Raw genomic sequence first — 69,116 nt, forward strand, 5'->3', positions numbered from 1 at the left:
TGAGTAGAGCAGAGAGGCACCGCAGTGGTCACAAGGAACAGCAACATAAATCAGACTAGCTGGCCGCTCAATGGAAGACCCGCTAATGAAGGACATGCACTCCATTGGATTCAGTACTGAAACTCACTCCAGTGCTTATTCACTCCAGCACTATCCATCTCCCCTTGCCCTTTCTTTCTGGATTAGACCAGTCATCCGCCCGTTCCAGCTCCTCACTACTTATTTGCAGGAGCACAGGGATTCCCAAATTGTACCAAGCTACTGATCTACCTTATCTGATTGCCTGCCTCCAACTGTAGCCAGTACCAGCTGCATGAGAGGAAGGAGGACAATTATGGATGTGGACGAGGGGACAGTTATGGAGCAAGAGGGTCACAAAGAAAACCTATACTAAATACCAATACTTGGAGATAGGCTTGTATTCTGTCCCTCATCTTCACTAATGCCAACGATTTGTTTCTTCTCTACCCTTACTGTTCAATGTCTACACCCCTCAATCTGGTATTTTCATGCCAACAAAGCTCATAGGAAATGCCACTTGCCTTCATTCTCCTTTTCCACCTAAGAGAGCAGGATCGTTCCTTCAGCTACCAAAATTCATGATCCAGATGTTCCAGACAATAGATCTTCATAAATTAATCCTTCAGGCTAAGGAGAAAATGGTCCTCACACATTGCTAAAGCTTTCTTTACTTGTGAAAAGCTTTGCCTGGATGCCAATCACATTCCGCAGTTCAAGAAAAAATTATAATATTTAAAAATGAGAAATTAAGCAGGATGCTACTAGACACACTAGTAAATTAAAATTGAATAGCAAGACATAACCAACTACATTTCTACATTCTGTTTGAAAAGAATATGAACATAAAGTAACATTTTTAACTTTTAGTTTGATCAGATTAAAAGCACATGGGAAGCTGGTTTATCGTCGTTTAAGTCACCGTATGTCAATCTCTGCCATTACGATACTTCTCTTGTTTTTCCTCGGCAAAGAACCCAGGTTTAAAGAGATTCATTCTCTTCTCTGTTTCACTGATCTTTGCATAAACTCTGAAGCTTATGATTTCACTGAAAAATTATTTCAAAACTGGCTTTGAATCCCTATAGCATTTCATTGAAAAAAAAGTTAATAGTCAAAGGCAAAAGCAGCTTGCAACTTGCTAGTCCTCTCCTGGGTTTTATTATACCATCATTCAATTAAAACAAACTTACTAAATGAAGAGGAATGCAATGGGGGAAAAAAAGTTTTTTGTTTCCTGAGTTTATTTTATTTGGGGAAAAAAACAGGACTTCAAAATATTTAGTTTGGTTTATTTCAATGAACAGGCAGACAAGGGAATGTAACCATGGTCTCCCACACCCAGGGTAGGTGCTGCAAGACCAGGAAACTATTGGACAAAAGGGGCAAAGGGCTGGAACCATGTCTGGCCACCACGTCTGGCCCTCTTTTACTCACAAGACTGACCTCTGCTCCCTTCCTTCCAAAGCACATAGACACCAACCTGCAGCAATGGGCTCTAGCCTGTAAAAGCCAACCAGAGTGAGGGGCTCTCTCTATATTGAGAGACATGGAGTGGACTCCACAATGGCCAGCACAATGACCTGGGAGCTGATGAGAGCGCTCAGGAGGGCAGACTCAATGCTTCGCTGTCCCTCAACAGCTCTCTGGTCAGTGCTGCCTGTTGTAGATTGTATTCAATATCTCCTATCCCTCATTGGGTTTTGTACAAGGAGCCTCTGTTCCTAACCCAGGATGTGGAGTCCACCGCTGCTGCCAACTGACCAAAAAACCCCTGCCAGATGTTCAGTAAAGGCACAAGGACATCTGTTGCACAAGCCACACAACTGTGCTTCTAGCCATGCCACATGCAGAGTAGAAGGTATAATTGTGGGATCGAGCATCAGATCCCATCATGCCAAAGTGCTGATGCAGAGGAAGCCCGGTGTGTCCAGTAGCCATCTCCCACAGCTGAGAGCCCTGTCAGGTGATCTAGTGCTGATCCACACCATGGTGATCTCCAGCACGGTATTCCCCCAACGCTGAGAGCCCAGATTACCTGACAGGGCTCCAAGAGTCAGGGATGCCTGGCCACACATTCAATTAATGGCATGATACGCCAGCTCTCAGCTTTCAGTCACTGTTGGACTCGAACAAAGCAACGGAGCAATTCTTGAGTTGCAAAGAACTCAGGAAGACTCCAAACAGTCAAATGTTTTGCACACTGTGGACTCCTAGTGAAAATCTCTGGGTTTATCTGGACTCACGTAGGTGTTTGCAAATCTAGCAGCACTCATATCGTGCATCCCTGCAGGAGGAGCTCCCAGCGCCCTGGGGCAGTGGCTTTTCTCAGTTTACCCACATGGAGAAATTTGTGCACCCAAATAATCCCATTTCAATGCAGGGGGCTGTAAATTGGCAGCCTGCCATGGCCGAACCACATTTGGCCCGGGCAAGTCTCTGGTCAGAGATGTCCAGAAGAGTTCCCCAGTGGCACAGAGATGTGCCATGAGGTTGCCCAAAACAGGATATCTAGCTATAATCCCAGCCCCAAATCCAGGTCCTTTTTCAGGTCCATCTACTTAGCACAGTGGCTAGCCTGCTGTCAATTGGCAGCCTGGGACGGCCAAACCACGCTTTGAGCCAGGCAAGTCTCTGGTCACAGATGTCAAGGGCAGTCCCTCAGTGGAGTCAACAGGAAGTCTGAGGTGTGCCAAAATGGATTTTGCCCCATAATCCCATTTAAACCTACCCATCATTTAGGGCTCTGTACTTGATGCAGAATATTTTTATCAATATTAATTAGTAAATGTGCATAGCTAATGACATTCTCTCTGTTTCAGATGTTTAATTCATTAATAACAAGCTTTTGTTAGGTCTCGATGAGCTTTGAAAAAGGAACTGGGCACTGGGAGTAAGAAATAGGGAACTGGGAATAAGGAACTGGGAATAAGCAATCAATTTTTGATTGCTCTAGGTAGCTGGGTCCAGTGTTTGACCACCCCGTAAGTCTCATACTGCAGATCTCATACAGTGTTGCACAATGATGTTGGAAGCCCAGTTTCAGCCAGATGTTGGCTATGTTTGCTACACCCAACCCCTGGGGCTCAGCTCCTCCGTAGAAATCCTCTTTGCAGGGACTCAATTGAGGAACCAGTGCAGCCAGTGCCACGCAGCACAGGGTGAGGCCAAGCCCAGCAGCGCAGCTGGCCCCATGGCACGTGGAGCAGCAGGGCAAGCACTTCTGCAGCTGCTAGTTGGAGTTTCCCTGGGGGATCTCCCCCACCCCACAACCCCTCGCCCTGACAAGCTGCTTGCCGTGGGCTGTTGGCATCCAGGCAGGGCCCTCCTTAGGGCAGGGCTGGGCCACGTAGCCGCAGCCCCATGTGCATCACATGCCAAGCTTTTGTCAGGGCCCTTCTTGTTTGCTCCTCGGAGGAAAAGAGTCTCAGGCTCCAGTCTCCCCTTCCACATCCCCTCAGCACAGCCTGTTCTGAGAGGTTCAGATGCCGGTGCCACACTGGGACACACGGCCATTCAGTGCAGCGCCAGGGAGTGCCCCTGTGCTGGGAGACACGGGATTGAGACCCCAAGACACACATGTCATGTCCAGCGAGTCCAGCCTCTGTTAGCAGGGCTGAGAGCCACTATAAGTCCCAGCTGAGCTGGGCTGGTTGGACATCACTTGTGGCCCCGAGGTGTCAGGCTGGGCACTAGCACATCCCTGGGGCAGGCAGAGCCCCTCCATGGGGCTGGGGTGAATGTGCACCCAGGGATATAATTCCCGTGTCAGGACATTGCAGCACCTCAGCAACGACGTCCTCCTCCTCCCCCACCAACACTGATCACACCCACCGTGCCGGGGAGCCCAGGGCAAGGCTGCTGCGCCTGAGGAGATGAGAAAGTGTTTGCAGGCTCCGGTCGGTGCGGGAGGCTGGTGCGCGGTGTGCCATGCATTTGCTGAGCTGCCTCAGACACAGAGGACTGTTCCCTGTGCTCATTCACCATCTGTCTGGACCAGTGCAAATGTGCTGGGAAAACATAGCAGCATAGCAGAGATTTTGCACGGGCCTGGATACCAACTGCAAGCTTTTCCGTTCCCTTCTTTTGGGTGTCCTGGGTCTTGAAGGGGGCTGGGTGGGCATTGAACCCCTGCTCCTCACATGTCACACGAGAGCAGTGACTGTGAACACGTGCTTGAGGTCAGGGGGGCAAACAACCAGCCAGGAGCTCCCAGTGCAACGCTGGGAGGAAATGTCCCAGGGACGCTGAACGAGGGAAAAGCAACAGAGTTAGGCAGGGATGCTGTCTTTTGTACAGTGTCAGTGTGAGTAGTACTGGGAGCCATAACCAGGTCTGGGGGTCGCATGTGGGACAAGGGGGAAGAGGAGAGGCGTCAATAAGAACCAAAGCAGTGACTCAAAGCTTGGTGAGAACAGCTCCTAGCAGGGTGTCAAAAATACGGCCGGTGAGCTGGATCCAGTCCCCAGAGCCATGTCCTGTGGTCTGCAGGGCTCCTGGAGGGGCCAGGGATTTGGGGTGGGACAAGATGAGGATCCGCCACTGAACTGCAGGGTGCGGAGCCGCCATGGACGTGTGCTGCAGCGCTGGGGGGTGACTGACGGCTGCGTGAATCCCTGAGGCTCCCTGAGCTGACGCCGATCTGCTCCGACCACGGGTGCCACTGCTCCCACAACTGCAGGCGGGGGTCTGGATCCAGACTGCGCGGATCCCTGCAAGCCAGATCTAGCCCTGAGTGCCGGGGGGGGGCTAAGTGGGTTTATTCCCAAGGGCCTTGTTTATTCCAGTGGAAAAGACTGGGAAGCTCCCTGTGCTGCAGCATGGATACAGAGCTGGGTCTTCCCAACCCACACCAAACAAACACAGCTCAAACCCCCAGAAACCCCACAGCCCCCATGACTGAGAGATCTTGACTCCAGTGACTTGGTACAAATATTAGCCTGGAATGGGCTCCATGGATCGCGCAGGGGGAGTGGGGCAGGCAGGGGGTTGTCCCCTGCTATTCAGAGAAGCCTGTTACAAGGGCCCATTTGTACACATTGTACTTTCACCAGAAAAATATACTGCGTAGCAAAGGGCCCTGCTTATTCCAATGAAAAGACTCTGGAGAAATCTGCGTTCCAGCTGGGATTCACAGCTGGGTCCTTCCCTTCCCATTGAGTGCCTTCAGCACCACAAAGCCATTGCTCCTGAAACATACTCCCCATCCCCATCTCTCTTCTATTTCTCCCTCTGGTCTTGACAAAGACCAACCTAGAGAACAGCTATTGATTGTGGCAGTGGGTGTTTGTGCCCAAAAGCTTACAAAGAACATTTTTTCCAACTATATCTCCTAAGAGATATCACATCTACCCAAAGCACCTCGGCAACCTGGAGCAGAGAGAACTTTTCCCGTTGCCACTTTCTTGAAACGCCTCCCTGACCACCCAACGTTGACTTGTTGAGGAATAAAGGTGGTTTCCCATTGAACAGTATTAGCAGTTTCTCAGGCAGCTCGACCTTGACTTTCTGAGCTAAACATGCCAGGTTTCTCCTGTGTGTTGTAGACCCTGTTCTCTACAGCAATGGATCATCTTGTCTTCTTTCTTACCTTGCATGTCATGAGCTTGTATTTCACACAGGAATTTGAGACGAACACCAACACTTATAAGAAAAGAAAACTAAAGCTTAACTTTATTATCCTACATCTCCTCTTAGTTTCTATAACATCTATGTTCAACATGACACATTACACTAAATCTATGTTCAACAGTGCACATGGTTTATGCCTTTGCTCTCTTCACTCCCTGAATGGCTCTCGATGGATTCAAGGACAGGCTACTAACACAACAGACGCCGGGATGGTCTGATTATGTCCCGATGCCTCAGAGGAAGGCGAAAAACCCCCCGAAGTTGGTTCCATAAATGAAGGGGGAAAAAATTCCTTCCTGGCCCCAAATGGCGACCGGCCAAAGCCCTGAGGCAGGGGTCACAAAATGCCATCCACACAACAAGAGCATCCTCCACTTGGCAACCTGGGCACTACAAACTCATGGTGCCTGGTCTTTCCCCAGCCCTTTGCAGAGCTGGTCTGGAAGATATTCAAGTTCTTCACCACGAGGGTTTCTCAGGCTGCTCCTCTTGCAGAGGCTGACTTGGCTGTGGCGGACAGCTCAGACTGGATGATGACTTGTCAGTCGGTGACGTGTGTGGTGGCTTCAGCGCTGTTGCAGCTTTTCTCTGTAGCCATCAGGCTCCCGGTGAGGTTGGGGAGGTCATCTTCTCTCATGGAGGTGCTGTCAGGGTTGAGGTGGTCTGCAGGTGTTGCTACGCAGCGTAAGAAAAAGCAGCAGAAGATTAAATCCATGCATTGGGACCATGATACAAGGCTGCGATGTGAGGAAGTGGGGACTGGGAGCTTTCCCAGGACACAAAGGCCTGAACATTTGAATGAGGGGAAAAAAAATAGATGGTGCTTAGCCTCCTGCCTGGAAGAAGCTGAACATCTTTAGGCATCACTGCCCAGCCACGTTCAAGATGAGGTAGATGCTCTGAATGGACAACCCCAGCCCCAAAAAGACCATGGTTGAGAGAGCTACAAGCAAGGGAAAGCAGGTCTCCGACTGTGGGAGTGACAGCAGCCTTTAACAGGAGGCAGAGGGTCCCCCCTGTCCTGGGGTGGCTCAGCCACTTGGGACAGGTCCCGGGGCTCCTTCATGAACGATGGCAACACCCTGCAGGCCCACCCATGCCACCCGGGGCAGACGGCAGGTTTACCCGGGGGCAGCAGGGCACGAGGAAAGGCTCCTGCCATTGAGAGGAAAGAAAGGAAAGACCTGAGGAGGACGGATCCTAGGACAGGACTCTGTAGGGCAGAGGGGAGAATTGCCCACACGCGGCAGGGAGTATGTTTGTGTTAGTGCCAAGAGCCTCCCCTTCCCTTCCCACTGCTCCCTGCTCCCCAGCGGCTGAGGGGACAGGACAGTACCTGCAGGAGCAAGTGTGGGCGGCTGGAGAGAGGCGATGGCGCTGGAGGAGGTGACCAGCAGGCTGTGCCCTTGCAGATCTTTAGGCAGCTCCTTCAGGTAGGTGATAATGAAGACCTTATTCAGGACCCTGATGGGGATTTCTTTCTCCTGCAGAGGTACAAGAGCTGGTCATAGCCTGTCCTACACCCAGAAAGGACAGGGGATGTGGGGAGGGGTCATGGGGCAGGGATTGGACTGAAACCAAGGGGTCTTGGCAACAGCTCAGGGAAATGGGGGGCAGGTTCCTTAAGCAACATTTTTCTGAGAATCGCGGTAAAGACAGAGGGTGGCAGCTCTGGGCAATGGGGCAGATCAGCAGCGCCAAGTGCCTGAATCCTCCATTCTCCCTAGAGCAAGCACAGGATCGTGGGCAGGAGAAGAAATGGAGCCATGCGGGGACCTGTGCACCTCCTAAAGACTCCTGACTGCAGACTGGGAATGGGAAGCTTGTCCTGAGGGAACACGCTGTGTATCTTTGGGCCTGGCAAGAGACCTTGACCCTCAGGGGCATGACATGTGCAAAGGACAGGCTGGTGCCATCCTGCCTAGGCAGATTAATTCATTCCTTTCTCCAAGGCACTTGGCAGGCCTCCCGTTCTCCTCAAGGCCAGTTTGCTCAGAAGGCAAGGGAGATTTGCATCTTACAGACAGGGGCAGGTCACTAATTGAGTTAGTCTGCGAAGTACAAATGGACCCCACCGTGAGCTAGAGCTCAGACTCCAGTGTGTAGTGACCTCTCTCTGCTCCACGTTGTCCCCACACAACAGGTCGTGATGGGACGACAGCAACTTTACGTGGAACAGAGCCGAGGGGCCGTGAGCTCACTCTCCTCCCTCCCCGCACTCCCCAACGTGGCTGCTGACCTTGTGCCCCATCAAGCGGCCGGCTTCCCCCAAGATTGCATACAGGAAAACCAGCCCAGCTTGGCTGATGTGCATCGGTCCATTGCGAACTGCATGAAGGGCCCTCTGCAGGAAAGCTCTCCTTTGCTCCTCCAGCAAGATCTTTCTCAGCCCCTGAAACAGGAGAACACAAGGCTGGCTACAACCCACACACAGGCTCCATCTCTGGGGCTGGCACCACATTGCCCTGGACACTTGCAAGGCTGTAACCCACCGCAGGAAGACCCCTGCCAGCTGGAGACAAGCACCAAGCCTTTCTCCGAACCCCTTCATCACACACACCAGCCTCACCTCTCCCACTCTCGCCAGGTCCCTGTACTTCTGGACCTGGCTCTGATCGTTCTGGCGCTTGCACCGCAGCTCCTCTGCCCCTCGCATGTCTTGGCCTAGGACAAGTGGAGACACATGGCTCTGAGCTGCCATCCTAGCTTTGGTGCTCAATGTCCACCCAGTGGGGCTCTGGCTGCCCTTCTGGCACCATGAAGGGCAGGGCCCCAGCAGGAAGGTCATTGTTCTGCAGGAGTCAATGGACACCACGTGTCCTGGGACCAGTCTGGGCTGGGGGCCTGGGGATGGGCTCCCTGGTTCCCGCATGAGACACCCAGGATGGGTGCATTAGCACAGGCTGCAGTACCACAGCTCGGCGCTGAGGTGAAGAGGCCCAAATCATTAACGCCGACACCCTGAGTTGTTCCCAGGTTGGGAATGGACAGATGGAGACAAAGCGTCTGGCCCAGCACCTGGGACCAGGCTTTTGGAGGGAAACTGCTGGCATCGGAGCCTTGTACTCCAGCTGGGTCTCCTTACCCCTCTGATGAAGGAGGATTTGAGCGAGCAAATAGATGCACGCCCTGGCCTTGCAGCTGATGGTCTCCTCCGGGTCGTTGATGGACAGACCCAGGCGGGCTGCCATGTCCCCCACCTCCAGTATGTCAGGGGAGCCCTAAGCAGGGGGAGAGGATCAGGCAGTTCATGCATGTCCCACCTTCCTTCCCCAATACATCCCCAGGGACAGTTCTCTCTCTCCACCTCTCCGCATTACCCAGCACGAGGGCAGGAAGGCAGAGACCACAGTGCCAGAGCATGACAGCCCTCTCTTCCCATGGGAACCTGCAGCCCAGGGACTTGCTCGGGGCCCCAGGATCACTCCCCGTGCCTCATGCTCCAGGGCTAGTAGGCCCCATGTCCAGGGCTGACCATGCCCAGAGCAGGCCATGGAAAAGAGACCCGTAAAGAGTCAGGGGCACCACTGAGGCAGAAGCAAAGCCCTGGAGTGAAGCTCCTTGTCCAGCTTTGACCCCACTCTCCCAGGAGGGCCCTGGCAAAGGCAGGGGACCAGGACACTGGGGAAGGAAGGGGCTCACTGACCTCAAATTGTGGGAGGAGCTGCACAGCAAAGGCAATGGCGCCGGTCATGATCTTCATGCCCAGTGCACGGTGCTGGGCATCCGGCGCCTCAGTCCACGATGTAAAGTGCTGTGGGAGGAAGATGTTAAGATGAGGGCACATGCCCTGCTGAACCCAGCGGCCTTGGGGTCCTCCTCCTCAGGACCCAGGTTTCAAGCTCGGGCTTGACCATCTTCCTTCTGCTTTGAGAGAGGCTTGCTGCAGTGCACAGGGCAGGAGCTGTCCCGGCCCGAGCCCAGCCCCTCTGCACGGTGCTCACCTCCCAGATGGAGTAGAGCTTGCCCAGGCTGGGGGCGCTGGACAAGACGCAGCACAGCAGGCCCTCCAGGTACTCCTCGTACAGTCGCTGCACGACCTGAAAGGGGAGGCAGACCCGAGGGTCAGTGCCACGGAGCCTGGGGCCACTCCTGCCAGGGGGTGGCTTGTGGGACCTGGCAGTGGCAGGGGCACCTACCTGGTTTCGATGGGTTTCACGCCCTATGGCCAGGAAGCTCTTCTCCACGGCGGCCCGCAGGAGGCGCGACTCCAGCGCTGGCTCCAGGCTGAGCTTCGGGTCGCTGTGAGGAGAGAGGAGCCTGCGTCAGATTGAGCTATGTGGGGCGGCGGTGGCACTGGGGTGGGCAGGAAACAGCCTGGAAAGCTGGGCCTGAGCAGTGGGGATCCCCCTGGCCCACAGCAAAGTCAGGAGAGTCAGGCAGAGGTCCCTGTACCTGAGGCAGCGGATGGCGTCTATGCTGTACGCCAGGATGTGTTTTCGGTCGCCCTCCACTGAGATGGTCTCCATCAGGTCCTGTGAGCCCCAAAGGGGACGGGGAGGTAAGGATCAGCCACGTCCCCCACGGGAGACCACCCAGTGCTGCAGGCGCAGGCAGCAGGATCCCAACCAGCCCCCTCCCACCCACCCAGCTGGGCTGGCCCTCTGCCTCCCACGGCCTTGCAAGCATGGCACTCAAACCTCTCCTGATCCCACCCTCCCCTGCCCTCCAGATGCAGGATTGCCCAACGCTCAACATCCAGGTCAGGAATCGACCACTATCTCCCTCATCTAGTACCCCCATGTCATGCCCAGGAAAAGGCGCGCCTGCCATTCTCTCTCTTATCCCGCTCCACCTCTCCCCTCCTTCCTGGTGTCACGAGACAACATTTCCTCTCCTTCCCTCTCCCCACACCATCCCGTGCTACTCACCACGATCCTCTCCAGCACGGCCGCTTTCAGGTCCTCCAGCTCCACAGCCACCTCTCTGCTCTGGTCCGCGGCGATGGTCAGGCTGATGATGGCCAGCAGGAAGCGCTGCCTGTCCTTCCCGTCCAGCATCTACCAGGAGCGAGACCAGGGCTAAAGCAGGCTCTTAGCCAGGAGCCTCCTGCTCCTCCGCAAGCCCCCTGTGGGACTCAGGCCTCCTCTGCCCCCACGGAGCTGAGATGCATCTCCTCGGGGCAGGTGTTGTAAAGAGCAGGGCAGTGTCCGTGGAGGGAGGGACCCAGCTGGGGCTTCACAAACACCCACCTCGAGCAGCGCCCCGGGGCTCCCTTGCGGGCTCTGGGTCCCAGGGGGTGACCTCCTGCCATGGGCCGCATGGGGGAATGGAAGACTGACTGGGTGCCGGCTCCGCTGGGGCAGTTTCATACCTCCCCGGGGTCCTGCAGGTGTTTCTTCACAAGGAGGAGGGCAGCTTCTTCCGGGGACCTTCCATCTTCCTCCTCCTCCTCCTCTTCCTCCTCCTCTTCCTCCAGCTCCTCGCCGGCTGGGCTGGGAATCACTGCACACGGAGGAAAGGGGAGAGGTCACTCGTGTGCCCCTGAGGGGAAGGGAAGTGGGTGTCGGGGGAAGAGATGGTGTCGTGCTCCCACCACCAGCACTAGGGTCCCCTGTCTGCCCCAGGACGTGCCAGGGAGGTGTGCGGCTCAGCCCCCTCACCTTGGCCAGGATCCCCCTGCCCGGCCCCATGGAGGGTCCAAGTGGCCTCGCTTAGTGAAAGGTGCTGAGACCTCTGGCCCCAGCGGCTCCCCTCACCTGTGCAGGTGGCACCGGGGGCCGGGCTGGTCCCAGACTCCAGGGAGCTACTGGAGTCCTCCGAGGAGGAGCTGCTGGTCGAACTGGTGGTGTTGGACTCCTCCGAGCTATCGCTGTCCTCCGAGGAGGAGCTGCTGCTCGTGCTCGTGCTGGTGCTTTGGGCCTCTTGGGACTTTTCAGAGTCCGAGGAGGAGGAGGAGGAGGAGCTGGTGCTGGGGCTGGTGCTCCCGGACTCCTGGGACGTGTGCCAGCCATCCCAGGAGGAGCTGCGGCTCAGGCAGGGGCTGCTGTGGGCCTGGCTCAGCTCCTGCCCCAGGGCAGCTGGGCCCTCGTCCCCGGCTTGGCACGGGGCTGCCTCCTGCTGCGGGGCTGCAGGGCCGGGCTCCAGGCTGCCCCATGACCCAGGAGGGGAGCTGCACGGCTCTTCAGGTGCCGGGAGCTGTGATGCCGCTGGCTCCCGCCTGCCCAGGCGCACCCATGGCCACCTCCATCTGGACTTGGAGGTGGCTGATTTCTTTCCCTCCTTTCCCCTGCCGCTGGGAGCTGCCAGTTTACTTCGGCAGCAGATGGGGCACAGCCACCTCCTTGCCCTGATGGGCCCCTCCTCATCACGGCAGGTGGGGCCCCGCTCCTCCTGCCCAGGCTCCCTGCTGCTCTCCTCTCCCATGGAGAGCACCTTGGCCGACCTCCTCCTGAGCACCTGCCGCAGCCTGTCCATCCTGGCACCCAACAGGGGCAATTATCACTGGGGTTCAAAGCATCCCCTTCACACGTATCCACCCCCTCCTCTGCTCATCCAAGATACAGGCAGGTGAACCCTGGGTTACAGCCATATCCACAGCCTCCCTGGCACTAGGGTTGGCAGGTGGGGAGAGCCCTTGTCGTAGGGTCCAAGACCTGCAGCTGGTTTGGACACACAGCTCCCTGCTCCTCTACTCCCCTCTCACCCCACGTGACTGGCCATGGGCTGAGTGCCCATGCATTTGGGAATGCCAAGGAGAGGAGGACAGGGGCCATTTGCCTGGGACCTGCAGGAGCCCAGCAGCGCCACGGCTTGGGGCTCCCTGCACGCTCAGTCTGGGCAGCACTGGCTGGGCTGGGAGGGGTGGGGAGCTTCAGCACCTGGGGATGTCTCCAACCCGCTGGAAGTGGTGTGAGGGAGCACCAGGGGCTGAGTGCCCACATTGCAGGGGCTGGATTTTCTGCCCGTTTCTACATTTCCTGCGCAGAGACGGGAAGCCCCCCCGGCGCTGCAGGCCCCTCACCTGCCCTGGGGGATGGAGCGCTGCTGGGCGGGTGCTCACAGGCCCTGGTGACGCCGCACTCCTCCCTCCGGCTCTGGACTAAGGTCTCCTGCCTCTCCTCCGATGGATGTCCCTCGCCGCCTCAAGCTGCAGTCGCTGCCGCCGATGGGGGGACGCCTACCCCTGAAAGGGACTATGCCATCCTGTTGGAAGCCATCCTTGTGCACAGCCTCTTCCCCCAAAACAAAACTACACCTCTCCTCCCCACCGCCCATTCCCCTCTCTGTTTGCCCATGCCAGGACCCCTCTTCTTCCCTGATCTTCTCTTCCTGGCCCTTTCCTGCCACCCAACAGCTTTGGGAAGAGGTACGACACCAGTGTGAGAAATGATGTTCTGGATTGGAGATAAAACATGCAGAGTTCAAGGAGAAACATTTCTCATCATGGCCTCAGCAGGGGGTGGCATCCAGAGCATGCCCAGCTCCTGCACCCTACACACATGACTGCAGGGAGCGTTACTCAGCCCCTCACGCCAAGGGCAGGGTCCTGTCGGCTCCGTCTTGATGCGTCGCACTTTCTCTGGACGCGGGCCACAGGCCTGAAAGCACAAGAGCCCCTCGCTCCCCTCCCAGCTCGACCCCTGCCGGCGTCTCCGGCAGCGTTGCCCAAGGACCGATCCTGACCTGCTCACTCCGGGCTGAGAGATCGCAGAGCGAAATCCTCCACGAAACCGGTTCTGCTGTCGCTCTCCAAACGGCGCCTGATGATTACTAACAGAAACAAGACGGGACATAAAAATCACATGAACATGGAGGAAATACTTACTCTTCCCCCTGGACTGTGATTTCAAGGAATAAATTAATCGGTATGGGTTTGTTCTTCAATTCTCCCCTTCATTAAAAAGGAGGAGAAACCCCATCTCCAGGTGTCTGGGCTGGGGCAGCTCGGCCGGGCTCGGCTCCGTTTCCTCCCTCCGGGCTTTACACAGGCACAAACCACCCCCGAGGGAAAGGCGCAGACCTGGTGCCCGCTCTTGGCTGAACACAACCTGCAGGATCGGGTCCCACTGCCCTTCCTGGTCCCATCGCTGGTGGGGCTGGTGCAAATCCCACCCCGTCGGGCTGCGTCTCCCTGGGACACCTCGTCCAGGAGCAGGAGGGCGCCGGCCCCGCGGCTCTTTCACGTCTGACTCTGACAACCCCTGGGGCAAGAGGCCTCCTCTCGACACCCGCGTTGCCTCAGGCGGGGGCACAAGAGGGGCAGCGCTCTCCGCAGCCGACTTACCCGTCTGTGCAGACCCCGGGCGCCCGGCAGCACCGCTCCAGCCTCCGCCGGCAACTGCCTGGAATCCCGCGGCGCCGCGATGATACGAACGCTGCCGCGGCAACGCCCGGGGACCAGCTCCATCGCCCCCCACCCCGCACCCAGCGCCGCAGCCCCCCGCGGCACCGCCATGTCCCCCAGGGCCACTGTCCACGTGCCTGGGGATGGGTGTCGCTCAGGACAGACCAGGTGCTCCCCCAAATTGAGGGCAGGGGGAGGAAATGCCCAGTTTCCCACTTTACCATAACTACTTTGTTTTTCACCGGTGCCAACACGAGAAACAGGCTTGCCGTGCGCACTGCATGGAGCAGTGTGCACGGCACCGGGGCCCTTCTCACAGCTATACCCCTGCTGGGCTCCCTGGGCTTGCTCTGTGCTCCCTTCTTTGCACAGACACCGGGGACCAGGCACAGGGCCATGCACCAACCCTGCCCCCAAAGCCTTGCTCAGCCTGCTTCAGCAACCCCAGGAAGCAGTGCCTGAGACACCTCCTGACAGGACCTGTCCTGGGAAACCCACAGGTGGCATGGGAGACACCAGCCGATACATCCCCAGTTGCCAAAATAGCCCTGCAGCAAAAAGCCCCTGCCACTCAAAATGCCAACCCCAATGCTGGCAGCTCTCCCAGTCCATGCCCCACTGGGGTGCTCTAGGGTCCAGCTTGTGCATGTGGGCTGCCCTCTCCCACCGTGCCCTAAATACATCTCCGGGAGACCAACCAACTCCAAGCAGGAAGACACCTCTATCCCTTTCCTGCTCCTAACCCTGGTCCCAAACCTGACCCTAACCCGCGCTCAGCTGCTCCTGCAGGAGACCCCGCACAGCCTGGCTCCAGTGACTGGCCTAGAAGTCCCAAAACCCCGTCACTGGTCCTGCTGCAAATTGCCTTGCTGCCAAAACACCTCCCGGATCCAACTCCAGGTGGGGCCCTCAGGCTCCATCCAGCTTCTTAGCAGCGTGGAGGAGGCGACCCACTGCAATACAGCACTAACAGGGAGTCCTACTCATCCCGAGCAGACAGACAGCTCCACATTTGCCTGTTCTCAGCCCCTAGCCAAAACCCAGCCCCTGCCCCTGCCCCTGCCCCAGTTCAGGCTGCTCCAGCAGCCTCCGGCAGGAGCCCCTGAGCAAGCTGACTACAGCCGAGCCCTAGCATGGGAAACCTGAGCTTGACCCTGGGGGAAGTCAGCCTGGGCCTGGAGAGGGAAGAAGGTATGGGCACGGGAGCTAATACAAAGCACCTCTTTAGGATGGTCAGCACTCCTGGGTAAGGATTGTTATGAGACTGCTACGTTTCCCTCTCCAGCAGCATCTCCACAGCCTGCCTCACCATGCCTCAGCCTCGCTGGTGGCCTCTGTGGTCCAGCAACTGCACGGCACATCTCTGCAAGCCTGGCCATTGCTGCACCCTCCTGACCAGTTCAGCACAGCAGTTTGAATGATATGCCGTCCAGGCCTGCCAGTCATCTGCACCCACCGCTCTCTTCTTCCCGGTCTTTCTTATTGGCTGCAGCCTGGCCCCTTGCTCAGCTCCCATCTCATGCAATGCACCAGCAGCAGTAGGAACCTTGCCCCTGACAGCTCTTGACCCTAGAAAGCAAATAAAGAAATAAGGCATCTGCTAAACTTGTCCAACTTGATGGTAAGCTCTGAACTCGCCGTCTCCTTTTACATTGGGTCTCCGAATCCTCTTCGCATTTGGTTCAGGCTCCCAAATCTGTCCTGAGGCTCTGGCCCTGGGATCCCTTTCTCTTTATGGCTGCCAAGCTCCCCTTAGTGGTACCAATGAGAAGAAATCCTGGCCAGATCCTGGCTCCACCCATGACAGGGCACAGTCCCTTGTTCATGTGAAGGCAGAGGGGACGGGAACAGACTTCTTCTATTTGGGGTCAGACCCAGGAGACCACCATCACATTCCCAGCTCTTCAGAGGCCACTGCCCATGCACCTGGGGATGGGTGTCCCTCAGGGCAGCCCGGGCACTCCCCAAATCAAGGGCAAGGGGAGGAAATGCCCAGTGCAGTCGCCCACTTTGCCACAGCCACTTTTTTCCACTGGTGCCAACACGAGAAACAGGCACGGTGTGCGCTGTGTGGAGCTGTGCACATGGCACTGGGGCTCTTCTCACAGCTGCACCCCTGCCGGGCTCACTGTGCTTGCTCTGCGCTCCCTTGTGCGAACAGATGCAGGGGACCAGGCACAGGGCTGTGCACCAGCCCTGCCCCCAAAGCCTCACTCGGGCTGCTCCAGCAACCCCAGAAGGCAAAGCCCAGGGCAAAAGGTCCATGCCACTCAAAATGCCAACCCCAATGCTGGCAGCTCTCCCAGCCCATGCCCAGCTGGGTGCCCTGGGGTCCAGCTTGCTTCCTGCTTCCAGTGCTGGCCTCTCTCTGTGGGGGAGGGGGCTCTGGCTGCCACTGAAGGAGATGAGGTTGCTTTTGCCTTGCCTCTGCTCAGGAGACCGGAGCTGAGCCTCCTTCAGCGGCTGCTGCGGCTGCTTCCTGAACTGTGTTTGATGTGTTGTGGGTTCTGCAACAGCACTGTGGACCCTGCTGTGTTGAACTAAGAGTCATTTTTTATTATAACTCTCTGAAATCATATCCAGGGTGGATCTTAACATTTGCATCCGTATATGTATGCAGATCTGAGACCTGCTCTGCCTCAACTCAGTCCAGTCCTGTGGAGGGAGAGGAAACAAGAAATGCCTCTGGCTCCTCATGGCAGAGAACAGGGAGTCCCAGTGCTGCAAAAGTGCCACAAGCAACTGAGCCCTGCAGTGCTGAGCATGAGGCTTTAGCCTTCAAGGGACAGCGCAAGGAAAACACAACCAGACACAACCGTGTTGGCAGTCTGGTTTTGAACCTTTGACCCCCACTCTGGTGCCTGGTTTCATTATAATTTGTCCCAAGTAATTAGTAACATGTCACTCTGCCACCAGTAGTAATAGGGCCTTATAGTTTCCTCCATGGGCCTGGGCTTATGACATCCCCTGGTGTTCACAGCCCAGGGTTGTGCTCTGGCAGGTGCTGCTGGGGCTGTGCTGGGAGACGCCTGCACTGCAGCCCCCGATGCCCAGCCCTGGGGGCACTTTCTGCAGTGCTGGGACCAGCGCCCCGGGCAGCCCGGCACCAGCTCCTGAGCCAGAGACTCCAAGTCATGGGGAGAGACCTGGGGGCTGGCAGCCCAGGGGCTCTGCACACGCGGCCCCTCCACACCCATCGCTGGTCCCCGCACGGCTGCGCATCCCAGAGCTGCTGCCCTCACTGATATACAGGGCACGGGCAGATCCAAGGCGGCGCACTTGCTCTGCTTTGGTTCCTGTTCCACCCAAACTTTCAAACCAGCTGCCTGGGAGAGGCAGCATCATTTCTACTTGGAGGGTGCATCTATACAAGGTGCTTATTGTGCATTGGCCTATTAAAACTGCACAGTAGCACGATGGTTAAAAACCGTACTAATAACCTACTGTGCAGCATTACTAGGCTCATGCGCAGGAAGCATCACAAAATAACCGTGCTCCAGTGCGACTGCACAGTAACGCTAGCTCCTGTGCCTTTAGTTAGTATTTTAGAAACAAGTACTAACCTAAATGCCCAGTATGTGACATGCACTGATGAATATGTAGATCTGCCCAGAGAGACTCAACCTATCTCATGGCCTGTAATCAGCTTCCTAATTCTTGTTAATCTTCCTCCCCTCCACAAGTGTCAATGACCCTCTCTCCTTTTTAATGGTCCTGCAGATCCACTTTTCCAACTATCCTTTCTTCTGCAATGTCACTGCCTGATAGCCACTCTCTTCTGTTTCACAGCCCTGCAGACTGTGTTTAGCATTAGCTAAAAACTTCAACTCAGGTGTGGACATCTTATTTTAACTTGGGTGTAGAAATGACTGACCGTGAAGTATTGGAGGCCCTGTCAAAATCCTCAAGAAAGCTAGATTTTGTTTCATGAATCTGAATAAATGATGTACATTTAAATTTAATGATAGCAGGGCTTTTGATGCAATGACCGTTGACAATTTAACCTGGTTTGTTGTGTTTTTTAAACCTGATCTATATTCTAGCATAGGGGTTGTCAACTGGGTGCATGCATACCCCTCAGGGGTACTTGGAAAGGGGCTAGGGTGTATGCACAGGAGGGTGGGGACAGAGCAGTGTATTCTCATAATCCTTGACATCGAAGGGGTTAAATTATAAAATGTATGCTGATAGGGTACGTAGGCAGCTGGTCAATCTGGAAGCGGGTGCGCAGTAAGAAAAAGTTTAGGAACCTCTGTCCTAACAGGAACACATCACGTGCGGCCTTCTAGTTTCCTCGGTGGGCCTGGGCCTGTGAAGTCCCCTGGTGTTCACAGTCCAGGGTTGTGCTCAGGCAGGTGCTGCTGGGGCTATGCCGGGAGACACCTGCACTGCAGCCCCCGGTGCCCAGCCCAGGGCATCTGGGCCTTTCTGCACTGGCTGGATCCAGCTCTCCAGGGCAGCCCGGCGCCGGCTCCTGAGCCGGAGAATCCTAAATTGGGGAACCTCTGCCCTACCGTATTAGAGAAGCTTCTTGTTTTGCTTTAGCTGGAGGAAAATGCGTGTCGTGTACCGTGTGATGACGTGCCACACTGTCTGCATCGCTCTCTTCAAAATCCTAGATCCACTCGTGCACTCAGGATCTTGTTCCCAGTAGCCCTGGCAGGAGCTGACCTAGGTCCTAGGAAGTGGACATCCCTGGGAATGGGCAAGGGCGGAGATGTCCCAGCCTGGGGTGAAGGAGATGGGAAGGGAGAGCCTGGCTGGACAGGGCAACAGGAGCAGGCACTGGGGAGGGAAGTGGCCAGCTCCAGCCTGGCCCAGGCCCAGGCCCCTGCTCTGTAGCCAGCCTGGGAGAAGCACTGTCCTGTGAGCAGCAGAGAGGAAAAGCCAGTCCCTGCCCCTGCCTGGTGTCTGCACTGCTGAAGGAAAGGGTTTTCAGCAGGGACAATTTTGGGAAGACTGAAAATACTAAGACACCCATATTCTTGCCATACGGCCCTGGCTCGAGTAAAGCTGGAAAGGCAAATGGGGGACATCTAAAGAAGGCAGATTTTGACTTAGATAATGCACCCTGCAGCAGGAGGACAGCAGGCAGCACTGCAGTGAGACGGGCTGTCTGGGCAAGGGGCCCCGGCTTTGCCAGGAGCGCAACCACCGCAGTGCCGCCTGCCCCCAGGCCAGCGTGCTCCGCTCATCGTGGGAGATGTGCTGAACAGCAGAGGGGCTGCGTGGCATCACGGGGCAGGGCCCAAAGTGTGTAGGGAAGGTTGTGACCAAGGATTGTCACAGGAAGGGAACAAATCTGGTCAAATCAGGGCATGCCCTTGACTGAAGCCCCTTCAATTCCTTCCCGCCCCCACTCCCCTCCCCTTGCATTTCTCTCCCAGGCCAGCTGCAGAATAACTTCCCACTTCACTGCAGATTCTCCCTCAGGCCAGGAGACACCCTCCCTTATATTACTCCTTTCCAGTTACCCCTTTTCCCAGGATCAGTGAGGTTTTCACCATTCTTTCCAGGCCATTCCCTGATGGTTGGGATGAATCCCAAGTGGCTATTAAAAGGTCCCATGTGAAATGTGTCTTTCAGTGGAGTCTCGTGCCTTGCTTCACTCAGACAGAGAATTTAGGGCAGGCGTTTGCTTGTGGGTGGGAGGTGACATCTGTCTTTTCAAGGGTGTCGCTTCACATCCAAATTGAAAAGCTGCAGGGAAATCCTGGCCGTCTTCAATACGAGCAGGCCGTCTGACCCCAGACCTCGTGATGGGAACATGTGGAATAAAGGAAACCAGAGGCCTTTTGTGTCGGGAATGGAGAGATCCTGGCTAAAGCTAAGTGCGCTGCTTCCACTGAGACACTCCTGGCTTGAAAAACCAGGATTATCTCAGCACATAAAATGACTTCAAAAAATGGGGCTCTTGTCCCAGTTTAAAAGTCTGTCTCAGGAAAGCCATAGAGTCGCACCGTCTCATTAGAGGTGACTGCAGTGAGTGAGGCCGTGGCTGCTCCCTAGGACACGTTACTGACAATAAATGGTGCCACCCTGGCCCCTGCTGCCAAATTCCCAAACCCAGAGCCCTACACAGCAGGCTGGGGTCAGATTCATAGATTCATAGATTCATAGATGTTAGGGTCGGAAGGGACCTCAATAGATCATCGAGTCCGACCCCCTGCATAGGCAGGAAAGAGCGCTGGGTCTAGATGACCCCAGCTAGATACTCATCTAACCTCCTCTTGAAGACCCCCAGGGTAGGGGAGAGCACCACCTCCCTTGGGAGCCCGTTCCAGACCTTGGCCACTCGAACTGTGAAGAAGTTCTTCCTAATGTCCAGTCTAAATCTGCTGTCTGCTAGCTTGTGGTCATTATTTCTTGTAACCCCTGGGGGCGCCTCGGTGAATAAAACCTCACCAATTCCCTTCTGTGCCCCCGTGATGAACTTATAGGCAGCCACAAGGTCGCCTCTCAACCTTCTCTTGCGGAGGCTGAAAAGGTCCAGGTGCCCCAGTCTCTCCTCGTAGGGCTTGGTCTGCAGGCCCTTGACCATACGAGTTGCCCTTCTCTGGACCCTCTGCAGGTTATCCGCGTCCCTCTTGAAGTGTGGCGCCCAGAATTGCACGCAGTACTCCAACTGTGGTCTGACCAGCGCCCGATAGAGGGGAAGTATCACCTCCTTGGACCTATTCGTCATGCATCTGCTGATGCACGATAAAGTGCCATTGGCTTTTCTGATGGCTTCGTCACACTGCCGACTCACGTTCATTTTGGAGTCCACTAGGACTCCAAGACCCCTTTCCACTTCCGTGCCACCCAGCAGGTTATTCCCTAGGCTGTAGGTGTGCTGGACATTTTTCCTTCCTAGGTGCAGCACTTTGTATTTCCCCTTGTTGAACTGCATCCTGTTGTTTTCTGCCCACTTGTCGAACCTGTCCAGATCTGCTTGCAGCTGTTCCCTGCCCTCCGGCGTGTCCACTTCTCCCCATAGCTTTGTGTCATCCGGAAACTTGGACAGAGTACATTTCACTCCCTCATCCAAGTCGCTGATGAAGACATTAAAGAGTATCGGTCCCAGGACCGAGCCCTGCGGGACCCCACTGCCCACATCCTTCCAGGTTGAAGCCGACCCATCTACCACGACTCTTTGGGTGCGACCCTCCAGCCAATTCACCACCCACCGGTCTGTGTAGTCATCCACGTCACAGGCTCTTAACTTGTTCACCAGTATGGGGTGGGATACCGTTTCGAAGGCCTTCCTGAAGTCTAAGTATACAACATCCACCCCTCCTCCTGTGTCCAGGCGTTTCGTAACCTGGTCATAAAAATAGACTAGATTGGGCAGGCACGATCTGTCTGCCACGAACCCGTGCTGGTTTCTCCTCAGCATAATTTGTCCTGCCGGGCTCTCGTATATGTGAGCCTTGATAATTTTTTAAAGACTTTGCCAAGGATGGAGTCTTGCTCCACTATGTTTTCCCCCTCCTATTTTCACAGTGTATTCCTAGATTTCCTTGGTGGCGGGAAAGGAGACCAGGCTCCCCAGCTGGAGTTCAAACAGCTGCCTTTTACTCATCCCCTCTTCATCGTCTGGTACAACAGGAGCACCTAAATGCATGGCTCACTGCGCAGGGGTAGGTATCTCCTCCTGGAGATGCAGTGTGTGTTGATAGCCAGCCACTCTTTCTTCTTTCTTAAAAGTATACTGTGGGATGGGAGGTTGTTTCATGCCAAGCGAGGTGGCTGGCTCCGGGGATTTCAGTACGTGGCTATAAAAACGTTCACCTCTGGCTCAGGGCTGGGGTCCCATGCAGGTCAATGAGACCCCAAAGGCATGGCTGTCTGGGCCTTGTCGTGGCACCCTGGGGAGCGTCTTGGTGCACTTCCCACTGGACAGGTGTCCGTCCTGAATGGAAAAGCTTGCCTGGCAAAACTGTCAAGGGTGAGGTTTGCTGGGAAAGGATGTGGGGAAGCTCTTTAAAAAAAAGAAAGAAAAGAAACAAAGCAACCAGAATATTCGGGGGTGGACAGATCTGCAAGTCCGAAGTCAGGAATGTACCACTCTTGAGCTGAATTTACCCGTGTCATCTGTCCCCTCCTATCTTTTTTCCTGCCTATGCAGGGGGTAGGACTTGATGATCTATTGAGGTCCCTTCTGACCCTAACATCTATGAATCTATGAATCTATGAATCTTGCTAGAAGTGCAAGTTTAGCCCGTGTCACTCACAGGTAAGCTGCCCTGGGTCAAGTTGCCAGCGTTCAGCTTCGCTTGCTCGGTGACAGGAGCAGACAGACGTTACCAGGACAAGAGACCGGCTGAATCGTAGCGGGCAAGACCTCTTCTCACCCTGTGTCCAACAGTGCGCCCGTTAATCTGGCCACAGCTGTAGTTTCCTGGTGTAAGCGTCCTTCATATGGAGGCAAAGTTTGGGGAGCACTTTCTGAGGTCAAAGATTTAAACAGTCAGCCGAACAAGCCTCATCCCACAATGTCCTCTCCGCCCCTTGGTGGGAAGGACAGGAGGACTTGCACCGAGGTGACCCCTTTGGTCCGCCCTGCTCCGAAACCCCTCCTGTCCATCACCAACAGGGGCTCATCCACGCGGTATCGTGCTCTTCACGGGAGCCGTCTTGGGTAGGGAATCCCCCCTGGGCGGCAGAAAATGGAAGACATTCCCAAGCCGCGCAGGGATCAGAGGGTCAGGCTGGAGCAAAAGGGCCAGCGGGGTGAACGCGGGTGCATGATAAAACACTGCGGGGTGAGACCTGCCGCGCGCAGGGCAGAGAAATCCCATTACTGGGGAGGGTTGTTCCTTCCTGGTGCCTGTCCAGGCAGCTGCTCAGCTTGCTGCCAAGTGCCCCCGCCCCAAGATCCCCCAAACTCCTGGGGCTTTCTAAGCTGCGCCAGGCGAAAGGCCAGACTGCGAATGGGATGACAAGGTGTGTGGGGAGCACAGTGCCCACTTGGTGTTCCCACTGTGCTGCTCCACCACAACCTCTTGTGAAGTGACTACTTTTTGAGGTAGGATGTCTGTTATGTGGGCTGGCCTGGTGTGGGCATGGCAGGTGTGGCTGCACTAGCCTGCTGCTAACATTTCCCCACTTGCCTGGAGCCAAGAGCCCCCAAAACACACACACGCCCAGGGTCTCACAGTGCACAAAATTGCCCAGCTTTCACTGTTTGACAATCTGCCCCCTGGCGAAGTCAATGGCAATACACCCGGGGAGGTGAGCAGAGGGACAATCAGGTCATTAGTGCTTCAGCCCTGACTTATACAAGTAACGCATGACAAGGCCAGGATTTGAACCCACACGTGGATTAGCAGTCCATCGCCTTAACCAGTCAGCCACCTTGTCATGGTTTCCAAGGAAGTTAATTTTTACCCAGAACCCAGCTGAAGGTTAGTTGAAGTTTGGTGACTAATTAAAAATATGAGAGATGATGAAATGACAGCAGAAGTATATTCAATTACTGTTGATTGCTGTAGGCTTTTAAAGCAGCTTGATTATCCTATTGATCTCTGTCTAGTCATTGATAGAAAACATTTTCTTTTTTTTTACTTTAACTTTATAACTTAAATTAGCCGAAGGTGCGACTTGTGTTGAGTTCATACATTTCCTCTGCATGCCTCTTGTGTCTTGTACTGAAACAACACATGTAAATCATTTGAATGAAGCCAAACCTTTGAAAAGACTTAAATTGTATTGTTTTGCAGGCAGAAAGATTGTTGGGTTTTTTTGGCCTTTGGGAAGCAAAGCTGTGCTGTATTGCATGGTGATCCTGCAGTGAGGTGTATGAAAGAGAAACGTATGGATGTTTTTCCCTTAATTTTTAAAATACATGATCCAGTCATTCCTATTCCTCATCATAGAAACATTGGCCCTCAATCTTATCTTTCTGGTGTGTATTTCATGCATTTGTGGTTACTCCTACATTTCATGAAAAGGAGAGGAGACGCAAGCTCTACCGAGAGGTAACACAGTCACCGGTTACCTAAGGACTTTGGAAAGCTGAGCTTCGTTGCACCCTCTGCCACAGCCTGCCCTGCTGACCTTGGGCACATCCTTTTGTCCCTCTGTGCCTCAGTGCGCTGACCGTGAGTGGGAATGATCCTTCTCTACCTCACGGGGAAGTTGTGAAGATACATCCACCGTAGGCTGTAAGGCACGTGGGTGCAATGGTAATGGAGTCAGATGAGCTCCTAACATACAAAAGATAAAATGTTAATCCTTCTGCCCCCAGACTTCTGCTTAAACTGAGTTTTTTCCAAGTTCGTGGTCAATGGCTGGACTCCTCGTTTTAAATGTCATTCCAGCGTCCAAGCTCTGTGTTAGTCAAGTATAAACTGGAATGAAAAACCAAAACAGCTGAGTTTGAACCAGTGAGCTGTAGTCCTGCTACAGGTGTCTAACCAAGATGCTCCTTTGAGATTCAATTCTTGCAAAGCCCGTCCTGCACTTACATACTCCGGTAGTCTCAGTAAGCCTGTGACACTAGTTTTGCGTGATATGGATTTGAATTCTTCTTTTAAGCTCCGGGGGATGAACACCGCGTGTCGGCAGAGGGCAGCCCTGTGACACCTCGGGGCACGGCAGCAGTGCAGGTAAAACCGAGTCATGGCTCCTGCGGGAAGCTAAGGGAAAAGCAGGTTTGTTCATGTATTTCAGTAATTTTTCTTCCCACAAAGCACCTGCCATTTCTGTCCCTCCTCCGTTTTATTGTCAGTTTTTACCGGTAATGTATTTCCTTTCCACGTGCATCTTGTTTGCATGTGAAGACCCTCCTAGCTTCATCACGAGCCCTTCCAGATGTCATTATGTACTATACAACGCCAAGTGTGGGTTATTAAGGCATTTATAAACTTGATCGCTGTGTTGTTTTTTTTAATGAATCTTGAGAGCGGTAATATTCCCACAAGACTTCAAATACACTTCCACATATTTTTGATTCGTGTTATCTAAGGGAGGGTTGTGTGCGTAAGTGGCTTTTTGTTTTCAGTGGTATTAGAAATCAGGTGAAGGAGTAAAATGTAATTGGGTGTTTTGTGCTGAAATTTTAAACCTGTATTTCGGGTGTAATTGGAGACAAAGCGGCTCTTGCAGCCTCCTGGGGCTCTTACTGTACATGTCTCGTCAGGTCCATGTCCAGAGCGTGTGCTGCGTCCCTGCACCACGCAGGGGTCTGGACTTGTGGCGCTAAAAGCAGGATCACTTTCTACCTCCCCTCCCTCCCTGCTCCCTCGAAAACACCCGATACCGGTCGCTGCTGGAGACTGGTTACTTGACGAGATGGATTACTGGTTTGATTCAGCCTAGACGCTCTAGTGCTGGGGCTTTTAACAATATGTTTAAGTGAATATCGTACTGCAGGGTGACACACTCCCCACATCCTGGGATCATCTGCTCTAAGAGAGAAGCATAAGGTGATTTTTGCTCGGGTTTTTGCATGGTTTGGTGCAGGGCTGAGGAAGAAGAGAGGCTCTAGTAATATATCTGATAGAGCGGGAGGTTTCATGTCTTTGCCAGTCTGTCTTTTCCCCTGGGGCTCCCTGTAGGATCGTGTGGGTCTATTCCTTGGCCTAGAGCAGGTCTATGGGGTGTCTGGTTAGTTTTACCTCCTCCTCCCCAAGTGTCAGTGGAGACCACAGCGACACGCACACAAGGGCACGTGCGGGAACAGGGACGGAATAAATCCTTCTCTCCGCCCCGCATAGAAATGCCTGCAGACCGCCGCACGAGCTGGACGCCTCCAGCGCACGCTCAGCTTTCACTGAGCAATGCTGTCGGGTTGTCAGAGAGACATGTCATGGGGCTCACTGTAAGGCAGCTGGGAGCATCACTTAACACACGCGAGATACTACAGCTATGTCAGAAATGGCGTTTTAGTTCTTTCCTAAAAACTACATTTCCCTGTGACGTATTTTCAGTGAAATTCTAGGACAAGTGCCAACTAATTATATATCTATATATCTCTATATCGGGGGTGTCCAACGTTTTTGAATGTGGGGCCAGATCATGAACTTTTTATTACCCAGTGAGCCAGCGAGCCATATTCAAAGACCTCACAGGAAGCGGTATCACATCAGGAAGTGAGGTCACGTGAGCTTTGACACGAGTGAAGTTGCAGGAAGCGACAATGAAATGTTCTTCAGTCTTGAGAACAGCTGCTCCCAGCAATACGTGCTGCCAAACAGGGCAATGAACCGAAGTGCGTGACTCTAGATCTGGGAAAGAGTGCCACGTAACACATTGACTATAACATGTCAGTAGGTCCTGTTCGGCAAAAGCTCTCCTCAAGGCACCGTTATTTGGGATGTCAATTAGTGCCATTTGGATCGTGTCAGGAGCATCGGTGGCATCCGCTCCAAATGCATCTGCAAACAGGTCCAGCTCGTCGCTGCGTTCCCTGAAATCCTCACGTCTTTGTTTGAATTCGTCCAGCGGACGGCCGATCGGTGCAGAAAACTTGTCATGGGTCACAGTCCCAGCACATCCCATTAACGGTATTGTGAGATGGGTGACATTCTTCTTATTCAACTGTTTCTGAAACAACTGCAGCTTGTGAATGAAGGCTTGGACGTGTGGATTGACTGTTTATCAGTAAATCTGCCCAAGCCATCTTTCACAAATTCTCCATCGGACAGTGGTTTCCCTCTCTTCGCTATTGCCTCGGATATCAGGAGACGGATCGTGGTCGCTGCCTCCGACTTCTGCCTCGCAGCTCTGAAAGCAGACGGCTGCCCGGTCATGCTCCGTGTTAGAGACTTCACCCGAGCAAGTCTACTGCGCCCCACCGCGCTGCCACATTTCTTTGTGTGTTTTGTAGAATAACGGCGCTCCACATTGTCCTCCTTGCCGACAGCCACTTTCTCTTGGCAAATCAGACACAGGATGTTCCCGTTTTGTTCAACAACACAAAAATCAGCGGTCCAACTATCCCTGAAAACTCGACATTCTGCATCAATTTTCGTTTCCTCTGATTCGCCATTTTTTGAGCGTAGCGTAGGCCCTGTGGCTTATAGAGCCAAAATTAATTTTAGTCATATAAAAACGAGTTTGGCAGAGACAGGTGAAGTTAAAAACAACTCACCAATTCAAAATCACCATTTTATTACGATGTAGTGATACTGTGGTGTCGACATGGACCCCCACCCATCAGGTATAGTCATAATATGTACGGCACAGCCTGACACGTGCAGGTGCTGCCATCATATGCCAATTGCACCTCAAATGCCGATGGGGAGTCAGGGCAGGACTAGGACTTTTGTCTCCTGGGGCCAGTCCCGGTGTCTGTGTGTCATGGCTGGGGCAGCCCAGCCATTACTGGGTTTGGGTCCCACATGGGCAGCGCTGTCAGCTAGCCCCACAGTCCAGTCAGTTATTATAACCCAAGACAAAGACCCCTTTACACCCTCTGTCCTGGGCCGGCCAGAGAGACCCTGCCTGTGCGGCCCTACTGCCAGGTTCATGGTAGCTGCTGGTGGGCAGGGACAGGCGGGGAGGGACCCACTCTGCATCCAGCCAGCCCCTGCCCCAGAGACGGAAGGGGAGAAATAAATGGCTTCATAGCCCCATCCCTCGAGCAGAGCAGCCCCACGAGTTGGCGCTGCCCAAGGGGGGCCGGAGCGAGGTGGACGCTGCACTGGAGCCCCTCATCTGTACGGGCCCGCTCACCGTGGTGCCCGGCCGCCCGCGGGGGCGATGAGCCCAGCCCCGAGGGGTGAGCAGCTCCCCTCCCCTCCCCCACCCGCCTGTCCCCAGCGAGGGACCTCGGGCCACGGAAAATGGCTTGGCGGCCCGTGGGCCGTGTGTTTGACAAGCCAGATATATAGAATATATCTAATGTGTGCATGATGCTGCATCAATAAAGTTGCACTGTGTATTTGGTCTGTAATTAGCAGGTAATTCTTATACCTTGCAATGGCTGTAATTTGGGATAAGTATGTGCTCTCCATCTCTTGACACCTTCAAATCAAGACGGGATGTCCTTCTGGTAAACGTGCTTTAGTGAAACACAGGCGACTGAATTCAAGATAGGAGCGTCTGCTCGGGACAGCAGCCACGGGAGGATGCCCCAAGTGGCACCGCCCTGCACTTCAGCTGCCCGGGGCACACGCAGAAAAAACATGTGAATTTCTGCCGCTGACTTCCAGCGGCGGGTGTGAGCTCGTGTCCTGGTGCGAGGACAGGGCAGACACGGCTCTTGGGGTGAAAGTGATCTCTTTTATTGCACCAAATAAATCGGTGGGAAAATTGTTCTGTGCAGACTTTCAGGCACAAACTGCCCTGGTGAGGCTGAGGACGCATGTGCGGATGGTCTGTGCTGCTCCTGGGTGGAGCGGTGACCCGACACAGGCACACACGAACGCGCACACGTGCTCTCGCTCTCTGGGGATCGCTGGTGCTGCTCTGGAAGTCCGCGCTTCAAGGATGCGAAACCCCTATTTCCTCCTCGTGTCTATGGAAGAGGTACGGGTTTCACAGTCCCGAAGCGCAGACCCCAGAGCAGTGCCAGAGATCCCGCAAGCAGGCAGCACTGGCGCACACACGGGTGATACCATATTTCGGAGAGAGATGGGTCTCCTCATCCATTCGACAAGGCCGCTGGATGGACTCGCGCCCCCTTGCCCCCAGGGTTGGATTCTGGCACTGTCTTGGCATAAGGGATCAGGCAGCCAGGCCCAGCAGTGGGGTTTGGGGCTGTCCAAGCCAGTTGCTGTCGCCAGACTGCACGGGGTCTCCTGCGGAGCAGGCTGAGCCGTGGGTAGGGCCGCCTGCCCCAGGCTCTGCAGCCTAAAGAGGCAGAGCTAGGACTCAGCCTCCTCCTCATGGCCAAGGTGAAAGTGGTTGCTCCTTATTGCCCGTTCACTTCCTTACTGCTCTGCTTTTGTCTCTGGGCTCTGACTCCACGGTGCTCATCCACGACTCCACGCTGCCCCTACTGCCCCTCGCGCTCATCCCTGCGGGCACCAGTGATGCTGCCAGGGAGACCCTGAGAGGATCACAAGTGACTCCCGGGCTCTGGGTGCAAGGCTGAAGGGTGAGGAGCTCAGTGGGGAAGGGCCTTAGAGGGAGTGGACGCATCTTGCAGAGCAGTGCATTGGCTTCTTCAGCTATGGGATGTTGTTACAGAAGACACATTGTTGGGGAGACTTGGGATCCACCGGGCTGCCAGCTGCTCCTTCTCGCGCTGGGCCTCCAGCTGTTTCTCCTCCAGCCGTCGTTGTTCCTTCTTTTCTTCCCGTTGTTCCCTTTCACGCTGAGCTTCCAGCTCCAGCCTTTTCTCCTCCAGCTCCATCCTTTTCATCTCTCTCTCATGGAGTCTCTATTGCTCGCTCTCGGAGGGTGATCTCTCCGGAGCCTCCGGGCTTGACGAGTGGGAGTGTGGTCCTAAGTCAGACTCAGGAGTCGTAGAGCGTGAAGCTGATGCTGGTCCTGACTCGCTGGTGCACAAGTTTAACCAGCTCATCCTTCTTTAGCCTTCCTGTTGCGTGAAGGCCTCTCTCTTTTGCCCGTTCCTTCAGTTCGGGCACAGTCATCCGGACATACTTGTCTGCCATCCTGACTCTCTACCCTATCCAGTCGACCCAATGCCAAATTAGAAATTGTTTGCTCAAGGGATTTCAGTGACTCTATTCCTTTTCCCAAATTATGCCTCCAATACAGCAGGGTATTCGGATCCCACCTCTCCCACCACGTGTGGCGGGCCAGTAGGGGGCGCTCCTGCGTTGAGCCGCCCACCTCCCTGCGCCCGACCACCTTCCCGGCTCCGAGTGCCTCCCTGGGGTGCCTCCCGTCCGGCCGACCCCTTCCCTGGAGCACACCCGCTAGCCTGGGGTCCCGCTGCCACCATCCAAGGCTCTGGACTCACTTCTGGCTCTGCGCGCCTTGGAGAACGCAGGCCTGATCGTCCAATGGGTCCTAGACCCAATACAGGCACTTGGGGCACTTCCCCAAGTCAGGGGCTATTTAGGAAAGTCTCCCTTAGTCCACCGACCTAAGGGGCCTCCTTGGCATAATTCAGACCCACCCCTCAATAAGTCTCCCACACCGGTCACAAGGAGAACTGTATTGCTTACAGGGGGTAGAGCAATATCATAGAAATCTTACAGGAATATCAAAGGAGTCCCATAGAGCAAACCAGGGTGGCTGAGGTAGCCGTTTAAACGCATCTGAGTTACTGAAGCTAAATATCTAATCGGATCTCGAGTATCTTACTCACTCGTATCATCCAGAGGTGGTTGTTGTTTCCTCTGGAGGCAGGGCACTCTTGGAGCATGCGGTGATGAGGAGCGAGCCAGGTTCAGATTCACCTGGATGACCGCATGGCTAATGGCTGCCTTCTTCCTGGCCCGGGCTTTTAAATAACCTCTCTGACCTCAGCAGCCCGGTCCAATCGAAGCTGCCAATACTGGCCACAAGCCGACCAATCTCCCCCGCATCCCTGGCTACCTGGGCCCGCGCAGGGCCGGGTCTTTTTCCCCCCCTGCCCAGGTGACCAGAGCATCGCCTCCCAGGCGCCAGGCTTTTGTCATGCAGACAAGGTGGGAGATCCCCGCTCTGAGGGATTCAACACCAGCCTCTCAGGCTGGTGGAGACAGGTCTCTGGAGAGGGGCACCGACGGTGGCATTTCTGCCGCATCAGGAACGTGCATCTTGGGCAGCGGTCTGTGCGGAGGGAACCGCTGATGCAAAGGAGACGGCTGGGACCTGCTGGGAGCGGGTGTGCAGCTGCCAGGTTGGGCTCATGGAGTCGTGTTGGCTCCCTGGGGCTGGGAGACAGAAACGTGAACCCCAGGCCCCGGGTTCTGGTCATTTCTGTGAAGCATTTGCCCCCTCCCCTGCCAGCCTGCCCCCACCACCACCTTCTTTAGCCCACGCAAAACACTTCTGCCTTAATTCCCAAAGCAAACAAGTGCTCTTCACTGGGGGGAGATGGGGAGGGGGGCACAGCCCTTATTTCCCTGGGCACTGTGGCTTAGTCGGTTAAAACACCTGTCTTGTAAACAGAAGATCCTGGGTTCAAATCCCAGCAGTGCCTAACTCTCACTGCAATACCCCAGCTTCTTACCTTTGGAGTAGGATTGGTCTTGGTGTCAATACATAGCTTCCTGTCTCATGGGACTTTGGTAGACCCCTCTTCTTGCTCCAACATCTAAACCTGTCTCTAATGAACAAGAAATGGGTTCTCCTGCAGGATACGTGCAGTGTTTACAGGGGGGAAAATCAGAAAAAATGGGATCTCTTCCCTGTTTCTATGTGCAACTGCAGGCCTGTGCAATGTAAACCCCTATTTGTCATAGGAAATGCATGTTTCTGAATGCTGTTCTTCTTGTCAAGAGACCGTCTCGTGTTTTAAAGGTCCTCTCTGGTTGTCTGGGCCAGGGCCAAGTGAAAGGAAACTAGATCCCAGGAGCCGCGCCGAGCGCCACAATCCAGATTCCAGGGGCATCCTTTCTGAAATAGGGTTTTTGATTTGGACTTTCCAAATGCATTTAATGGGTCACAGATCAAGGATGGGTAGGAAACCACCGAGGAGAAAAATCATTTAGAAATGGACCGAGAGAGAGAGAGAAACTGAACGAGAGGCTGAGTCTTGCTGGTGCCTGGGCAACTCCTTTGGACCCTCTGGGTACATTTACATGAGATGCTTTAATGAGCATTACATTAATCTGATGTGCATTAAAGCACGGCCGTAAAACCATGCACTAGGCTAACGCACGATCGATCAGTGAAATGTGTATTTTTCTAATACCTGAAGATAGAGAGAGTTTTTACACATGCTCTAGGGTGCGGGGGAAGGTGCTTTAATTAAAGTGGATCCAAAACCCACCCAAATTCAAGCACCTGGAGTGTCTCATATATCAGCATCTCCACACTTCAATACTTCAAACAAGCTTTAGTTGTAGTGCCCCTTCCACCATTTTGAAGCACGGGGACACTGCTACATGAGACGTGGCGGCTGGCTGTAATCACAGCGCGTGTGAGCAGCCTCCTGGCTCATGTACAGTCACCAGCAGGTACTAGATTTAATGCTCGCGAGAGCACCCTGGCTGAGACTCCCTCCAAACAGGGGGCAAGGACGGCTTGTCTGCCACCCCTGCCTGGCTGTAGCTCCCTGGGGCCAGCTTCTGCCTGCCTCCAGTTCGTGGGGGTTTCCTTGGTGGGCCTGTCTGGGCAGCAGCAGTGCTGCACAGGCCCGGCTGGAGCAAGGAGGCTCTGCTGCTTGCTCCCTGGCCCCTGGGCATTGTGCCCCTGTGGTGCGGGTACGTTCTGGCTCCAGCACGGGAGCCAGCCCCTGGCCTTGCTGTGGGGACCTCGTGGGGCATCTGCCTGAAGTCCCTGGCAGAGGAACCCTGTGGACATGGCAGCTTCCCTGCCCCTGAGACGCTCGGTCCTTGGCCCCAACTGGGCAGCAGAAGAGACCACAGACCTTCTGGTGATTTGGGGCAATGCCGAGGTGCAGCGGCAGTTCTGCCAGGGCAGGAGGGCCAATGCTCTTCTCTGAGCAGTGAAGGCTGCGTGGCTGCTGCGAATGGTGGTCACTGAGCACAAGAGATGGTCCAGAGTAGCTTGCAGCACCATGCCCTGCATGCAGGAGCCACCCAGCATCCTCACTCGCAGGGACCCAGGCCCTGGGCAGCATATCTATTCAAGCACTGGAGGTCTGCCGAAGCCCCTGCACCAGACCAGACCTGCAGAGAAGACCCAGACAAGAGCCCTCAGGCCGGCAGCACCCGTGTCCCCTCTGCTGCACGGCTGCCTGAAGCGTGAGGAGCTCCCGCAGCAGGCGCTGCCCGTCTCTCCTGCGCTGCATCTACCAGGAGCGGGACCGGGGTAAAGGGAGGCTCTGAGCCAGGGACCTCCCTGTCCCCCCCAAACCCGCTGTGGGACTCAGGCCTCTTGGGACCCCCAGGCTGCTGCCATGAGTCTCCTCCTGGGCAGGCGCAGGGAGGAGCAGGGCAGTGTCTGTGGCGGGAGGGGACCCAGGTGGGGCTTCACAAACACACCCACCCCTAGCACTGGCCGCGGGCGAGCATCTCCCCTAGTCAGCTCTGGGTCAGCGGGATGGGCTCCCCTGGGGAGGGAACAGAGGACTGAACGGGTTTCCTACCTTCCCGCGGTCCTGGAGGCGCTGGGTGACACTGAGCGCAGCTTCCTCCGGTGTCCCCTGTTCTTCCCTCTCCTGGTCTTCCTCGTCCTGCATCTTCTCTGTGGCCGGACTGGGACTCACTGCAGCAGGAAGGAAAGTGGGGGGTGAGTCCTTTGCCCCCGAGGGGAAGACAGGTGCAGTGTGGAGGGCAGAGATGGGGCCGTGCTCCCCTCGCCAGCCAAGGGCCCCCTGTCTGCAGAAATCTCCCAGGGCCCTCTCCATCCCGCTCCTCCGCCCCCGCAACCTCACGGCCCCCGTGGCTGTGAGCACACTGGACTGCCCCACTGACCTGGGAGGTCCCTGTGCCCCCACAAGTGACCCTGCCTCCCCCTTCACCCACCCCCACCAAGGCCACCCCACGCACGGGGACCGGGAGGTCGTGTGGCTCAGCCCCCTCGCCTTGGCCAGGATGCCGCTGCCCAGCCCTGTGCAGGGTCTGCCTTGCCCCCTGGAGTGAATGGCCCTGAGACTGGGTGGCCCCAGCGCGGCTCCTCACCGGTGCGGCTGGCGCCAGGGGCCGGGGGGCTCGCAGACCCCAGGGAGCCGTGTGGGTCTGTGGAGGAGGAGCTGCAACTCAGGCTGGGACTGGGGCTGGGGCTGGTGCAGGACGGGCTCCGCTCCTGCCCCAGGGAGGCTGGGCCCTCCTCCACGTCTCTGCAGGGGACTGCCTCCTGCCGGGGGGCTGCAGGACCGGGCTCCAGGCTGCTCCATGCCCCGGGTGGGGGGCTGCACAGCTCTTGTGCCCCGTGCTCCTCTCCTCCGGGCTCCCGCCTGCCCAGGCGCACCCAGGGCCACCTCCACTTGCACCTGGAGGTGGTGGGCTGCTGCAAATGCTCTTCTTTGGTGCTGGCACGTACTGTTTTTTTACGCCAGCACACAGGGCACAGCCACGTCCTCGCCTTGATGGGCCCCTCCTCTTCATGGCCGGGGGGGCCCAGATGTTCCTGCCCAGGCCCCCGCTGTGATCTGCTGGCACAAAGCCCACCTTGGTGGTCCTCCTGCTCGGCACCCGCCTCAGCCTGTCCATCCTGGCACTGAGCAGGAGCAGTCATCAGCTGGGCTTCAAGGCACCCCTGTGCACCCGTCTGCCCCTGAACCTCCTGCTCTCCAGGAGACAGGCCGGTGTCCCCGGGGATGCCCCCATGCCGCCAGCCTCCTGATCACTTGGGGATCATGGGCAGGGAAGCCCTGGGCTCAGGGGCAATGACCGCAGGAAGCTGGTTTGGACACAGCTCCCTGCTCCGGCCCCTGACCTCTGGCTCCACGTGCCTGCCTCAGGGCTGAAGCCCCCGGCAGTCCAGGCAGCTGCTGGGATTAAACCCGGGGCTGGGATTGGGGAGTGCCCAGCAGAGGAGGGCAGGGACCCCTTCCCTGGGACCTGTGGGTGCCCGTCAGCGCCGCAGCTTTGGGCTCCCTGCCCGCTCCGGCCGGGCAGCGCTGGCTGAGCTGGGAGGGCTGGGAGCTCCTGTACCTGGGGATGTTTCCAACCCCGTGGAGCCGGTGTGAGAGCATCAGGGCCGCGGTCACCACCTTGGAGCGGGGCGGACTTTCCTCCCCTTTCTGCAGTCCCCTGCACAGACATGGGACGCCCCCGCATGTCTTAGCGCCGGCTAGAACTTAGCACGGGGGGTCTTAGCGCAGGCTACAACTCCCCGCTGAAGTGAATGGAGAGCCTGGCACATCCTGGTAACCAAGGATCCCGCTCTGGAGGTGTCTGAGTCCTGCCCAGTGACAAGAGCAGGAGCTGCATGATTGTGCAGAGTGAATTATAATCTCCTGCTGGAGGCACCCGAAGTGCAGGCCTGCTCCCCATGCCATGTACTAGAGAACTGTGTGGCTGGACAGCAGGGTGCCTTCCTCAGCCTGGCTGCAGAAGCCAGGACACTGCTGGCCCCTTCCTGTTAGACACAAGGCGTCAGACAGACTTTTTACCTTCTGGCCATAGGAAAAAATCAAGTTCAAGGAGTCTTGATTTAGGCACCCAGAATTAATGGATGCTTTGATTCATCTCATAGCCCCTAAACATCCTGCATACATAATGAAGATAATATTGTGCAGAAACATTTTGTAATAATAATAAGAAAATCTCTTGTTTGGGAAGCTCCTAGATCAGCACTTCTGTACTCCTGAGCCTCAAGGCGCTTCTCGTTGGGCTCCACTCAGCCCTTGCTGGACTCACAGACACCCTCACAAATGCCAGCTCTTGCTTTTCACTCGTTTTTGGAATACAGACAAAATACTGGAGCAATTCTCCTGTTGCAGAGAAGTCAGAAAGAGCGCGACGGGTCCCAGTGTTTTTGGCACTCTGGGTTCCCATGTGAAATGCCGGGGTTTCAATTGCGGATCGTGTTTGCACACCCAGCAGTTCTGACACTGCAGGTTATGCTGCAGCACCCTTGCAAGGATGTCAAGGCACCTCGGTGTGCCCTGTCCCCCGGCTGAGAACCACTGCATAGAGGGATACTGTGAGTGCTCTGGGAGGGCGGAGGAAACCAGTTCTTCTCTGCGTGGAGCAGGGTGTGCACGCATGTTCTCCCAGCCCCTTCGCCTCCATGTCGCTGCTCTCAGGGTCCGTCTGGGCCGCTGGTGCCGGGAGGAGGACACTGGCCCCTGCACACCCTGCTGCTCCACCCACGTGCTGGGCAGCTGCTTGCATTGCTGAGGTGCCCTGTGGCTGGGAGCCTGCAGCAGGGGCAGGAGCTTGCTCCCCCGCGCCCGCTCGTCCAGCTCAGAGCCAGCCTTTCTCCTCATGGCACGGCAAAGCGAGCGGCATTGCAGGCTCCGTGTGTGGGAAGTGGGGCTCGGAGCAGGGAGCCCTTCGCCGGCTCTCGCAGTGCCCGGGACCTGCTGCCAGGGACGTTGAATCCACCCAGCCTCGGGCTTCCGGACGGTCTCCAAGGAGGCAGCAGCAGGAGAGGTCCCGGCCAGGGCCCGGGCAGCCCCTGGACTCGAGGGAAAACGTCTGTGTGACACCTCCCGGGCAACACGGAGCTGCCAGCAGTGTCCTGGCTTCTGGAGCCAGGCTGAGGAAGCACCTGCTCCCGGTCCTGTAGCTCTGCAGCACATCCCATGGGGAGAGGCTTGCAGTTGGGGCACCTCCAGCAGGTGAGTATCGGGATCGGGGTTTTGCATTTCCCACCGAAAATGGAGTAAAACACAGATTTCCCCCCTGTACCTGAGGAAAACATGGATTTCTCATTTTAATGGAGAAACCCATGGATCGTGCATGTTTGCAAAGAGCTCTCTGCAGGCTGACAGACTTCAGGCCCGCAAGAGGGTTGTGGTGGGGGACCAGGAGGAGGGCGGTCAGGCAGGGGCACTAGGTGCATGTACATGCACATGGCCCGGGCAGCGTGGAGAGCAGCTCTGCAGGTAAATTGGGGGCAGGGATTGAAGCCCCTCTGGGGAGGGAGGCAGGGAGCTGGGCAGGGCTGGGGCGGGGGCTGCTGCCCAGCCGAGCAGTGCGTGGGGTCGGGGCCACAATGTGCGGCCTCAGGGGGCAGGGGTGCTGCCAGCTGCCTGCTGCGAGTTCAGGCTCCTTTCCTGCTGCCCTCTCCCGGGGCCTCTGCAGCCACCAAGCACGGGGAAGCTCCTTGCCATCACGTGCTCCACGCTGCCCTGGCGATGCACTCCCTGCCCGCGCAGCTGCAGCCAGGGGCACAACCCAACGCCCAGGTCCACGGTGCGCCCACCCCCGTTTCACACAGATCTGAGAGGTGTGGGTCCCTCTTGCCCCCCAGGAATACGCCCAGCGGCAGGGAGCTGGCTTCACCCCCAGCCGAGCCCCCAGCAGGTAGGCAGCAGTTGTGGGGGGAGCCGGGCTCTGCTTTGCTGCAGCCACTGCCTCCTGCAGCCTCCACGCTGCCTGCAGTGGCTTGCTTGAGTGAGGATTAACCCACGCAGCTGCCTCAATGACCAGATTGAACCTTTGTTGCTGAACCAGGCATATCATTTTATCAAACTATCAAATCATGCGCGGACGCTACTGGTGCCTTTTGTGATGATGACACGCTCCTGTGAAGTTGGAGCTACTGTGAAGTTGGAGCCAGCGCTTGGTCTCTCATCAAGTCACTGAATAGTGCCACCCTGGCATTTGCACCAGACGTGAGGATGACACCAGGAGCACGCGTGGACTCCTGCGGACTCTGCCCGGGCCTTGGACATTGGATTCAGGAACGTGCATCTTGGGCAGCGGTCTGTGCGGAGGGAACCAATGATACAAAGGAGACGGCTGGGACCTGCTGGGAGCAGGTGTGCAACTGCCAGCTCTTCACTGGGGTGAGATGTGGAGGGGGGCGCAACCCTTAATGCTGTGGCTTAGTTGGTTAAAGCACCTGTCTTGTAAACAGGGGAGCCAGGGTTCAAATCCCAGCAGTGCCTACCTCTTCATAGCTCACTGCAAAGCCCCAGTTTCCTACCTTTGGAGCAGGATTGGTCCTGGTGTCAATATGTAGCTTCCTGGCTCCTTCTTCCCACTTCGTGGGACTTTGATAGACCCCTCTTCTTGCTACAGCATCTAAACCTGTCTCTCATGAACAAGAAATGGGTTCTCCTGCAGGATACGTGCAGTGTTTAGAGTGGGGCAAAATCAGAAAAAATGAGATCTCTTCCCTGTTTCTATGTGCAACTGCAGGCCTGTGCAATATAAACCCCTATTCATCATAGGAAATGCATGTTTCTGAATGCTGTTCTTCTTGTCAAGTGACCATCTCATGTTTTAAAGGTCCTCTTTGGTTGTCTGGGCCAGGCCCAAGTGAAAGGAAACTAGATCCCAGGAGCCGCGCCGAGCGCCACAATCCAGATTCCAGGGGCATCCTTTCTGAAATAGGGTTTTTGATTTGGACTTTCCAAATGCATTTAATGGGTCACAGATCAAGGATGGGTAGGAAACCACCGAGGAGAAAAATCATCTAGAAATGGGCCGAGAGAGAGAGAGAAACTGAACGAGAGGCTGAGTCTTGCTGGTGCCTGGGCAACTCCTTTGGACACTCTGGGTACTTCTACATGAGATGCTTTATTGAGCATTACATTCATCTCATGTGCATTAAAGCACGGCCGTAAAACTATGCACTAGGCTAATGCACGTTTGATTAGTGAAATGTGCATTTTTCTAATACCTGAAGATACAGAGAGTTTTTACACATGCTCTAGGGTGCGGGGGAAGGTGCTTTAATTAAAGTGGATCCAAAAGCCACCCAAATTCAAGCACCTGGAGTGTCTCATATACCCACACTTCAATACGTCAAACAAGCTTTAGTTGTAGTGCCCCTGCCACCATTTTGAAGCACGGGGACACTGCTACATGAGACGCGGCGGCTGGCTGTAATCACAGCGCGTGTGAGCAGCCTCCTGGCTCATGTACAGTCAGGTACTAGATTTAATGCTCGCGAGAGCACCCTGGCTGAGACTCCCTCCAAACAGGGGGCAAGGACGGCTTCTCTGCCACCCCTGCCGGGCTGTAGCTCCCTGGGGCCAGCTTCTGCCTGCATCCAGCTCGTGGTGGTTTCCTTGGTGGGCCTGTCTGGGCAGCAGCAGTGCTGCACAGGCCCGGCTGGAGCAAGGAGGCTCTGCTGCTTGCTCCCTGGCCCCTGGGCATTGTGCCCCTGTGGTGCGGGTACGTTCTGGCTCCAGCACGGGAGCCAGCCCCTGGCCTTGCTGTGGGGACCTCGTGGGGCATCTGCCTGAAGTCCCTGGCAGAGGAACCCTGTGGACATGGCAGCTTCCCTGCCCCTGAGACGCTCGGTCCTTGGCCCCAACTGGGCAGCAGAAGAGACCACAGACCTTCTGGTGATTTGGGGCAATGCCGAGGTGCAGCGGCAGTTCTGCCAGGGCAGGAGGGCCAATGCTCTTCTCTGAGCAGTGAAGGCTGCGTGGCTGCTGCGAATGGTGGTCACTGAGCACAAGAGATGGTCCAGAGTAGCTTGCAGCACCATGCCCTGCATGCAGGAGCCACCCAGCATCCTCACTCGCAGGGACCCAGGCCCTGGGCAGCATATCTATTCAAGCACTGGAGGTCTGCCGAAGCCCCTGCACCAGACCAGACCTGCAGAGAAGACCCAGACAAGAGCCCTCAGGCCGGCAGCACCCGTGTCCCCTCTGCTGCACGGCTGCCTGAAGCGTGAGGAGCTCCCGCAGCAGGCGCTGCCCGTCTCTCCTGCGCTGCATCTACCAGGAGCGGGACCGGGGTAAAGGGAGGCTCTGAGCCAGGGACCTCCCTGTCCCCCCCAAACCCGCTGTGGGACTCAGGCCTCTTGGGACCCCCAGGCTGCTGCCATGAGTCTCCTCCTGGGCAGGCGCAGGGAGGAGCAGGGCAGTGTCTGTGGCGGGAGGGGACCCAGGTGGGGCTTCACAAACACACCCACCCCTAGCACTGGCCGCGGGCGAGCATCTCCCCTAGTCAGCTCTGGGTCAGCGGGATGGGCTCCCCTGGGGAGGGAACAGAGGACTGAACGGGTTTCCTACCTTCCCGCGGTCCTGGAGGCGCTGGGTGACACTGAGCGCAGCTTCCTCCGGTGTCCCCTGTTCTTCCCTCTCCTGGTCTTCCTCGTCCTGCATCTTCTCTGTGGCCGGACTGGGACTCACTGCAGCAGGAAGGAAAGTGGGGGGTGAGTCCTTTGCCCCCGAGGGGAAGACAGGTGCAGTGTGGAGGGCAGAGATGGGGCCGTGCTCCCCTCGCCAGCCAAGGGCCCCCTGTCTGCAGAAATCTCCCAGGGCCCTCTCCATCCCGCTCCTCCGCCCCCGCAACCTCACGGCCCCCGTGGCTGTGAGCACACTGGACTGCCCCACTGACCTGGGAGGTCCCTGTGCCCCCACAAGTGACCCTGCCTCCCCCTTCACCCACCCCCACCAAGGCCACCCCACGCACGGGGACCGGGAGGTCGTGTGGCTCAGCCCCCTCGCCTTGGCCAGGATGCCGCTGCCCAGCCCTGTGCAGGGTCTGCCTTGCCCCCTGGAGTGAATGGCCCTGAGACTGGGTGGCCCCAGCGCGGCTCCTCACCGGTGCGGCTGGCGCCAGGGGCCGGGGGGCTCGCAGACCCCAGGGAGCCGTGTGGGTCTGTGGAGGAGGAGCTGCAACTCAGGCTGGGACTGGGGCTGGGGCTGGTGCAGGACGGGCTCCGCTCCTGCCCCAGGGAGGCTGGGCCCTCCTCCACGTCTCTGCAGGGGACTGCCTCCTGCCGGGGGGCTGCAGGACCGGGCTCCAGGCTGCTCCATGCCCCGGGTGGGGGGCTGCACAGCTCTTGTGCCCCGTGCTCCTCTCCTCCGGGCTCCCGCCTGCCCAGGCGCACCCAGGGCCACCTCCACTTGCACCTGGAGGTGGTGGGCTGCTGCAAATGCTCTTCTTTGGTGCTGGCACGTACTGTTTTTTTACGCCAGCACACAGGGCACAGCCACGTCCTCGCCTTGATGGGCCCCTCCTCTTCATGGCCGGGGGGGCCCAGATGTTCCTGCCCAGGCCCCCGCTGTGATCTGCTGGCACAAAGCCCACCTTGGTGGTCCTCCTGCTCGGCACCCGCCTCAGCCTGTCCATCCTGGCACTGAGCAGGAGCAGTCATCAGCTGGGCTTCAAGGCACCCCTGTGCACCCGTCTGCCCCTGAACCTCCTGCTCTCCAGGAGACAGGCCGGTGTCCCCGGGGATGCCCCCATGCCGCCAGCCTCCTGATCACTTGGGGATCATGGGCAGGGAAGCCCTGGGCTCAGGGGCAATGACCGCAGGAAGCTGGTTTGGACACAGCTCCCTGCTCCGGCCCCTGACCTCTGGCTCCACGTGCCTGCCTCAGGGCTGAAGCCCCCGGCAGTCCAGGCAGCTGCTGGGATTAAACCCGGGGCTGGGATTGGGGAGTGCCCAGCAGAGGAGGGCAGGGACCCCTTCCCTGGGACCTGTGGGTGCCCGTCAGCGCCGCAGCTTTGGGCTCCCTGCCCGCTCCGGCCGGGCAGCGCTGGCTGAGCTGGGAGGGCTGGGAGCTCCTGTACCTGGGGATGTTTCCAACCCCGTGGAGCCGGTGTGAGAGCATCAGGGCCGCGGTCACCACCTTGGAGCGGGGCGGACTTTCCTCCCCTTTCTGCAGTCCCCTGCACAGACATGGGACGCCCCCGCATGTCTTAGCGCCGGCTAGAACTTAGCACGGGGGGTCTTAGCGCAGGCTACAACTCCCCGCTGAAGTGAATGGAGAGCCTGGCACATCCTGGTAACCAAGGATCCCGCTCTGGAGGTGTCTGAGTCCTGCCCAGTGACAAGAGCAGGAGCTGCATGATTGTGCAGAGTGAATTATAATCTCCTGCTGGAGGCACCCGAAGTGCAGGCCTGCTCCCCATGCCATGTACTAGAGAACTGTGTGGCTGGACAGCAGGGTGCCTTCCTCAGCCTGGCTGCAGAAGCCAGGACACTGCTGGCCCCTTCCTGTTAGACACAAGGCGTCAGACAGACTTTTTACCTTCTGGCCATAGGAAAAAATCAAGTTCAAGGAGTCTTGATTTAGGCACCCAGAATTAATGGATGCTTTGATTCATCTCATAGCCCCTAAACATCCTGCATACATAATGAAGATAATATTGTGCAGAAACATTTTGTAATAATAATAAGAAAATCTCTTGTTTGGGAAGCTCCTAGATCAGCACTTCTGTACTCCTGAGCCTCAAGGCGCTTCTCGTTGGGCTCCACTCAGCCCTTGCTGGACTCACAGACACCCTCACAAATGCCAGCTCTTGCTTTTCACTCGTTTTTGGAATACAGACAAAATACTGGAGCAATTCTCCTGTTGCAGAGAAGTCAGAAAGAGCGCGACGGGTCCCAGTGTTTTTGGCACTCTGGGTTCCCATGTGAAATGCCGGGGTTTCAATTGCGGATCGTGTTTGCACACCCAGCAGTTCTGACACTGCAGGTTATGCTGCAGCACCCTTGCAAGGATGTCAAGGCACCTCGGTGTGCCCTGTCCCCCGGCTGAGAACCACTGCATAGAGGGATACTGTGAGTGCTCTGGGAGGGCGGAGGAAACCAGTTCTTCTCTGCGTGGAGCAGGGTGTGCACGCATGTTCTCCCAGCCCCTTCGCCTCCATGTCGCTGCTCTCAGGGTCCGTCTGGGCCGCTGGTGCCGGGAGGAGGACACTGGCCCCTGCACACCCTGCTGCTCCACCCACGTGCTGGGCAGCTGCTTGCATTGCTGAGGTGCCCTGTGGCTGGGAGCCTGCAGCAGGGGCAGGAGCTTGCTCCCCCGCGCCCGCTCGTCCAGCTCAGAGCCAGCCTTTCTCCTCATGGCACGGCAAAGCGAGCGGCATTGCAGGCTCCGTGTGTGGGAAGTGGGGCTCGGAGCAGGGAGCCCTTCGCCGGCTCTCGCAGTGCCCGGGACCTGCTGCCAGGGACGTTGAATCCACCCAGCCTCGGGCTTCCGGACGGTCTCCAAGGAGGCAGCAGCAGGAGAGGTCCTGGCCAGGGCCCGGGCAGCCCCTGGACTCGAGGGAAAACGTCTGTGTGACACCTCCCGGGCAACACGGAGCTGCCAGCAGTGTCCTGGCTTCTGGAGCCAGGCTGAGGAAGCACCTGCTCCCGGTCCTGTAGCTCTGCAGCACATCCCATGGGGAGAGGCTTGCAGTTGGGGCACCTCCAGCAGGTGAGTATCGGGATCGGGGTTTTGCATTTCCCACCGAAAATGGAGTAAAACACAGATTTCCCCCCTGTACCTGAGGAAAACATGGATTTCTCATTTTAATGGAGAAACCCATGGATCGTGCATGTTTGCAAAGAGCTCTCTGCAGGCTGACAGACTTCAGGCCCGCAAGAGGGTTGTGGTGGGGGACCAGGAGGAGGGCGGTCAGGCAGGGGCACTAGGTGCATGTACATGCACATGGCCCGGGCAGCGTGGAGAGCAGCTCTGCAGGTAAATTGGGGGCAGGGATTGAAGCCCCTCTGGGGAGGGAGGCAGGGAGCTGGGCAGGGCTGGGGCGGGGGCTGCTGCCCAGCCGAGCAGTGCGTGGGGTCGGGGCCACAATGTGCGGCCTCAGGGGGCAGGGGTGCTGCCAGCTGCCTGCTGCGAGTTCAGGCTCCTTTCCTGCTGCCCTCTCCCGGGGCCTCTGCAGCCACCAAGCACGGGGAAGCTCCTTGCCATCACGTGCTCCACGCTGCCCTGGCGATGCACTCCCTGCCCGCGCAGCTGCAGCCAGGGGCACAACCCAACGCCCAGGTCCACGGTGCGCCCACCCCCGTTTCACACAGATCTGAGAGGTGTGGGTCCCTCTTGCCCCCCAGGAATACGCCCAGCGGCAGGGAGCTGGCTTCACCCCCAGCCGAGCCCCCAGCAGGTAGGCAGCAGTTGTGGGGGGAGCCGGGCTCTGCTTTGCTGCAGCCACTGCCTCCTGCAGCCTCCACGCTGCCTGCAGTGGCTTGCTTGAGTGAGGATTAACCCACGCAGCTGCCTCAATGACCAGATTGAACCTTTGTTGCTGAACCAGGCATATCATTTTATCAAACTATCAAATCATGCGCGGACGCTACTGGTGCCTTTTGTGATGATGACACGCTCCTGTGAAGTTGGAGCTACTGTGAAGTTGGAGCCAGCGCTTGGTCTCTCATCAAGTCACTGAATAGTGCCACCCTGGCATTTGCACCAGACGTGAGGATGACACCAGGAGCACGCGTGGACTCCTGCGGACTCTGCCCGGGCCTTGGACATTGGATTCAGGAACGTGCATCTTGGGCAGCGGTCTGTGCGGAGGGAACCAATGATACAAAGGAGACGGCTGGGACCTGCTGGGAGCAGGTGTGCAACTGCCAGCTCTTCACTGGGGTGAGATGTGGAGGGGGGCGCAACCCTTAATGCTGTGGCTTAGTTGGTTAAAGCACCTGTCTTGTAAACAGGGGAGCCAGGGTTCAAATCCCAGCAGTGCCTACCTCTTCATAGCTCACTGCAAAGCCCCAGTTTCCTACCTTTGGAGCAGGATTGGTCCTGGTGTCAATATGTAGCTTCCTGGCTCCTTCTTCCCACTTCGTGGGACTTTGATAGACCCCTCTTCTTGCTACAGCATCTAAACCTGTCTCTCATGAACAAGAAATGGGTTCTCCTGCAGGATACGTGCAGTGTTTAGAGTGGGGCAAAATCAGAAAAAATGAGATCTCTTCCCTGTTTCTATGTGCAACTGCAGGCCTGTGCAATATAAACCCCTATTCATCATAGGAAATGCATGTTTCTGAATGCTGTTCTTCTTGTCAAGTGACCATCTCATGTTTTAAAGGTCCTCTTTGGTTGTCTGGGCCAGGCCCAAGTGAAAGGAAACTAGATCCCAGGAGCCGCGCCGAGCGCCACAATCCAGATTCCAGGGGCATCCTTTCTGAAATAGGGTTTTTGATTTGGACTTTCCAAATGCATTTAATGGGTCACAGATCAAGGATGGGTAGGAAACCACCGAGGAGAAAAATCATCTAGAAATGGGCCGAGAGAGAGAGAGAAACTGAACGAGAGGCTGAGTCTTGCTGGTGCCTGGGCAACTCCTTTGGACACTCTGGGTACTTCTACATGAGATGCTTTATTGAGCATTACATTCATCTCATGTGCATTAAAGCACGGCCGTAAAACTATGCACTAGGCTAATGCACGTTTGATTAGTGAAATGTGCATTTTTCTAATACCTGAAGATACAGAGAGTTTTTACACATGCTCTAGGGTGCGGGGGAAGGTGCTTTAATTAAAGTGGATCCAAAAGCCACCCAAATTCAAGCACCTGGAGTGTCTCATATACCCACACTTCAATACGTCAAACAAGCTTTAGTTGTAGTGCCCCTGCCACCATTTTGAAGCACGGGGACACTGCTACATGAGACGCGGCGGCTGGCTGTAATCACAGCGCGTGTGAGCAGCCTCCTGGCTCATGTACAGTCAGGTACTAGATTTAATGCTCGCGAGAGCACCCTGGCTGAGACTCCCTCCAAACAGGGGGCAAGGACGGCTTCTCTGCCACCCCTGCCGGGCTGTAGCTCCCTGGGGCCAGCTTCTGCCTGCATCCAGCTCGTGGTGGTTTCCTTGGTGGGCCTGTCTGGGCAGCAGCAGTGCTGCACAGGCCCGGCTGGAGCAAGGAGGCTCTGCTGCTTGCTCCCTGGCCCCTGGGCATTGTGCCCCTGTGGTGCGGGTACGTTCTGGCTCCAGCACGGGAGCCAGCCCCTGGCCTTGCTGTGGGGACCTCGTGGGGCATCTGCCTGAAGTCCCTGGCAGAGGAACCCCGTGGACATGGCAGCTTCCCTGCCCCTGAGACGCTCGGTCCTTGGCCCCAACTGGGCAGCAGAAGAGACCACAGACCTTCTGGTGATTTGGGGCAATGCCGAGGTGCAGCGGCAGTTCTGCCAGGGCAGGAGGGCCAATGCTCTTCTCTGAGCAGTGAAGGCTGCATGGCTGCTGCGAATGGTGGTCACTGAGCACAAGAGATGGTCCAGAGTAGCTTGCAGCACCATGCCCTGCATGCAGGAGCCACCCAGCATCCTCACTCGCAGGGACCCAGGCCATGGGCAGCATATCTATTCAAGCACTGGAGGTCTGCCAAAGCCCCCGCACCAGACCAGACCTGCAGAGAAGACCCAGACAAGAGCCCTCAGGCCGGCAGCACCCGTGTCCCGTGTCCTCCCTGCCCCTGGCTTCCTCATCCAGTGCTGATGACCAGGTTGACATCTTCCCCACAGCCAGAGCACAGAGGACAGGCCAGGGAGGACACCGCCCATGGCCAGCTCCAGCTCCAGCTCCAGCTCCTTCCTGGAGGGGGTCAGTGGCCATGTGGCAGGCGGTGGGGTGGGCCTCTGACACCCAGCACCCCGCAAGCAGCCAGACCGCCTCCCCGCCACCAAGCGCCAAGGCCACCTGCCAGGACCACCTGCCATGCCCAGATGGTAAGCCCATCGCGTGGAGGATGGCTGCGAGGGGTGGGGGGCACTGTGGCCACCAGTGCCTATGCCACCTCACAGGCCCACACCTGGCTGCAGGCCTGGCTCTAGGGGCCCCACACAGGCCCCCTTCCCATCCTCTCCTCGCCCTCCCCTCTTCTTCTCTCCCTGCCTGGCCTCGCTGTCCCCTGCTGTCACATTCAGAGAAACTCACTGATGGCACCGGTGATCTCCACCTCCGCTGCGGGGTCAGGGCCTCGTATCACAGGCAGAAGCAGCCCTCCAGGCAGCGACGCACACGGCGGGGAAGTGTGGGATTGCCCGGGGCACCACTGAAGTGCAGAGCCCTGCAACAGGTTCTCATGTGCACCCGGGGCACCATTGCAGGAGGGCATAGGGGTTGGGCACCCCTCGGTGTGCTCAAACAGCTCCATGTGGCATGACCTGGGAAGTCTCAGTAGGGGCACGCTTGGGGCACAGCGGGGGTAATGCCCCATCCAGCTTTCTGATGAGACATACCGGGGAGAGAACAGGGGCATCACCGGCTCGGTGTCCCAGATGAGTGGGAGCCCTAGTCCCTGTGACCCCGGGCGGCATGAGCCTGCCTCCACGGGAGCAAAGTGCTTGGCGTGCAGAGGAGAAGGGAAGGAGTTGGTCGAGGGCAAGCCTGGCAGGTGGTACCAAGGGCCAGCCCTGGCCTGGCCTGGGGAGGGGATCAGGAAGGCAGGCTGCCTGCAACAAGAGCCAAGCGGGCCACCTGCCCCATGGAGGGAGTGGGGATGGAGGGCTTGTGCAGTGGCCACCCATGAGAGGGGCTGCCTGGCTAACTTCCCATGGTCCCTGGGCACCTATACACGCACGACCCCGATCTAAGGCTGGGTGGTGCACAGTCCCTGGGTCTAGTGCCCGTTACCTCCGAGAGGTTGCAGTCTCTCAAAAAGAGGCTCTGTCTTCTCCTCCTCCCTGCCTTCTCAGGCAATGAGGGATGCCCTTCCTCTAACTGGCCAAGCTTTGAACCTGGCCTCTCCTTTCCCTGGAGCAGTCCCACAAGGAGAGGCCTGACCCTCCTCAGCCCGGGACCCTCGGGAAGCAGCTCTTCCCTCTGGCCCCTTTCCCCTTTGCCCACAAATCGTCTTGTCCTTCACGTCACAGTCCTTTCCACTGCAACCCCTTACAGTCCCGTTACAGGGCATGTCTACATGTGGCACTAGGTTGCCGTAGCAACACACTACAGTGATGTAGCGTCTGCAGGTGTCTACACATAACCAACAGCATGTCACCACAGCGACGTGCTCCCCTGGTGTAGCACTCTGCTAAAAATAACAGTGTGCCACACGTAATGGCATACTACGGGCTGTTACTGCGCCATGATGTAACACTTGCAGAAGGAAGTACTACATCATGGTGCAAGAACAACACTGCCGTAGTGACACATGTACAAGTGTCCACAGTGTCCTCGCTCTGCAGGTCCAGCAGCTGTGCGTGGGGGAGAGGCACCAGCTGCCACCAGGGATGCAGCTTGAGGAATGGTGCCCCGATGACCAGACCCTCTGAATGCACCGTCTCCACCAGCACCAGGCGTAGGACAGCACCCTCCTGCTGGGCAGCTGGGCACCGTCATGGAGGAGTGGCTGGCCAACCTGCCGGCTTGGCACCCGGTGGCAGGAGCAGGAGAGGGAGGCATGTGAGCAGCAGAGGTGGGCGAGCCCGAGCAGGTGGCCAGCGAGCAGGAGAGGAACCTGGCTTTTGGGGTTGAAGAGAAGCGCGTTGCCGTCCAGCACAGCATGGGGCCACCCAGGAGCTGCTTCTAGAGCAGACAGCCTCTGAATCGCAGCGTCCTAGACCCTAAACACTGGAGGCTGCAAGTGGAAGAGGAACCGTGCAAAATACCCTGGTCTGATCCGGTTTGCTCTGCCTTTCAGCATCCGCTGTCTAGCACCGTGTGCCACGGGAGGCTGGATGCGGGATCTGTGGTGTCACCCAGTAAATGGCAGTCCTTCTGCAGTGCCAGAAGAAAAGCATTCATTGTCCACCGTTGTTTTGAGAACACATGGGCGCAGGCAGGGAAGCCCATCCTTGGGGAAAAAGGGCACCAAGAAACCCCAGTGGCCTAATGGATAAGGCACTGGCCTTCTAAGCCAGGGATTGTGGGTTCAAGTCCCTCCTGGGGTGATCTTGTTAATCTTTAACCAAGGTGCAGATGAGAAGGCAGTGAACATATGTTCACAGGCTTCTTCTAAGTAACCAGTTCCAGTGCTTCACCACCCTCATAAGGAGGGAGGTTTTACTAACATCCAACTTCACCCTCCCTTGCAGGACTTTGAGCCTATTATGTCTTCTTCTTTCATATGTGGCCACTGAGAGCAGTCCAGCTTTGTGCTCCTTGAAACCACCCTGCAGGTACAGATTGATAGGTGTTAGGGCCAGAAGGGACCTCAGGAGATGATCGAGTCCAACCCCCTGCATAGGCAGGAAAGAGTGCTGGGTCTAGATGACCCCAGCTAGATGCTTATCCAACCTCCTCTTGAAGACCCCCAGGGGAGGGGAGAGCACCACCTCCCTTGGGAGCCTGTTCCAGACCTTGGCCACTCGAACTGTGAAGAAGTTCTTCCTAATGTCCAGTCTAAATCTGCTCTCTGCTAGCTTGTGGCCATTATTTCTTGTAACCCCTGGGGGCGCCTTGGTGAGTAAAGCCTCACCAATTCCCTTCTGTGCCCCCGTGATGAACTTATAGGCAGCCACAAGGTCGCCTCTCAACCTTCTCTTGCGGAGGCTGAAAAGGTCCAGGTGCCCTAGTCTCTTCTCGTAGGGCTTGGTCTGCAAGCCCTTAACCGTACCAGGTAGGTAAAGGCTGCTATCAAATCCCTTCTCAGTCTTCTCTTTTCCAAACTCAATACACCCAGTTCCCTTAGCCTCTCCTTACAAATCCTGCCCCCCAGTCCCACAGCCATTTACTCTCTCCAACTTGGCCACATGCTTTTTGTACAAGCCTCACGGGGGTGCGTTTGGCAGGGCACTTGTCAGGAGGCATTACAGACCCTGCTTGTCCTGGCTACAATCCTCTGCTGCACCCTTAGCTTGTTTGGAGCGTCTGAGTTTGGGAGCTGCATCAGACACAGCCGAGCTGAGTGGTCCTGCCCTGCACCAGGATATGCACCATTCAAGGTGCCAGGCAGCCAGGGTTCAAGCAAGCAAGCAAAAATGAATCATGACAAGATTGTGAGAAAATTAATGTTTTTCAAAATAATCTTTATCTCCCCCTTGCTGCCCTCCAGTTCTCTCTCCATCCTCCTCATGCCCAGCATTGACCGCCTCCACCACCTCCGTGGGCATCCCTCTGCACCTGTAGGGATTTCAGCCCAGTGTTGTCATGCTGAGGGCCTGCCAGGGCCTCTTTCTGGCTCACGCGGGCTGTCAGGCCAGGACTGTTTCCATTACACAGTGTGGAAATGCTGCTCTTAGCAGGGAGCCCCCAGAGCGCCCACATTGCTGGGCTGCAGAAGGACACTCTTTGCTTGCCAGCCTGCTGTTCCCACGCGTCCTGCACTTGTGGCTGCCTAGCGGGTGCTGGGTGCTGTGCTCCGTCCTGACCTCAGTGCTGCTCGTGTCAGCCGCACGCGCACTGGGTGTGCCCTACAGACCCCGAACACAGCAGCAGCTTACGCAGGGATTTGATGACTGAGCAACTGGGAGTCCCCATGCTGCCCCTGGCCTGGCCTGAGCCAAGTGCTTTGGAGCCTGAGCTCCAGCTGCCTCCATGGTTTTTGTTTCCAAGCTGACCTAACTCCTACACGTGTATTGAGCTATCCAGGTGCCCATCGCTGTCCTACTGCCGCACCAAGGGGCTTTTCCTGCTGCGGGTGCTGGCAGTCCTGGTCCCTGGGATCATCGTTCTGCATGTGGTCACCAGGAGGAAGCAAGAGGAAGTGTGTATGCGTGTATGTGTGTGTGTGTGTGTGTGTGTGAGTGAGCACATGCATGCATGCACGTGTGTGCATTTCTTGCCTTCTCTAGAGATTCAAAGGCCCTTGCTCCTGCTGCTGCCACCACTCGGTGTCCTTTTGCCGTGGCTGCTGCTGTGGCAGTGTGGGCTCCCCAGGAGCTGCCATTGTGGTGCCTCCTCTAAACCTGCACCTGGAGCTCGCTCGCACTTGCCTCCCACTGGTCACGCCACTGGACTGACAGACACGCACACGCAGCCCACAGACCGAGGAGCTGGTCTGCCCCACGGCTTTGTCTGCAGCCTCCAGGTGCAGAGGGAGCAGCAGCTGTTCCCGATGCCCCTGGAATGGGCCCTCATTGCTTGCAGGTCTGTGCTCCAGTCCTGGCCCCCAGGAGCCTGCCTGCGCCTGCTCTGTGGTGGGTATAGGCTGCCGCCTCAAGCGCCCCCTTGTCCCATGCACTGTTCTGGCCTGGCACCTTCATCAGTTCTTGTGTGGACGCAGCTGTGCAGGCTTGATTGCAGTTTTCCTAATTAAAGAGCATCCAAACCTAATGTCTGCTCCTCCTCGGACATCTCCTCAACAAGAACACAAGAACTGCTGCTTCTCGGGGCTGGATGAGAGCTGGGTGACGGGCTGTTCTTGCCTGGTGTAGGACGGGGGGCACAACAGGGCCAAGCATGACAGTGTGTTCTGGTCCTGTCACACGTGAGCTTTTGATCCTGCCATTCCCCCACTAGTGTGGCCCCCAGAGCCCTGCTCCAGGAAAGGAAACCAAGAAATCCCAAGTATTAGCAAAGAACTGATTATCCTTTAAGGGAGGGAATATGGGCCTGGGCATGAGAGCAGTAGGCACCACCCATGAATGTCGCATGTCCCGGAGACAGAACCTCTTCTGCAGTGACGTTCAGCAAAATCAAGTGCAAGCCCTGCGCCGGACACAGGAGGGATGGTCATGTTGGCAGATAAGCTGGCTAACCTAGCGAGGAGGGCTTTAAACCTGGTTTGCCGGGTGATGGTGAGCAAAGCCCTGCGGTACTTAGGGAAATGGGTGACGTGGAAGAAGCACAAGCAGGACGGGGCAGTAGGGGAGGCTCCTTGTTCTTGCTCGGGAGACATTCTTTAATGTCTTCATCAGTGACTTGGACGAGGGAGTGAAATGTACTCTGTCCAAGTTTGCAGATGACACAAAGCTATGGGGAGAAGTGGACACGCCAGAGGGCTCCCATCCCTTCAAAACTCCTACTCTGCAGTGCGTCCTTGCACTCAGGCGATTAGTCAAGGACGCACTGCAGAGTAGGAGTTTTGAAGGGATGGGAGCCCAAGAAGGGTGGCTGTGCCTAAAGGAAATGATCCTTCGAGCACAAAGCAAGATGATCCCTGAGCGAGGCAAAAAAGGGAAAGGGGCCAGGAGGCTTCCATGGCTGACCACAGAAATCCAGGGTAGCCTAAGGGCCAAAAGGGGAGCACATAACAAGTGGAAACAGGGTGAGATCACTAAATATGAATATACCTCCTCTGCTCATGCTTGTAGGGAGGCAGTTAGGCGGGCCAAAGCTACCGTGGAGCTGAGGATGGCAACCCAAGTAAAAGACAACAAGAAATTGTTTTTTAGATATATAGGGAGTAAAAGGAAGGCCCAGGGAGGAATAGGACCCCTGCTAAATGGGCAGAAGCAATTGGTGACAGACGGGGGGACAAGGCTGAACTCCTCAACGAGTTCTTTGCCTCAGTGTTCCTAAGCGAGGGGCATGACAAGTCTCTCACTGGGGTTGTAGAGAGGCAGAAGCAAGGCGCCAGACTGCCATGCGTATTCCCTGAGATGGTGCAGAGTCATTTGGAGGAACTGGATGCCTTTAAGTCGGCAGGCCTGGATGAGCTCCATCCGAGGGTGCTGAAGCACTGGCCGACATCATTGCAGAGCCACTGGCGGGAATATTTGAACGCTCGTGGCCCCGGAGGACTGGAAAAGGGCCAACGTGGTCCCCATTTTCAAAAAGGGGAGGAAGGAGGACCCGGGCAACTATAGGCCAGTCAGTCTCACCTCCATCCTTGGCAAAGTCTTTGAAAAAATTATCAAGGCTCACATTTGCGAGAGCCCGGCGGGACAAATTATGCTGAGGGGAAAGCAGCACGGGTTCGTGGCAGACAGATCGTGCCTGACCAATCTAGTCACTTTTTATGACCAGGTTACAAAACGCCTGGACACAGGAGGAGGGGTGGATGTCGTATACTTAGACTTCAGGAAGGCCTTCGATACGGTATCCCACCCCATACTGGTGAACAAGTTAAGAGGCTGTGATGTGGATGACTGCACAGTCCGGTGGGTGGTGAATTGGCTAGAGGGTCGCACCCAAAGAGTCGTGGTGGATGGGTCGGTCTCGACCTGGAAGGGTGTGGGCAGTGGGGTCCCGCAGGGCTCGGTCCTTGGACCGATACTCTTTAATGTCTTCATCAGCGACTTGGACGAGGGAGTGAAATGTACTCTGTCCAAGTTTCCAGATGACACAAAGCTATGGGGAGAAGTGGACACGCCGGAGGGCAGGGAACAGCTGCAAGCAGACCTGGACAGGTTAGACAAGTGGGCAGAAAACAACAGAATGCAGTTCAACAAGGAGAAATGCAAAGTGCTGCACCTCGGGAGGAAAAATGTCCGGCACACCTACAGCCTAGGGAATGACCTGCTGGGTGGCACGGAAGCGGAAAGGGATCTTGGAGTCCTAGTGGACTCCAAGATGAACATGAGTCGGCAGTGTGACGAAGCCATCAGAAAAGCCAATGGCACTTTATCGTGCATCAGCAGATGCATGATGAATAGGTCCAAGGAGGTGATACTTCCCCTCTATAGGGCACTGGTCAGACCGCAGTTGGAGTACTGCGTGCAATTCTGGGCACTGCACTTCAAGAGGGATGCGGATAACCTGGAGAGGGTCCAGAGAAGGGCAACTCATATGGTCAAGGGCCTGCAGACCAAGCCCTACGAGGAGAGACTAGAGAAACTGGACCTTTACAGCCTCCCCAAGACAAGGTTGAGAGGCGACCTTGTGGCTGCCTATAAGTTCATCACGGGGGCACAGAAGGGAATTGGTGAGTATTTATTCACCAAGGCGTCCCCGGGGGTTACAAGAAACAATGCCCACAAGCTAGCAGAGAGCAGATTTAGACTGGACATTTGGAAGAACTTCTTCACAGTTCGAGTGGCCAGGGTCTGGAACGGGCTCCCAAGGGAGGTGGTGCTCTCCCCTACCCTGGGGGTCTTCAAGAGGAGGTTGGATGAGTATCTAGCTGGGGTCATCTAGACCCAGCACTCTTTCCTGCTTATGCAGGGGGTCTGACTCGATGACCTATTGAGTTCCCTTCCGACCCTAACATCTATGAATCTATGAATCATCAGGGGTGGTGATGGCATTCAGCTTTCTGTAGTCCACGCAGAACCGAATGGTGCCATCCTGCTTCCAGGTGAGTACCACCGGGCTGGCCCAGGGACTCGTCGAAGGCCGGATCACCCCTAACTCCCTCATCTGTGCAAGTTCCCGCTTTATCTCCTCCATCACCCTGGCATTGATTGTGTAGGGTCGGGATTGGATAGGGCGATGACTACCTGTGTCTATCGTGTGCACAGCCAGGTGCGTTTTACCTGGTTTGTTGGAGAACATTGTCTCGTAGTCCTTGAGTACGGTGAGCAGCTTGTCTTTGTCCTGGGACAGCAGATGATCCGGCCGGTGGAGTTCCTCTATCCTTGCCTCTTCATCCCAGTCACCATGCACAACCGGCTACTCCGGGTCCTTGGGTGAGCTGTCAGCTGGGGAAACCCAGAACACCATCTCCCCTCGGTCGATGTAGGGTTTCAGCATGTTCACATGCACTACCTTAGGCGTCTTTTGTGACCTGCTCTTGCTTCCCACATAACTCACATCCTCCAGCCTGTCCAGGATGAGCTGGGGACCCTCCCAGGCCACTTGCAGCTTGTGCGCTTTTAGTGGCAGGAACACCATGACCTTGTCGCCTCGCTCGAAGGTACGCAAGCGAGCCTTTTTCTCATACCAGACACTCTGCTTCTCCTGCGCCTGGGCCAGGGAGTCTCGTGCCACCTTCATCATGTCAGTCAGTTTCTGACAAAAGTTAAGCACATGCTCCACCGCAGGTCTTTGTGGAAGGGATCTTCCCTTTCCACTCCTCTCTCACCAAATCGGGAGGACCTTGAACTCGCCTCCCAAACATCAACTCGAATGGCGAGAACCCAGTGGACTCCTGGGGCACCTCCCGGTAGGCAAAGAGCAGATGCGGCAGTTTCTCATCCCAGTCATTGGGATTAGAGGCCGCCTAGGCCTTTAGCATCCCATTCAAGGTCCCATTAAACCTTTCCATCAGCCCATTTGGTTGAGGATGGTAGGCTGTGGTCTTAAGGTGTTTCACCCCACAGCACTCCCACAAGCACTTCATCACCTCGGCCAGGAAGTTCCCACCCCGGTCAGTCAGGACCTCGGAGGGGAAACCCAGCTGGAAGAAGATGTTAGTCAGGGCATTCGCAACTACTGGTGCCTCAGTGGAGGTTAAGGCAACTGCCACCGGGTACCGTGTCCTAAAGTCCACCAGAGTCAGGATTTCTTCCCTCTGTGGGTCCGATGTCTCCGCGGGCCCACAATGTCTATACCCACTCTGTAGGAAGGTTGTTCGATGATCAGGAGAGGCTGTAGGGGAGCTCTTTGTTTGCCCCCACTCTTGCCCATCCACTGACACGTCTCACAGGATTTGCAGTAGTCCGTCACGTTCTGGGCAATCCTGGGCCAAGAGAAGTTCGCCTGCAGCCGCTGGCGCGTCCGCTCCCTGCCCATGCAACCGGCACAAGCTTAATCACGAACTGAGGAAAGCAATTGTTGCCTGAATTTTCGAGGTACTAAGAGCTGGCGAGAGGGCTCCCAGGTCTTGGCCAGGTTCTTCGGTATCCACGACCGATAAAGGAGTCCCTTGTCCCAGACCACCTGTTCCCTCTTTTCTGGGGTGAACTCCGTCTCCGACTCCTGAGCCCTCTGCCGGAGTTCCTCCAAGCTGGGGTCCGCCAGAACCTCCTGCGTGAACTCCTCCTGCCCCGCTAAGCAATCAGCAGGGAGCTCAGGTGCTCCTGTAAGTAGTGCACCCCCACCCTCAGGGGCGTCCTCCAACTTCTCCCCAAGAGTCTGTTTCCTCTGCCACTGACTGACCAGACTCCTCCCCGGGACTGTCACTTAATCCCACCTCCAGGTCGCTGGTTTCCTCAATGGCCAGGGGCTGCTTGCAGTCAGAGGGAGTCAGAGTCTCTCCTTCCTCCCCCTCTGCCTCTGTAGCCAATTGGGTGACCAGGCCCTGGGAAGTTTCCACTCCTCCCGCCTTAGCCTTTCCGCTCTGTTCACGGGTCACCACATTAACACGGTAGGGCTCTGGCTCTAGCTCTAGGAGGTGGCCCTCCTCCCTGGGCAGGTATTCTAGCTCCATAATATCACGTCCCGCCAGGATGGGGACAGGAGCCCCTTCCAGCACACTCGCGTCTATGCACATCCCACAGCCTCTCCACTCGATGTAGGGACGTGTTACAGGTACCTCAAATGGTGGGCACCCCACCCCTTGAATGCTAAGGGTCCTCCCCAGGATTATAGCTGCAGGTGACACAAGGCTGGCATTGATTAATGACACACTGGACCCTGTGTCCAGCTCCCCAACAAGGTTCTCCCTGTTGGGGAGAAAATGCCATTTCCCAGTTGGTCTAATAAAAGGTATCATTTTGAAACCAAGAGTTCTAGTTTTTGGTATGTCTTTATGTCTCAGACAAACAGGACTACCAAGTACACCTTTAAACGTAAAAGATTTTTTTTGCCCATTTCATCCAAGGGTTACGTGGTGTTAAACAGATGAGCTGAACAGATGTGCCATAAGCTGACAATGGCAGCGAGCTGAGATTTGCTAATTTACAGATGCCAAAAGAATGGACATGTTGTTTAAAAAAACAAAACAAACAGCTTTCACGCTTTGCAGAACCTGCCTTCTTCCCCCTCATCGCCACCTTCTTCGACGTAATCGTCATCATCATCTTCATCCTTCAAGATACAGAACATTAAGAGATTTTTTAAAAACTACCGTATGCTTAGGTTGTAATGACATGTGCTTTGCAGAAGATTAAAACAGCACTTTGAGGTTTAAAGATCATGTTTAATTTGTTTTTATTACTAGACATTTGTACAGACCAGAGTCCCAATTTACTGTATTACACTTATCAGGTTAGCAAAGGTGTACAAAACCAAGGCTGGAGTCTTTTATTAGAGTCTTTTTCTGCTGTTACTTCTGACCTAATGATTATGCCAACTAGCTGTGAAAATGTCTCAAGAAGAGCATTACAAAATTCAGTGGCCCACAACAGCAACAGCTGAGAAGAACCCTTTTTGTCGGTAACGGAAGTCAAACAAGAAGGGAGAAAAAAGAGTTTATACATCCAGAGCTGTTTTGTTTCGAAACAAAACAAAAGTTGCTTTCTAAATGGGGTAACTGGACAAATTTAGGCCACTTGGCTACATGAAATCCTAGAAATGTTACACACATACACCGAGATCTCCAGTAGTATAAGTGCAATAGCAGGAACTGAGGACAAACTAAACCTTTTTTTGCATGTAGGTAATATCTTTGCAAATATATTATCTGCCAAATGAAATGCTTTACAACATCTGGTAAAAGTTGAAAGGCATTTAGCAATTCATTCTGGAATTTCATCTTTAACCGACACGTAAATTTAGGATGTGCTTTTGCTGGATTTATTCAAGTTCAGGTTTAGCTGGTGTATAATTATGCTGATTCCAGTCCTCATTTTCCCTTTCCAAAATATACTGAAATTGTTAAGACGGGACTTTCTGAACCGTGTGCGCTTAATGTTGGCTACTGCCTACTCCCCAGCAACAACAAATGAAAGGAGTCCTTCCTCTGTTACCAAGCTGTGTTGTGGTAACATTAGGAGTACTTTAGTTCCCAATTTCTTTAGCTCATGCTGCAGTTCTTCACCTCCTGGCAGCCGCCGTACACAGAAGCCACTAAGTATATTGAGGTTTCTACCAATATTGCCACCCCCACCAATCAAGTGTTCATTCATTTTCTCAAAGAATTACTGCCAAGTTCTTACTCAGATCCTCAAATGAGATTTCGTTTTTAGCTTTGGAAGGGGGTTTTTCTCCTCAAAATCTGACCTGGTGACCTGGTAGATAACAACACTAATTCTTCAAGGCAGCGCAGTAATGAACCTTGAAGCATTTCACTGAGCAAGACAATGCAGAATACCAAAGAGAAGTGGCTCTCCTACTGCAACGCACTTTTTTGATAGTAAAAGGTCTCTCTCTAAAGTAGCCTATGGCTCACATCTGATAGTGGATTTACACGGTTCTGCTTACAGAAGTTTAAATTATTACACATGTATAATCAGACAGTGTCAAGGAAATCCTAAGTCTTACAGTAGAAAAGGGAAAGTCCTACCTGGATCTCCTTCATCATCAGGTATAAAAGACCAACTTCTTCCTCCTCTTCACCCTCCCCCAAATCTGAACCCGCATCATCTTCATCTTCTTCGTATTCTCCTGGTGGACCAGCTTCATCTTCATCTTCTTCATCCTCCTCATCCCCTTCTGAAAGGCAGGTAATTAATTCCTTACAGCTTCACTTAAACCTCAAAGGCTTGTTTGTAAACTCATCTTAAATAAGCTTCTAAAAACCGAATGAGCTACAGAATCAAATATGAAAATGACGGGTCCAAAAAAAAGCAAAAGCTTTTGGTATCAGCAATAAAACGACTGCTTTTATATAGTTATGTCTCAGTAAAAAGATTTGTACTCATGTTTTCCTACGTGCAACTCTCCTTTAACTGTGCACAGCACCCATGACTACACTGTTTGCAAGCGCATTCCCCCCGCCCTCATTACTCAACAGAAGCAGTATTTGATACTGGCCTACACTTCAAAAATGTAGCTGATTTGTGCTCCAGCAGTTGCAGTCACTCTAGTTCCAATTTTATATTTAGATACCGACTGAATGGCATAACTCATGACTGCATGTTTAGAGACGTTACCTTCATCATCCTCGTCTTCCGAGTCAGGGGCCTCGTTATCTTCCTGATCAAACCCATCTAGGTAGGCAATCTGTTGAAGCAGCTCAAAAACGCTTTCCCTGTAATCCTCCAGGTTTGTGACATCACAGTTGAACAAGTCCAGGCTCTTCAAGTTTTTGAGATTTTGCTGAAAATGAATGAAAAATGACTCACTGAGATGAAATAACTATTTGGTACCTCCAAGTACTGGACTGTTGCCTCCTAAATGTCATTGATTTTACTACGTATACCTACTACCTTCTCTTCTCCTTTGCTGTTCCCCATTGTCCAGAGTTCATTTAAGAAGTCTTGGTGCTGACAGTCAAAGTTCCTTCCCCATAAGACCAGAGATCCCACCTTTCCCTCTACACTTGCTTTTGAAATAGCTGTGACCCAGGTTACTTCCCATTAAGATGCATGTCTTTGTTTCTGGAAGCCCCATATGATCCTATAAATCACCCAGGGCTCTCCCATTCTCTGGGGTCAGCACAGCCAACTGTCCCAGCACCAATCCTACCATGCCTGGTGGACAGACAGCTTTCCATGGCCTGAATGGGGCAGCTATGGGATGTGCTGATAGAGGTAATCCTGCTTAGGGAGTAGGAGATCTGGGTTTTGTAGCCCATTATAATCATTAGCTGTTTGAGGTGTTCTTTTCAATACTTCAGTGATACTAAGAAATTGCGGTTTTGGGGGCCATGTATAAGAGACACCACTTTCAGAGGGTAGTTTTGGCACTTAAACAAGTATGCAACAAGTATAATTAACTTAAATAGAAACAATTTTATCTCTGTGACAACTCGAACCAGTGAGATGCAAGGCAGACTATCATTACCAAGTTTCTCAAACACTTGTTTAGCCTGTGTTTAGTAATAAGAACAGCAAAATTAATCATAAAGATTAGCACCTTGCTTCCAAAAACTTAATTAAAAATTTGTGAACTGTTTTTACTAGGCCACAAACCACTTGTTAAAAATGGTCTTGTGGATACCTTTCATTTACTAACCAAGCAGTTTCACTTCTTTTTCCGCAGAAATCGGTTGTTATTAAAGAAATCACGGTGTCTTTTAATGCGTTTTAACCACTGAAAACAAATACGGGGGAATACAGAACTATCGCTGACAGACCACAAGTTTGAATACATCTCCTCCTGTAAACCCCACGGCTGACACAAAATTGATTACTACAGTGTCTTTACAAGTCTGTCTCTAATGAACCATCAGATGATGCATGTATTGCAATAGGAGTAATCAATACTGGCCTAAGTGGGATACAGAAATTCAGAAAAAAGAAGATTCAAATGTTGCCAGAACTGGCAACAAAAAGCTACCCAAGGCTTGGGAAATAGTGAGAGTTTTACTTTTTGCATACTGTTCAGTTCTGTTGAATGTCACGCTAAAGCCATCTTGTTTATTATCTTTTTGTGTTTTATTGATTTCCTATTTCAACTGTGTTTGTTGTACTTATCCCTTCTACTTGCAATGACCTTCTATCGTCAGGCACTTACAAACTTTACATTTGCATTCAATGATAAAATTATTGTTATTTTTCTTTTATAATGCTAGAAAGATTCTGACTTCTTTACCACACTGCAATCTTCTAAGAATCTGACTTTGTACTTACAAGGGCTTCCACAGTGCTGAGATCTTTGATTTTGTTGCCACTTAGATTTAGAGGTGTGAGATTTGGACATCTTCCTGCCAGGACCTCTAGGCCTCCCGAAATGATGTTGTCGCTCAATTCCAGCTACAGCACACAAAAGTTGGATAATTAGATGGTTGGTTTGATTGCTATCAAAATCAAGAGCCTGTATTTTATTGAAAGAACAAATGCATCACAAGACTATTGACTTCCTGTAGAGCCCGTAAAACCTCAGATTACTTGCATAAAATGAAATCTGGTTAAAAACATAGCAACCCATGTTGATCACATGTACGTCTCTTTAGAGCCTAACATTTATTTCAGAAGCTCTTCACACCTGCACTTGAGAGTGATAATTCATTAACTAGTTTCATACTTGGGTGCCTACAGACACTCAAGCACGTTCTACTGTAAGTCGGCAAGTGATCTCACCGATCCCAACTGTTCAGTTAGCATACTTACTATGGTGCAAACTTAAAATATTTCCAGGCTTTATTTTTTACACGGGGATGTGAAACATAGCATTGGATCTTCGTACAGGCTTTAGGTCAACAGACTAGGTTGAAACTGGTTCCTTACAGGTAACGAACAATGATTTCAGTGTTCCCAGCACTTCACCTAATGCGACTGCTCCCGACCCCCTCTCTTTACAACAGACTGGGATGGCCATCGTTAACAGTTTTCAAGTGATGCTTTTTCAGTACTTTGGCTCATTAATGTTTGAAACCAGCTTTAATTACATTCAGGGTCTTAAAGACTTAATTCTTAAGTTCGCAATGTTTAGTAAAACATTTCAATGAGATGCAAACGTGACTGTGACTATGGAAATACGCAAGTAGTTTAACTGTTGCTGTGTTTCAAGGTATACAACTTTGGCAGGAGAGAACCGATGGGTTTTTGTCTGAAGATGCATACCTTTCGGAGCTTACTCAAGGTGGGGAGCTTGGCCAGGGATGTCAGCTCTACGTTGGCCATGCTGAGAAACTCCAGCTCTTTAAAGGAGTCATTCAGACCTTCAATTTCGCCATTGCTGGATCAGCAGTTATCAAGCACTAACTCTGTCACCTTGAAACAAAACAGAACGTCACTTATTACTTTAATAGGGACCCTCAACCAAGCAAGCAATTCGGGCCAAACCAGCAGCCTGACGACAGGCTTTACTTCTCATCTGGGACGACCTGAACTTGAGTTGTCTGAACTCATCGACCATATCAACCTTGAGAGGAAGTAAACAGAGTATGAAGCACCATCACAGAGAACCAGAAGATAAAAACTTAATTTATTTCTGTTAACATGCTGGCTTCAGAAAGCACAACCACCAAGACAGAGTTCACAATCGCAGTCCTTTACCGGGCCGGACAAAAACCCACGGTCCTGGTTCTGATGAAAGCCGGAACAGATGCATCAGAAGAAGCAAGGAGCCAAAAGCCAACTAGGCAATTACAGAATGACCTACGCATATAGTTTCCTTCCAGAGCCATCACTTAATGGTTGCTTCATGCCCAGATGAGGGTTTATATTCCCATTCACTATTTAAAATAAGGGGGTATAGCCTCGCTTGCCAGAAAAAAGCACCAAATCCTCTTGCAAACCCTATAGCTTTGACCCTCAAAATATTGAGGCAGAGAGTACCATAGGTTAATAATGCACCAGACTGAAGCATTTGCTTCTTCATTCTAGATGCATTTACTCTGTGTCGCTGAACGTCCTGTAGGGAAAAATCCATTTTCTGCTTGTCCGTCCTCCATGTCCCCAACGGTGGGTTGACCACAGTTGCTAGTTTACCAATCCGGCTGCAAACAAAAAGGATTAAACGCAACACCAGTCTGGGAAGTTCAGCTCTGAAAGATTCATCTGTAGAGAGGACTAAAAAAGTCACTTGTTCACTGGAGACTTCTGAGTTATTTTGGTGGGCACGAGCTGCTCATTTGTTTCAAGTTTACAATCTTATTTCATGTTGCTGCAGAAAAAGGTGACCAGAGAGACCAGCTTTGAATTGTTTCGTGGTTTCCAAGTCCCAAAGTTGTTCAGGCTTTGCCCTGAAGAAAAGGGAAAGACTGAAACCATTTTGGGGGGGTGGGGGGGGGGGGTAACTCCAGCCACAGTTAAAAGGCTTTAAAAAAAGAATCCGACACAGTCAACTTGTTAAGAAATACACTGTTTATCGGAGTAGTTTTTATGCAGGGAATCTTTGTGCCGTCAGTCACCCAGGCCGGGGTGGAGTAAAAGCACTTTGCAATATCAACCTATCTGGACTTTATTCTTGGGGAGAGCAAGACACGCCAGTCGATAGCGTCCTTACTGACCTAAATGCCAAAACATCTGCTGGAGCGACAAATCATTTGTTGGCCGAGTTCAACTTGCAGCCTCCGCTTCCCTGCTGTTAATCAGCCTGCTCTCCATGCAGCTGGCACTGCAGTCAATGAAGTTACTACAGGAGATTAAGTAAAACCACGACCCTCTCCTAAAAAGCAAAGCGCGGCCACAATCTTTCCCTACGCAGCAGGGGAAAAACCATGCATCAGATACCACCTGCCTACAGCCACCTCGGGGCGTGGGGGTGGACAAAAAGTGGTCTTTTTTTTTCTTTTTTTTGAAGATGGATTCGGTGCCGCTACGACCTGTTCGCAACCTCCACCAGCGAGAAGGTAAAAATAACTGAAGACCCGTCCTGCCAGCAACGCCAGCACAGGAGGGACGGGCGAGCGGGGGCACGCGACTTCGGGCTTCTCCCCGCCCCGAAGAAAAGCAGCTGTCCATTTATTCATTTATTTTTAACAAGGATACTTTAACACGTCCCCCCCCAAAACTCACCCCCAAACACAACCGAGAAACTGATGGCGGGCGCATCGCGGGGGAGGACCCAGACTCGGAGATCACCCAAGGAAAAAGGGGGAGGCGGAAAAGAAAAGCAAGTTCCTAATTCCCCGAAAATCAGCCGAACAACGAGAACAGATGCCCGCAGCAGCGACCGCGGCGAGCCCGTGCCCCGCGCAGGGGCTTCCAGCCCTCCTTCACTTTTCTACAAGCAGCGCAGGGGGCAGAAGAAGCCTTGGCCCGTCCAAAAACAATCTTATTGTTGCAATAATAATAATGATAATAATAATACGCGGTCAGGAGGTGAATAATTAGGAGAACGCACCACAAGGCACAACTGCGTAGTAAGGAGCACGCCGAGGAGGGGTGTTTTGGGGCCCGGGGCTGCTCCATGCCGGGTCGGGGCACGCGCAGCGCCGGGCACCGCCGCGACATGGCGGCCCCGAGCTCACCTTCTCGGGCGCGCGGTTCCTCAGCTCCAGCACCACGCGCTTCATCACCTCCACGGCCGAGCCCGCGCGGGCAGGGAGACCTGGGCCGCCGCCGCCGCCGCCGGCCGGAGCTCCGCGCTGCTCAGCGGCCGGGCGCGCACTGAGCCTCCATGCCATGGCGCGCCGCGCCCCCTCGCCCAGGACACGCCCCCCGCGGCCGGCGAGGTGGGGCCAAGGAAGGGGCGAGCGCTTCCTCTCGCTACGCCGCTTCCCATTGGAGGAGCGGCGCGGCGGCGGCCGATTGGCTCCGCCGGACGCCCGTCGAGGCTCCGAGCTCTTAAATGCGACCGTTGGCGGCTGTTGGGCGCCATTACGTGTTATGCGGTGGGGTGGTTTGGTCGGCGGGGTCAGGGCTGGGCGGCTGGAAGCAGACTAATGAGGTGTTATAGGCGCTAGAAAAGAAAAAGGGACGTGTCTAGGTGTTCGGTGCGAAGGCAGAGATTAGCCGAATGACGGGCTAAAGATAACACTGTGTTTAGTGAAAACTGCAGCAAGGAGCTGGCAGATACTTGTGCAAGGGGCTTGAAAGAGGAGGGGTGGTGTTGGGACCTGCTGGCTTCCGGTCCTGATTCCCAAACGAAGGCTTTCTGTTTCGATTGGGGCGCGCGGCGTCTGGGGTGTCGCTTTCGCGGGTACTGCGCGTGCCGGGTAGTGTTTAGCCCTGTTCGGCGTGCACGCCTGATTCACCAGAGGAGAAACGTGGGGGCTTTCATACAGGAATCAACAGAGTTCAAAGCCTTGCGGTGTTGGGGGCTTTCTCAGCGCTTTGCGACGGGGCAAAAATGATTTGTGACAAAAAACCCACTCGGGTGAAATGGGCAGTTTCTGAGGGGCGCCGAAAGGGACGCCTGACGTCTAGGAAACTGGAGAGCCGTGGGTTTAGTTCAGTGCTGTGCAAATACCCGGTTGTTGGGGTGTGCAAGGGCAGCGGACGTGCTCAGAAAGGCTGCCAGATTCCAAGAGCTGTTGGCTCCTGCCAGCCTTGTGGCCTCGCCATCTCTCGGGTTTAGGGGGAACGGGCAACGCAGACTGGCGTGCTTGATTAGTGCGAGGGACTGGTACGACGAGAGCCCCGACAATAGACGCCGTGAAGACGAGGACTGCAGGCGTGTGTCGGGGGTAGCGGTGAAGCTTCGAAGGACAGAGAATAGCGCGGTCGGGGTCAATGAGCGGCAGAGATTTGACCTGTCAAGAAGACCAGAGTTTAGGCTGCAGTCGGTATTGGGCCGTGAAGCCCTAGGCAGCAGGTAACAAGCAATGTGGGTGTCAAGGAAAAAAACCCACCTGGGATGCTGCGTAGCCTGGGTGTCGGGTCTGGCAGGCAGCGTCTTGCTGCCCTTGGACTTCTGGTCGTGGCTCTGAAAGGGAACGTGCTGAAGTTCAGGTTGCAGTATTGAAGGGAGTCATGTAACTGCTCCCTCCCTCCAAAGTTTGAAACTACTTGCAGAAAACTTATTATTATGTTTTTCTTGCGCTTAACTTCTCATACTTATCGATAAGAGTAAAAAAGAACGTACCGGGACACCAGAGGCCGAACGCAGCACCCCCTCGTGGCGAAGGGGATTAGTTCCAAGTCTTTGGAGTCAGGCTCTGAGTAGTGTTATTTTAAGGTGCTAAATGGACTTTAAAGAAACGGAAAATCCTGGGTCATGCAAACAAACGGAGCTGCGTCGATGTAAATGGGAACTTTTGTTTCCTCTGTGCATGCCCTAAGGCAGCAAGTACTTCGAGGTGCTCTCAGGGGCCCTGTGGTCTGTGGCTGCTGCGCAGAAGGGCTGTGGCATTAGGCTAGTCCCTCCCACTTACATTGGTCTCCTGGAGGGTGACTAAACCCTGAAATGCCTGGGTGGGATGGGAGTGGAGCTGATAGATGGGGAAGTAGCTCTCAGGACCCGCTTTATGCGAAGGGAGCGGCTCTTCTGCAGAGCCAGCAGGGAAGCAACACATGCTCCTACCCCATAACCCCTCATGCAGTGGGTGATACTGGCAGGGCAGGAGCAGCAGAAACCCTCAGACATGAGCTGTGGGCCCTCCTTACAGATCAATTCAACTTCAATTAAATTTATTAAGGATTGTGGTTGAAAGCCACGCTCCCAAAAACATGAGAAACATGCAACCATAATAAAAAATAAATTTAAGCAAAAAATAACGAATACAAATGTAATAATAAAATATAGCTAACCATTGGAAATAAACGTTTATTATTCATACTCCGGACATTAACGTAATCGAATAGAAATATAGTGATAAATCAGGTCATGAATCTATAAAAATGTTATAGATAGGCCTACAATTGACTCGCACTTTATCACTGTATTTGATTTTACTATCAGCCTCATCAACAGTAAAGAACGTTTAGCTCTGATCGCTGTAGCCTTATAAGCAAAAATTGCAAGATGGCTTACTAAGTATAGATCTGTTTGCTGGAAAAGTCAGATTAATTTCTCTCTGTTTGAAAAGTATTTCTGCAAGAATGGTGATAGATACTTTCTCCATACGTTGTCATATGAAGAACATTTTAAAACCTAATGGATCGCTTCCAGAGCTCCTAGTGGAGTTGGGCTCTTGGAATGGGAAGTGGACACTCAGCCAAAACAGTTGTAGGCAGCTCTTCAGTCCTGAGTCTAGTCAAAGAGGATCACCATTTATTGTTGAGATCCAGCTGTAAATACCTTCCCCGCCCCCCCCCCCGCCCAATTCTTAGATTATAGAATCTAATCCCATCTCTAATCTCAAAAGAGAGTTGGAGGAAGACCCAAAAGAGCTCCAAGAAACTTATTCTGAGATATGTCTACATGGTTACTGGCAGCGTAACCCCATACTTCAGCACCATATAGGATCTGAGATTCAACTTTGACTTGATATACTAATACAGGATCTTAGACTGATGATCCTCCTGCTGTGGTCTCATACAGTTTCTTTATAGCCACGACTGGTTGGGCTGCCTCAGTTCTAAACGACTGAACGTGGTGTTTGTTTCCATGATGGAAAAACTGTAAACCTCGTACCCAAGTACCCATAGGTTTTAACAACTTTGAGTTCACTTCCCCGCGTGTTCCACGGTTATTGCATCAAACAGCTTCCCCAAGACATTATTTTGGGTTTATCATAATTTATCTTTAAATTGTTCTGTCCACAGAAGATACTGAAAAGTTGTAATTGCTCTCTGTAACCCAATGGGGGTTCTTGACAATGTAATGGTGTCATCCACGTACATCAAAACAGGAATTGGAATTACTAGTAATTTTGGGGGGTGAAAATGAGTACCCTGCATGTTTCTGATAATGTCATTCATGTAACAAAGGGGCCGAAATACATCCTTGTCTCACCAACCCCCTTCTGTAGCTGAAATTTCTGTGCAAGTTTGACCCTCAGGCCCCTGCTAACTTGGACCCATGTATCTTTGTAATATTCTATCAGCAGGTGCAAAAGAGAAGGGTCAATCCCATAATTCAACAATTTCTCCCAAAGTTTAATTCCCTCTGTACTGTCAAAAGCTTTAATGAACATATAATCAATGGTACTTGATCCCCTAACAGTGGTCTAGGTTGAATTCTTTGAGGTAATGTTAGGGTAGGATACATTAATTGATCTTGAATTCAAAGTTAACGGTAGTTTCTGTAATCTTAGACTTGCGTTATTAATCCCTATATCATTGAATGATGGAACGCCAATTCCCTCCTCACTGATCTAACACCAGAGGCATCTTCGTGTTGATGCCACCTGTAGGGTCCCTTCCTGCCATGAGCCATTGCTCCTGCCCCTGGTCCTGTGCCGGAGGAACAGCCGCCCTGTCTCCACCTACCTGGCCACATCATATGGGTTGGGGGGGTGGTGCCGTGAGCCACGGATGGGCCTGTTCCCATGAGGGGTTGGGGCCCCCAAGTGTTGCCTCATCCCAGAGCCAATCTCCAGAGGGGCTGAGCAGCCCCAGGTCCAGCTGAAGTTGCTGGAGACCAGAGGTGCTTGGCCCTTCTGCAGATCCAGCCCTGGGTGTCTCAGGCTGGGCTCCCAGATGCTGCGGCAGCTCCCGCGGGGGCTAATACCACCGCAGGCTCTGTCATTGCTCGATTGCTTAGACTCCACGACTAATATGGGTAGCTTATTCCAATGCCTGATGGCTCTCCTATCAGCACATCAATATTTCTTAGCTTTTAGAAGAAGATTGGATTAGTTCGATGCATTCAAGCTGGCCATTCTTGCCAGGAGTGTACGCAGCGGCAGAAGCCACCCTTTTCCCATCCCCATCTCCCCAGATAAGTCCCTCATGGCTCCGTCCTGCTCCCGCCGCAGCTGGGGAGCGCCTCTTGGCGTCCCCTTTGCTTAAGCACCCAGGGCGGTCGCCCCACTTGCCCCCCGCCTTGCTACGGCCCTGCTGGAGGCCACATCCTTGGAGCATGCCAATGTGATGAGGTGGAGATGCTGAGGCTGTACCGCTGTGCAGCGTAAGCAGGATGCCACGCAGTGCCTGGAAAAATGGGCCATTGATTCCTTCAGTAATAAAGCAAGGTAGAGTTGCACCTTTATCAACTAATTAAATAAGACAAATATGCATAGAGAGCATAAGCTTTCCAAATATATAGACAGACAGACAGAGCACAAGCCTCTTTCTATCTTATTTCATCTAGAACCCGACATCTGACTGACTCTCATGGCTCGGCACCTCTTCCCTTTCTCTGCACCCTTCGTGATTTCGCAGAAATCAGCACCCACGAAAGCAGGGAATCCCGTCTGACCTCACCCATGGGGAAACGGGGGCAAAAAAAACACCTGGAGCACATTCATCAAGAACCACCTTTACTAAGAGAGATAGAGAAAAATATCACATCCGAAATATATGGAAGGACACATGGTTATCAATCCACTGCCGACAGGTCAGGGCACAGTGCTGGAGCCCTGTCATGCTGGAGGTCTGGAACTCGTAGCCACGACGGTGTTGTAGGATGTCCCCACGTTGAAGAGGGTGAAAGGCAGGTGCCAAATGCACTCTCTCTCAGTGCTGTTCCCATGGGAAGGACCTAGAGATGGTGGAATTGCAGGGGGGGATGGGAAGTATACCACCGTTTCCCAATGCCAACTGTGGGGAGTCAGTGGGTGCCCATTTGTAATGCAGATGGGAAAAGCTAACAGTGCCCTAGAAGAAGACGACCAGGTGGGTGAGCACCTGCCCGAGCCCAGGGAGAAGGTGGATTACTGGGTGTCCCTCCCAGCAGGCAGGTGGGGACTGGGAGGTGCCAATGAGGCGCCACCTTGGAGGCCTGATGGCGCAAGGGAGGCTTTGTGAGCCTGACGTTGGGGACCTTGTTCCGTGGATCCCGGGACAGCCGGGCCCTCGTGGTGAGGCAGGGCTTGGAGAAGGTGCGCTGGAGGCACCTCAGGAAGCGGCGGCACAAAGGGACCTTTTCTCTGGGCACCGATGGGGTCCTGGTCTGGCGTTTCTTTTCTTTGGTGGCCAGGAGAGAAGTGGCTCCGTCCATCTGCTGGGGGGCGGAAATGTGTGGTGCTGGTGCTGACAGAGACAGTTCGGGGTCGTTGGTGGGAAGGTCTCCTCAGCCTCCTGTCCTGCCTCTGGCTCCCTCTCTCCAGGGGCTTCTGGTCCAGATGGGCAGGACCCAAGGGGTCCCCTGGAGATGAGCGCTGAGGCTCTTCAAGGGGTCCCTGGCAGCCGCCAGGGCCCAAAGAGCCACCTGGCTTCCTCCCCTGCTTCTTGCCACACATTTGACAGACCCCATCCGGGGCTTGGGATGTGCGGAGCCAGACGTTCGTGGCATTGTCCAGGCCCTGCTCAGATGTCCCTGCCTTCGCCTGATCCATCACCCCCTTCCGTGTCCCCCGGGAGCCCCCTGTGGGCGGCCCCTCCTGAGCTGGCCCGCCGGGGGCATCTAGCCTGTAGCTCAGGCTCATCTTGTGGGCGCGGACCTGGCCTGGAGCCTGGACATCCAGCTGGGTGGAGAAGGCAGCTGGCACAGGGGTCTGGTGGGGGAAATGGCACTGACACCCTGGGGGCACTGCTTCTTCAGCAGGTCAGCAACAAACTGGAGCTGCAGGTCATGAGCGCTGAGGGAGGTCAGGATGGAGGCCAGGAGCTGCGCCCAGTCAGGGGGCTCTACATGGTCTGGCCTGGGTCCGGGCCTGGCTGCCCCCACAGGGCACTTCTTGGTCCCTCCCTCCTTCCTTCCACGGCCAAAGGCCTGGCC

At 54.7% G+C, this 69,116-nt stretch overlaps 2 protein-coding genes and 2 non-coding genes across 5 annotated transcripts; 2 read left to right on the top strand and 2 right to left on the bottom strand.

Annotated features, from left to right (window-relative positions):
• Window positions 1-5,662: 5,662 nt before the first annotated feature.
• On the bottom strand, window positions 5,663-15,512 carry LOC132244174 (uncharacterized). The gene is made up of 14 exons (XM_059715217.1): window positions 15,157-15,512; window positions 12,614-13,362; window positions 11,349-12,067; window positions 10,964-11,094; window positions 10,521-10,649; window positions 10,045-10,124; window positions 9,789-9,891; window positions 9,594-9,689; window positions 9,296-9,403; window positions 8,735-8,870; window positions 8,219-8,313; window positions 7,889-8,041; window positions 6,986-7,133; window positions 5,663-6,324 (listed from the first exon to the last, which is right to left on the bottom strand). Exons 3-14 carry the CDS (start codon window positions 12,064-12,066, stop codon window positions 6,191-6,193), a joined length of 2,031 nt encoding a protein of 676 aa, XP_059571200.1. The 5' UTR covers window position 12,067; window positions 12,614-13,362; window positions 15,157-15,512; the 3' UTR covers window positions 5,663-6,190.
• Window positions 15,513-30,891: 15,379 nt separating this feature from the next.
• TRNAT-UGU (transfer RNA threonine (anticodon UGU)) lies at window positions 30,892-30,965 on the top strand. Its single transcript has one exon. It is a non-coding gene; the product is annotated as a tRNA-Thr (tRNA).
• Window positions 30,966-48,033: 17,068 nt separating this feature from the next.
• On the top strand, window positions 48,034-48,106 carry TRNAR-UCU (transfer RNA arginine (anticodon UCU)). The gene has a single exon. It is a non-coding gene; the product is annotated as a tRNA-Arg (tRNA).
• A 7,540-nt stretch (window positions 48,107-55,646) lies between these two features.
• LOC132244175 (acidic leucine-rich nuclear phosphoprotein 32 family member E-like) lies at window positions 55,647-63,002 on the bottom strand. 2 transcript variants are annotated; one of them, XM_059715218.1, is made up of 6 exons: window positions 62,881-63,002; window positions 60,527-60,676; window positions 59,594-59,716; window positions 57,953-58,118; window positions 57,364-57,512; window positions 55,647-55,946 (listed from the first exon to the last, which is right to left on the bottom strand). In XM_059715218.1, the coding sequence occupies exons 2-6, from the start codon at window positions 60,584-60,586 to the stop codon at window positions 55,872-55,874; spliced, it is 573 nt and encodes a 190-aa protein (XP_059571201.1). In that variant the 5' UTR covers window positions 60,587-60,676; window positions 62,881-63,002; the 3' UTR covers window positions 55,647-55,871. The 2 variants fall into 2 exon arrangements, with proteins under 2 accessions (XP_059571201.1, XP_059571202.1); XM_059715219.1 differs by lacking the exon at window positions 62,881-63,002 and adding an exon at window positions 62,754-62,847.
• Between the last annotated feature and the right edge of the window lie 6,114 nt (window positions 63,003-69,116).

Source organism: Alligator mississippiensis, chromosome 11, assembly GCF_030867095.1.
Source record: "Alligator mississippiensis isolate rAllMis1 chromosome 11, rAllMis1, whole genome shotgun sequence".
In the NCBI taxonomy this organism is placed as follows: domain Eukaryota; kingdom Metazoa; phylum Chordata; order Crocodylia; family Alligatoridae; genus Alligator; species Alligator mississippiensis.

Coding starts and splice junctions, on each gene's coding strand:
- LOC132244175 (XM_059715218.1), bottom strand. CDS start 60,586: ATGGCCAACGTAGAGCTGACATCCCTGGCCAAGCTCCCCACCTTGAGT. Junction 58,119..59,593: donor TCAGCACTGTGGAAGCCCTT/GTAAGTACAAAG, acceptor ATTCATTTTCAG/CAAAATCTCAAAAACTTGAA. Junction 57,513..57,952: donor GGAAGACGAGGATGATGAAG/GTAACGTCTCTA, acceptor CCTGCCTTTCAG/AAGGGGATGAGGAGGATGAA.
- LOC132244174 (XM_059715217.1), bottom strand. CDS start 12,066: ATGGACAGGCTGCGGCAGGTGCTCAGGAGGAGGTCGGCCAAGGTGCTC. Junction 8,042..8,218: donor ACCTGGCGAGAGTGGGAGAG/GTGAGGCTGGTG, acceptor CTCCTGTTTCAG/GGGCTGAGAAAGATCTTGCT. Junction 6,325..6,985: donor GCCCACACTTGCTCCTGCAG/GTACTGTCCTGT, acceptor TACGCTGCGTAG/CAACACCTGCAGACCACCTC.